The sequence below is a fragment of the Cupressus sempervirens genome, chromosome 10 (genome assembly GCF_028749045.1).
Source record: "Cupressus sempervirens isolate cs-2001-9-10 chromosome 10, ASM2874904v1, whole genome shotgun sequence".
In the NCBI taxonomy this organism is placed as follows: domain Eukaryota; kingdom Viridiplantae; phylum Streptophyta; class Pinopsida; order Cupressales; family Cupressaceae; genus Cupressus; species Cupressus sempervirens.
The window spans coordinates 112,927,722-112,999,810 of NC_143127.1; the positions used below are offsets into that span (position 1 = coordinate 112,927,722).

Below are 72,089 nucleotides of genomic sequence, written 5' to 3' on the forward strand. Positions count from 1 at the left end.
TGTCATATATGTCTCTATAGTTAACAAAGGGTGAATAATGTACCACTAATATTATTTATATTAACAACTTATATTTTTGGTTGTAGATTGATAGGCAAGTTTCTATTACCACCATCAAATATTCTACCTCGCTCATATCGAGAATTATCTGTTGTTATGAAAGATATTGGAATGGAGTATGAAGCAATACATGCTTGTCCCAATGATCATATTATATATTATAAAGAACATGAATTTGCAACGCAATGCCCTGTATGTCATACGAGTAGATATCGAACAGATCGACTAACAAAAAAGGTGCCTCAAAAGGTTCTTCGTTACATCCCTATTATTCCACGGATGTGACAATTATTTAGGTGTAGTAGCTTGGCTCAATTTATGGATTATCATACATGCAATAGAAGTCAAGATGACATTATTTGAATCCCTGCGGATGGTTTGGCATTTATGCAAATAGAGAAAAAGTGGCAACACTTCAAAGAAGAGCCTCATAATCTCAGATTTTTATTGGCAACGGACGGTGTCAATCCATTTGGAGAGATGAGATCGGTTTACTCGGTGTGGCATGTTTTTGTTATCAACAATAACATTCCTCTGTAGATGTCAATAAAGAGGGAGCACATTATGTTGGCAATGATTGTTTCAGGTATCTTATCATTTGATAGTTATTAATTTACATGTACTTACAAATCTTGCAGTAAAACAATCACAATAATTATGTAATGTTACTGTTCATTAAAGTAGGTAAATATTAAGTAAAAGATATGAATGTATATATTGAGCCTCTTATCGATGAGTTGGTGGAGTTATGGAATGGTGTCCCTATGTATGACATGTCTAGACCAATAGGACAAAGACAATTTCAATTCCATGCAATACTTGCATGGACAATACATGATGCCCCAGGGCTAACACATTGTGGTATATTATAGTGAATTCAAGTTGTGCATGATAATTCTAATTATAAAAATCAACATATTTAATAATCCAATTATATCATTATCTTGTAGGTCTTCAAACAAAGGGAAAATGTGCATTTCCAGTTTGTGGTTCAAAGATGAAATCTCGTCATTCAAAAATTTTAGGAAAGCAGGTGTTTGATGAGTGTAGACACTTCCTCCACAGGAATCATAAGTATCGAAGTACGAAAAAACATCTTTTCAATGAGAAAGAAGAGACTACATCAAAGCCACGAAGAATGACACCTCGCCTATGGAAGTTGGAATATAATAGAATTAATCGTCGAGGTAATGTCGTTCCACCTAATGATTTATGTTTGTAATTTATATATTTCTATTGTGATTTTTGTTAACTAATTGTATAATTGATGATCGTGAAGGTCGTCAAGGCAGTACTGACAACCTTCCAAAGGGATTTAAAAACTATCCCAGACAGTTTAGTAGGTTGCCCTACTACGAGCACTTACAAATTGTGCATTTGTTTGATACTATGCATATTGGAAAGAATATAACAGAGACATTGTGGAAAATATTGGATGGAAGGCGTGACAAAGAAAAAATTGTCAAAATTTGTAATGACATTCATGAATCCAATCATCCATTGAAGAATTTCATTCACTCAAATAGCAACAGAAATCATATTAATATAAGTGCCCTTCCTTGGTTATTAACGGAGCAGCAAAGTGATGCCATAAAAGAAGTCATACGAAAAATTCAATTTCCCACAGGATTTGCTATGAATATAAACAATCTCATATCAAAAAAAAAAGTGAATTTGGGTCAGGGCTCAAAACGCATGATTGGCATACTTTCGTCAAGGTAAGTTATGTTCTTCTATATTTACAATATATTCATAAACTACGTGTACTGTTTGTTATGTTATGTTAGAAAACAATGAAATGATTAGTTTATAATTACTGCAGTACGTGCTTCCTCTATCTCTCCCAGAGCACTTCAACAATAACATCAAACAAGTGATATAAGATCTTGGAAAATACATGAGGTAAGCAGTAATATCTGTTCAATTTGTTGTATATATTTATTATATTCACGATTTGTTTTTCTTACTATGTAATCTATTGTATATTATTTTGTAAAATCTCATATCTATATATTTTTTGTGACTTGAATCTCTTAATGTAGGTGGTTTTCATCTAAAGAAATCCATAAAGAAGATATAAACTATTGGAAGAGAAGAATTCCTCATTTACTGTGTGAAATGCAAAAGTGTTTACCTCCAACTTTTTTCAATGCACAAGAACACTACCTCATACACCTAGTTGAGGAGATTGAATTATGTGGACCTGTACACACTAGGTCAATGTGGATGGTTGCGAGGTACTTGAAATCTTTGAAGGCTTTGGTTCGACAAAGAGCACATCCTGAGGGTTCTATGGTAGAGGGATATATGGCATACCAAACTATGGTGTACATTACTGAATATCTTCTTAAGTTTGCATCAAATATCCATGTAGATCGCATTTGGGATCTCAAGCCTTTTAAAAAATTAGAAAGGGAGTACTTGATGGGGAAAGGTACATTGAGGAAAGTGAGAGGTAATAAATTATAAGATGTTATTGTAATAAATTATTTCTTAATCTTCAAAATAAATCGGTTGTAAGTTGTCTATTTTTTTGTTTTGTACAGGTGCTCAAGAGTGGGATGCACTATATTTGTATATTGCAAACAATCTTGATTGGATGACGGTATGGATTGAACGATGTCAACATTCTGGTCGCACATTAACATGGGAAGGTGTATCTTCATTCGTTAAAGAAGCTCATCATAATGGAGATTCCAATGTTATGAAAAGGGAAATAGATTTAGCACGTGATTTAAGTGATTTCTAGGTACGTACAAATTTATTAATCACCCGTATGTTTATCAACTCACGATACAATAATTTTGACATGTTTCACATTTTATTGCAGGTTAAACACCGCAAGGCTATGTTCTGTAATGGTCAGAAATTTTGCATCAAAATGTTGGATGACACGAAGAAAACTTGTGATTCAGGAATAACTGTAGTCTTTCAAGTGACTAATATTTCATCTAGAAATGACTTACATCCTCGAGAGTCTGAAAAATTGATACTATGGCATTTTGGATGATATACTTGAGTGTGACTTTAGTTCCTTCAAATTAGTACTCTTTGTTGTCAAATGGTACAGGCTACAACTTAATCCAAATGATCTTGATAGAACTGTTATTGAACATGATAATAGATTTACAATGGTTAATACAAGGTCGTTTGAGCCAATTGGGGATGAGCCCTATGTTCTTCCAAGCCAATGTGAGCAGGTATTTTACTCAGAGGTTCCAAATAAACTGGGTTGGTCATTTTTTGTTAGACATGAACCAAGAGGAAGGCCAATAAAGTATAATGTGATGGAAGAAGAAGACACTGAAGAAGTAGAAGATGATGTAGATGGTGATCACAATCGACAGTTATTGGATGATGTTCCTAACACAAATTTTCATGAAGAAGAAGAAGAAGATGATGATGATGATGTTGCTATTGATGATGATGATGAAGATGATGTTGATGTTGATGATGATGATGACCACGACGATGATGATGGCGAGGATGATGATGATGATGATGATGATGACGAGGATGATGATGATGATGATGATGATGATGATGATGATGATGATGATGATGATGATGACGACGACGACGACGACGATGATGATGATGAAATTTAGAGGTATGCCATAAATCCTTAATCTATTTAAGATTCATTTCTTGATAGAAATATATTTGTCTTATATGGTTACATAGTTTATTCATTATCTATTTAAAAGCTACAAGTTTCAACTACAAATAGAATACTGCTAATCTAAATTAACTATTAATCTAAATTAATTAAATAAAACTATTTAAAATGCATATTGATGCGTGAATGTATTGAACCTTATTTTCTTTCAGGTCAAAAGCATTTGTAAGTGTTTAGTTTAGAAAAGGGAATTCATTAAATATCTATAAAAGGGAGTTGTACCTAGAATAAAATTCATAGGGAAAACATAATATAAGTGCTTACCCAATTTGTTGGTTAATAATTCTGCCTCTATAGGTGATGCAAAGACCCTAGGTGGACTTGCAATGATTCATAGCAAGAGGGACTTCCATAGTGTTCTCACAACACCAACCAAGTATCTTCATAAGATCCCTCTCTTTGATCCAAGCCAACTCCATAACCTATCAGAGTGTACACCAAATCCTTATGCCACCTTAGGTTCTACATCTTTGGAATAATCCCATGAATGTCCCTCAATCCATCCAATGGATTCATCCAAGCAATCTAATCAACAAACTATCAAATGCTCACAATGCCTCAATAGGTGCCAAACTTGACTTCACCTTAACTAGGTGTTTCCTCCACCTCCACACACATCAAATAATTTCAAATAGCATGTCCCCAAGGTGACTAAGCCTTCAACTCATCAGCTGATACAAAAACCCAATTTTAGCCCTTCACTAGGCCTACTTCCCTAGTAGGCTTATAATGTGAGCCTAATTTAAGTGTTATATTGTGTACCTTTTAATGTTTTTAATTTTTATGTGATGCTTATGATGGATTTGATTATGATTATGATGTGATTATGCTCATGATAATTGAATTACATTTGCAGGAAACTGAACCCCTTTCAAGAGCATCCCGCACAGTCTCATGGATCAATAGGTATAAGTCAATACTCCTTATAGGAAGTCTATTTAATAGACTTATCAATAGTAAGATTGATGTCTTCTAAGATTTCTCCCATTTGCAGGTACTAGCGAATAGGTATTTGTCATAAGTGTCTTCCTCGAGTAAGGGAAATATAGGAATAGAAGAGGAAAGTGAGACATGCAGTTTATCTAAAACAGGGAGATTAACTAGAGGTCAAAGGACTAGAAGGAAATTCAATAAACGCATGAAATTTTTCCTTTCTCAAGGGGAGTCATGTTCTTATGATGATAAGACGGAAGGTGACATCGAGGTGCCCTTGAGGTACTAACATCTACAGAAACATTGGGTACCCAAGGAACTTCCTCCAATAAACACTGATTTTTGTGTTAACGAGAGGATATATCGCATAGCACCATCATCATTACATCGTTTGGGCCTATTTTCTATGGACGGCAGAAAGGTGTCTTACAACAAAGTTTCTGAATTGATGGAGTATGTTGGACCATGTTACGATTACAAAAGTTGGATGCATATTGTTCAATATAAAAAAAGTATGCGTAGGTATGCCCTCTCGGCAAATTATATACAACAGCAAGACAATAATCAAACTAAAAGTGTGGCTATATACATTGATGGAAGGCCAAAAGCAACAGGGAATATTGCGGGTTTTATAAATAGTACATGACCTGGGTCAACTATAAAGCAACCCAATTACATATTTGAGGCGTGCAAGGAAAATTTTGTATTCATCTGTGGAATAAAATTAATACGTGCAGGGGAAGAGCTTCTTATTGATTACAATTTGAACCGCATAGATACAAACGAGGCTACTATCATGGGGGTGGTACATACTATTAAACCAACTTCTAACCAATGGCTCCAACATACCATTTAGTCAATAAATTTTTGGCTAACATTTTTATACTTGATCTTTGACACAAGGGCACAATATGGAGCAACTACCCAGAGGGGATGCTAGCGATGTTCCCAGCTCATCTACACATGAGCAAGTAAAACTCATTGTAATTGTGCAAACTAGATAGAAGCAAAATGTTATTTTTTCAATGTTGTTTTCTTCATTGTTTTGGAGTAATTTTGATAATACTAATACTATTGTTGTCATAGAGGGCCAGTGGTCGGAGGGAGGGAAAGGAACTTGCAGTCCCTTAGCCCCCCCCCCCCCCCCCCCCCCCCTAAGGAGGACCCTTTCTATATTGATTAGCAGAGATCAATGACCCGATCGGTTCGATTAAAAAGGTGCTAAAGAAAATTGGCAGAGAAATTATATGTTTGGCAACCATAAAGCCTACTACTCAGGAAATAAAAGATAGGGGATCTGAATTGTTTCACACCTCTGAAACCTTAAAAGTAAGTATTAATGAAATTTTTAATTATAACAAGAGTTCAATAATGGTTTTTATGTTATGCTCTTTTATGGCATTAATTAAAATATGGATGCGTTGTCTTTACAGAGTTTTTTGTGTGATTTCGAGCCCCATTCCCATGATGACGGTGCTACAGGTGGTTCAGGTAGATTGCATGTTCCATTCCCCACTTGTGTTTTCCACTGAATATATATAGGAATGATCATAATCATTGACAATACATGCTAGAACAATCCTTTTTTTTATGCTCTAACAATCTTGTCCATGCTAGTCCACGCGTTCTATATTTACGCATGCTCTAACAATTTTATTCTTCAACTTCAAATCAATTGTATCCTATGACAACGCCACCTCCATCCAGGACAACCACAAATCTCTTTCCAACTGCTGAGTTGACAACACGCAGCTTACAGGCATCGACTGTTGCACCATCTACTGGTACACAAATCCCTCTTTTTCTCTCTTTTGTTATGTGTTTAAGTGTTATGTGTTTATGATGTAGATTGTAATGACCCCCCTTTGGTAGTCACTCAACATTTAAACTTTTTCACAATTTTATGATTCCAAACCATAAGAACTCGACTCCATTCATAGCTTGGATATACAAGGTTATGTTATAGGTCAAACTTCAATTAGTTGTCTTTAGTTATGAAAGATTGTAATATTGAAGATCATCTTCTCTTGTAGTATATTATCGCAAGTATATTTTGATGCAGAGTCTAGCAGCCACTTCTTCTACTAGCCTTCAAAAGGCTTTCACAATCCAATTTTTGGATCTAGGACTTGGCATAAGTCCCCTTACCCACACCGGGTATACACAACTGTTGAGCCCAAATGGGGCAATCCACTTCAAAAACTTCACTCATTGACACAAGCAATGGTGACAACAACCAGGACCTTCAGTCCAACCACAATCCTCAATTTGTTTGGAATCTACCAAATCCACAACAATCCTTTGCACTTCTAGGCCTACAATCCTTGTAGCCTTTCCAATCTGTTTTCTTGTATTTTCACCAACTATCCCTCTATGGCATAGGGACTTCTCCACTATTTTAGGTACCTCTTAAGACACTTGCTAGAATCCCAAAAGCTTCTAGGATGATCTTGCTCTAGCACCCTCTAAATTGTTGCTTGGTACCTAGGCCTAGTTGATCAAGTTGGGCTAGGGCTTCAAGGAAGGATGGACTAGGTGGGTTCCCAAGACCCCAATCACTTATGGAAATCCTAAACACATTCAATGCATCTAACTTCAGCACTCACACAGATCAGAAGTGCCTCCAAACATGACTATCACCACAATAACAGCAAAAACCAGTCAAGCACATGGTCTTGCTTGACCTAGGGCCGGCTTGGAAAAATACTTGCCCTGCTCACCACACCTCCAACTCCTAGAATCATGTAGACAAGTCCCTTAACTTGCATATCCCTCAGTTTCAGAGATTGCCACTAGTGGATTTGCAAGTTAGGGTTGCATTTGTACAAGGCCCTAGAAAACAGGGCTATTCAGACCTCTCGGGACAAAAATGCTAATAACTCACAAACCACAATTGCAAATTGAATCAAATCAAAGCCAAAACCTTCTAAACACACATCCACCACTAATCCACTTGCAGAGTAATCATGAAAGTACTGTATGGAACCATACAACCCACTATAACAGCAATTTTACTAGTAAATTAGAGGTTTTTATTTATTTTCTCCAAGCATCTGCTACAACCTGATCTCTCCCTCCAACTGAGACCTCAAATGACATATTTGTAGGCCTATATGACCGTTGGAACAACCAAATAGCTATTTCCAACCATGGAACAAATAAACAGCAACTTTTTGTAATTACCGATCAGCATTTTAAAAGTTGTCAGCAACTTTTAGGCAATTTTTGCATTTTTTGCAAATTGGTAAGTCTAATGAACTTAACAAGTGCATGGTCATTTCTCTAGGTCTATATTGACTCAAACACCCTATTCTAAGGCCTTTTGGTCCCATTTGAGTCACTTGGTTTATAACCACACCAAAGTGCTAATGGGCCTTACATGTGCCTTTATTACAAAATATTACCAAACATGGGCCAACTTACTAAAGTATGGACCAAACCTTGTTAAAACTTCCTAAATTGCTTGAATCCACCCTTCCATGGAGTGGGTAGGTGTCCTGCCTCCTAGGTACTTGTTCCCTACTTGTTCCCCTACCTCCTAGGTTAGGCGCCCTACACCATATTCATGTGCTTGATCATGCAATGAGATGTGAATAAATATTGCTTTTATTGATGAAATAATTGTCTAATATAATGTCCTTGATTTCATAGAATGGTTAATGGGATAATAAATCTATAGTGATGTAGTTGATATTTCAGATGAGCCTTATAAACTTACATCAAGTATGATTCTGTTTCTAATGTGTATGAGTTACTTCATGATAAATGGAGTTGTCTTGCTTTGATCTTCCTTAGTAGTAATCAATGCTTTCATCATCTTCAATATATATATCCATTGCCAAAACTATGTTGTAATTATTGGCTCTGATCTATATCTGATTTTCCATCTTCCCAATAGTCACCCTTCATAAGTTACTCGAGGATTCAACAATGTCTTGGAATCCACTCAAGGAACTAGAGTTCAACTCAAGGATCAATAAGAAGTCCCTAGCTTTAGGATATCAACCAAACACTCCTCTGTAACAAGTTCACTGTCTTGATTCATTTTGAACAACTTTCAATTCACTTTGTCCATGTTTCAACTTCCCTTTCATTGGGAACACTCCTAATTCACCCTTCATGCAATCAACACTTAATCTATGTCTTTAAGGATTCTCCTGATCCTTCCAATGCCTCAATAACCTTCAAACATCACAACTAAGGAGTTCCAACCCCTACCAAGCATCAACTCTATACCAATCTTCAAAACTACCTTTTGTAGGACTGTCCTATTAGCCCTGTCTTGCAAGCAAATTGCATTTTTCTTCCAAATTTCTTAAACACCATGGTAACTTCTCCATATCTTCAAATACCCTTTAATGAGTTCTTAAACCCCTGGAAATATCAACCTTTCAACTTGTGACTAATGAACCCTTATATGGTCGTCTCTATAATCAATTAGGCCTAATTAGCCCTTGCCTAACAAAGCAACTACCTTTTGTGCTTATTATCAACCTCCCAAACCTTTACACAACCTTAAGGTATCTAATAAATAGTAGCATTCCTCAACTTGTTTAACCCTCCATGCATTTCTAGATACTTTTCCATCAAACCCTCCCTTTAAGGGTTTCTAGCCTAGGGCTTCCTAGAAAAGACCCTAAATCAACTTATAAAATCTTTCTAATGGCTCAAACACTTTTAAACAAACCCTCTCAAATGTTTTCAAGCAGTATTTAGTCATTCCAACCCTCAGATCATCATATTCACCATGTGGTGCCTTGCAAATGCACCTTCACTGTTTGGTTCAACAGTTACCCTGTCGTTCCTTTCTTTGTTCACTGTCACCTGCATCTAAATCATGTTAAATTCATCATATTTACAAGCGTTAGTACCTCTCCCACAAGTTACATTTTAATCACAGAAAGTGGGAGAGGCACATTTTCCCAAATTACTTCAAAACAGTGACAGACTGTCACGTTTCCTATGACAGCAGAGATCTAAAAAGTAGTTTTGCTTGAGAATAACCTACCAAACCCTTGCACAAAGTTAATCAAACATGACAATCTCTTCAAGAAGCAAAATAGTAACTTTTGAATGGCAAGAACCTTATTGAGTTAGCAGTCTAAATCTTGCAAATTAGAGAACTGTCCCTATGACAGTGAAGTGCAGAATTCTTTTATTTATATCTTTTCTTCGTACACACACACCCCTTTTCTCAACTACAAAACTTGTGTCTTATAAAGACCTTTCCTTTCAAGCCTTTTTCCCATCTAACTAACTCATCAAACTGAACAAAGACTCCTTGGACGCCAACTGCCCTTCATAACTGTCTTATGACAGCAACAAACAGTTTTTTTTTAACAACTTTTTAACATCAATTATCATTTGTCCTTTTATACTTCGTGACAAAGACTTATGAAACTTATGAAACTTTTTGCAATAGGAGTTGCAGCATCATTTTCTGGATGTTCTTATGTTCCTAGTATGAGAATGGTGAAGGATGTCATATCGATAGTCAGGGACGATGAAGGCATTCCAATAAAAGTAGCCAAAGTTCCAGGTACTTTAAAGTTATTATTATTCTATAGTGATATAATAGTAATTTAGTTTTTTATCACTCTTCATCGACTAATGATCCCATGATTATTTTGTAGGGAATGATTTTTTTTGGAAAAAACTTGGTGATGAGTGTTTGTGAATATTCGGGCCCACCCTGCGTACTTGGTGGAACATCATATCCTAACTAAAACCCCAAACCACTATTTTGATTTCATATCATTGCTAGAATAGTTTTTCTTTTCATCCATTTCTTGAACTATATTAAAGGTAGCTTCACTTCATTTATGAGTCTAACATGTTTTTTTTTACTTAAAAGGTGGAATAACCAAGACAAAAAGTTGAAGGATGATCTTATAGAGAGCATGACCCAACTCTTTGGACCTCGTGCATTCGAGAGAAACAAGCTCCTTGAAAAAGTTGGTTTATGTTTGAAGTATATTAGGGACCAGTACAGAAAAAATTTATAGGATAACCCCAAGTACGAGCATCCACCCTATGTTCCTGAGGCTGAGTGGCAAGCTCTGATTTTGGATGGAAAGTATAAAGTTGACAAGAAAAATAATATTACACCAGTAGAGAGTACAGCAAGGTATGTGATACTGTTGAGAATGTAATTATGTACTAATTAACCTCTATATTTATACTATCTAGCATATTTCAAACTTTTCATAGATTGCCAAACACATCAAAGGCAACAAAGGCAAGACTAGAAAAGCACAGGACACACAAGCTCGGCTCTGGTGGTTTTTTGAAACTTCAAGCACGAGTTGTAAGTAAGTGTAAATGAAAAATTGTATCAATTTTTTTATATATTGTGATTGGAAATGCTAGGATAGACTAGCTTGTCTATGCTCCTAATCCTCAACTTGGATCTCAGTGTTTCTCCACACCAATATATGATGCAGAGTAACACACTTTGGAAGCACCAACAAACTCCTAGCACCTTGGAACAACTAAGCAATTCAAGTTATCACCCCAATCCTCTGTTCTCCACAAGAACATTCAAGGCTTGATTCACCTTCAAACAAGGAACTAATATGCTGTTACAACTGCTCCTTTAATTCATGGACCCAACTCATCACATAACGCTGCATACTGGTTACTTCTCCCTTGTACCATTCAAGGCCTCATATACCCAACCTTGACACCAAGTGTTTTGGCAACTTTTGTATTTCCTTTGATATTTTAACTACCCTCCATTGGTTGATGAAACAATGCAAGTAAAATTCACCATACCATGCAAAAATGTAGGGCTTAGAGTTCAAGAGATGCCTCACAGAAGAGGATAAGAGAATTGGCTTCCAACAAGGCTATAGAGCCATGGCTGAATGGCTACGAGCTGAAATCGGTGTGGAAGGTTCTAATAATGATGCATCTGAGCCATAGGTAAATAAGCTAAATGAAATTTATTTCAAATTGAATACTTTACCAATTAGTCTATTTGACGTTAAGTTCCAATATAAAGTGAGTATATATGTTTTAAGCAAGCAATGATAACAATGCATAGGATGTTGGAATGCAGCCTGACAATCCTTCTACACAATCTATGGATGCTGAAGGTTCGCATGATGTGCATCCCAGTGGTGGAGGTATACATTTGCTATTAAAAAATGTATATGTAATTGCAATTGGTGTTTGGATTAACGTAACATTTTGTATAGCAGTTGTAGAGGATCGAGGGGTTGATGTTCATGAGCGTGTTGACGTTGAGTCCAGACAAAATGATGTGGTCAGATCAAGTAAAGAGCGCCACAGTTATATTATTTAAAATAATTAAATATTTGTAACAATTATAATAAATTATTTGTAATTTAACTCTTTTATTTGTTATTGCAGAGGACCCCCCTTTGCAACAGCATAGGAATTTGAGATCGTTAAGAATAGAGAACAGAACAACTGATGAGGGGGGAATTGATGATGACATTGATGCTCCTCTTAGAGCTTACATAGAAAAAAGAAATAGAAAGAAGGAAAAGAAATGATTGTCATCTACATACCTTAATTGGTAATGACTAAATTTTATGTCTCAATGAATTTAATAATGTGCTAATGAATGTTCATGAATTATGTGTTAATGCAGAATATTGATGAATGTTGCATGTTAGTGAATCTAATGTGTTAATGAATGTTATCATGTGATATTGATTGAGTGTTATCATGTGATATTGATTGAATGTTACATTTTATTAATGGTTGAAAGAATGAATGAATGTTAGATGTTAACGGGGAATGTAGACTGATGTTAGGGGGAGGGGGTTGGGGCCAAATGAGCTTCCACCTTCACGTGGTTGGCCCTATTTAGTAGAGAATATTAAACTATTCTCGAAACAAAGTGAAGCTTAATAAGATACTAAATATTTCTCTATTTTGTCCTATGTTTAGACTATTGCCCTATGCATCTAAGGCTTCATGCTTTGAACTATCATGAAGTTCTAAACTTGTAGCTTTTTTATTGCATCCTTGGATCTCAGCACTGTCTTGGGACTGTGTTATCACCAATGATACGATTATCATAATTAACTAGGGAAACCCTTGATCAGCACTATCTTGGGACTGTGTTATCTGAATATGCCACTGCTTGGAAGAGGTTATTTTAAGCAAAGGGAATTAGGATTTGATCATATTAGATAGATTTCCTGACAAATATATCTAACTCTTGGGCTTCAAATCAATTGTATCCATGAGTTCATGGTCAGATACAAAGCTTACCTCCAAGTTCCAAATCTTCCCACCCATACTCTCTGAATTTTATATCGAATGGGCCCTCTGTCAGTTCACTAAGCATAGTTGCTGGTTGTGCCAAGAGAGTCTGAGATATTGCAATATGGATTCAATGTTTAATCTTTTCGATCCAACTATCTTCCCATTCAAGCCTATCCTAACTGGATTTGTATCCTCAGCATTCAACAAAGTTATGAATTGTATCATCCTTTTTTTTTCTAAATTTCACCACAGCTTCCTAGGAGGGTGTTTTATATACGTTGTTTCTTGCAACTTTTCCTTAAAAGAGCTATTACTGTTCATGGCTTTCCTAAACATTGTTTCTTGTTTATTTACTGAAGTTAGCTTGGGTTGTATCTCGATATGTTTTGTGTATTTATTTTAGTTAAAGTTGCAAAGGGCTAATATGAAATTACATTTTTTTTAAAGCACATGTAAGCCAACTTTCATGGAGCTCCCTAATCATTTGTTGTTATGAAATTTTTCTATTTCAAATTGTGATAATAAATTATAATATATGAATTTTGTGTTATTTTGTCATTCTATCTGTTTATGGTCTCAATGTTGCTTTTGAACACAAACTAGTTTCTTATTTTAGTTCTAAGGTGATAGGGAGCAAATTACTTCCCAAGCATGCCGCTCTGGATTCAGGGGTGTTCATGAAATTCACAAAACGGATTTTTGCTTTTTTGTTGTTGTGATTTAACTTCTGAAATGTGAAGTCAAAAGCTAAATAGTAAATTTTTTAAGTATGATCATGATAGTTTGATGGTTGGGATTTATTTTTGACAGGAAGAATGTAGAAAGTTCTCAACAGAAGGGCAGCAAAAACGATTGGAACTTTCAAATAAATTTCATGATGCAATTAAGGTTTGTTCTATATCTGAATTTGATTTTCTGATATACAGATAAGACATCTACGCATTCTGATTCTCAGCATGATATTTATGTTTTATTTGCCCCATGTTGATTGTGAAGTACAGGCCTACTATGCCAGTAATTTATGTTGTCATCCCAAGATTGACAACAAATCAACTGAGATGGGGCTTTACGAGTGCATTTCAGGTATGCTATACATATTAAAAAAGAAAGTTGTTCTGTTTTTCTTCTACCTGAGTGACATGGATTAAAAATCAAAGTAGCTTTATTATTCTGTGTAATTTTTTGTTCAAATCATTCAAGTAATGTTAATTAAATAAAGAATGATGAGATCAATATGCACATCTCAGAAAATTATGATGCTGCTTTACTGGCATTAATATCCAGAGATATTTTTGATCCAATTACATATATTGATGTATTCAATCTAATGCCACATCATTGCAATATTTCTTCATAATATTTGTTTTCATTGAACCTTCCCAATTTTACTGGCTTTTGCTTCCATGGTTTCACTACTTCTATATTTGTATAATTGGTTTCACTACATGATATTGTAGTGCACAAAATATATATTGCACATTCCTAGTCCACCATAGCTGGAAAAGTGTGTGCATGTTCAAGAGATTGTTTCTATCATAGTTTATCTTTATAAGAAAGCTTTTAAAAAGAGAAATGTAAGGAATCAATTTTAGCAAAATTTTCAATACTCAATGATTTAAGCAACATAAGTATGACATATTAAGGCCTGAGAAGGAGTGAGGCAAAGGGAGGAGACAAGGGAGGTGAAGCTTCCAGCTACGTCATTCTCAACTACCTCCAACATCAAACCAAATCAAGACTCTTAAACCCTGCATAACTTCATTTGGTCACATCTTATATTTGAGTAAGATGGTGTCTTATTGGTGCTCCTTCCATTATTTCATGATATATTATTATCAAGCCATCCAATCGCCAATACGACAAAGATGATTCTTGAACAATCGAATTAGCAATACGGTCGATCTCCATTGCATTTGGACACTTGGTTTGAGGTTCATCTCATCGATTCCCATTCATCACAGGATCTTTATCTGATTAGACCTCGATAGAAAACATTGAGATTTCCCAAGCCCCAAGCCCAAATCATGCAGGCTTCAATCTTCACATATCATAAAGCCTATATATAGTGCTGAGCATTCTCACACCATCCGAGAGCTGATGCAGGTGAAGCTTCTAGCTATGGGATGCTCAACTCTATATACAGGCTTTATGATATGTGGAGATTGAAGCCTGCACGATTTGGCCTTGGGGCTTGGGAAATCTCAATGTTTTCTATCGAGGTCTAATCAGATAAAGATCCTGTGATGAATGGGAATCAATGAGATGAACCTCAAACCAAGTGTCCAAATATGATGCAGATCGACCGTATTGCTAATTTGATTGTTCAGGAATCATCTTTGTCCTATAGCCGATTGGATGGCCTGATAATAATATATCATGAAATAATGGAAGGAGCACCAATAAGACACCATCCTGCTCAAATATAAGATGTGATCAAATGAAGTTACGCAGGGTTTAGGAGGTTTGATTTGGTTTGACGTAGCTGGAAGCCAGCAAATTTTATTTTTTGTTTTACTTTGTCTCTGTTGCTATTGCGACATCAGCCACACGAATTGCGACGGGGTTGCTGTAGTGGTGATGCCCACCTACCGTTGCAATTGCAAGGGTGTCCATCGTAATTGCGACGTCAACCACAAGCATTGCGACAGGGTTGTTGTAGCGGTGACGCCCAACTGTCGTCGCAATTGCCAAGGTGTCTGTTGCTATTGCGACGTCAATCCCAAGAATTGTGACGGGGTTGATGTCACAATAAAGTGGTTACATAGCGACGGATAGGCATCGCAATTGCTACGATATAGGATAGACGTTGTAATTTGTGACTAAAAAATAGCGACGTCCATGACTGTCGCAGTGGCGACACATTTCTGTCGTAATTGTGACACATAACCATCGCAAAACGATGCCAAATGTATTAGTGAATAGTCATCTTTACATGCTTCATCTACATTCTTTGGTTCAACTTGAGATATCAAACATAGTTCTTCATTGATTCTACTTCTTGTCATCACACCTTTATCTCTACTTTTGATGATCTGCTTGGGTGGACGATTCTTTGTTATATTCTTACACTAACTGAGATTTGTTGTCTCATCTCTTAGATCTATTGAAGGTTCTGAGCTTTGTTCCTGCCTCATCTCTCCTTCACTTTGCAAATCATTGTTAGTCTCAAAAAATGCTTCATCATTCCTTGGTTTAGTAATAACATTTTCATCGTCTGAATTGTAATCAACTATTCTTTCTTATATCCTAAATTTCTCATCAACTATAGTTACCAAAGTTGTCTCTTCAATTACTTCCTTTCCATTAAATAATCTAGGCTCATTATCACAATCATCCAAAAATCTTGCTTTAAATTCTTCAACTTTATCAAAAAGTAAATGCTTTCTAGTTTTTTATTCTCTTAGGACATTTAGTCAAAAATTGACCAAATTCTTTACATGTCCAACAAACAAAAATTTTCATATCTTCTGGTTCTCTTTTTTTAAGTAGATCAATACCTTCCTTTATCTTTATCTCTTCTTTAGATCAGGATTTAACTTTCCTTGTGCTTCTATTCTTTTATATCAACAGAAGGATTCTAGATTTGAAAAATCAATGCTCTGTTCTTTACACAAATCTGATAACTCACCAAGAATTTCCACCATTTGGGTGTCGAAATTTTGTCTATGTAACTTAGGACTATCCTTTCTGAATATGCCCACCATGGATCTTTGAAAGTTGTTTAACTTTATCTTCGAGGACCTGATGCTCTAATACCAATTGTTAGAAAAAATATTCCACAAAGATAACAGGGGGGGCATGAATCAGTTATCTAGTAATATAAACATTTGTCCACCTTAAATAATCTTAACCATTCAACTAAAGTAAACAACAACAATACAAAGATGCACATACACAGTTACATTGGGTATGTTAACTAGGAAAACCCTAGTGGGAATGATTCCTACAAGATGGTGTACTAATATTAAATATTCCTTGTTAGAGGATGGACCCTATTAGGAGTCTATTACAACATTTAGTACACATGAGTCCTTGTTAGGATACTTTGAATCCTTGTTAAAAGATTCCAACCCTATTAGGAGCTATTCCAACCCTGTTAGGAGTTGTTCCAACCATATTTGAGTTGTAGAAGATAGAAGGACTCACTATCAATATAGTTTCTAGGGCAAGACCACTGAACTCGTTGTCCAACTAATCTCTCAACTATTCCTTGTAGAATAATTTTATGTACTATATTTTAACTTCTTTCCTCTGTCTTGTCAATTGGACCAATCACTGTCAAACCTTGTAGACTAGGTCATGAACCTTAGATCCAAGTATCAAACTTTCGATCACACAATAAAACCTCTACAATGAAGTTTCCTTCACCTTCGCTCTACTCTGCTTATCTTTACATTTCACTCTCTGTGCTACTTATAATAATTCACTTACATCCATACATGATAAAGGAATACATCATTCATTTATACTAAATCCATACAATAATTCCCTGAGACAATTATTACACCTTCTCAATTAAATATTATAGGACCTCATTAAGAACACATTACACTTAGCAATAACATTAAGCTTCCACCTTGTAACTTGAATAACTTTTTATACATGCAATATTATGATGAGAGAGCTTAGCTACATCATCTCTAGAATGTCTTCTTCACATATTTAACTTTGACTTCTCAGTATAACAAATCTGCTAAGAGATATAACAAGTTTACTAGAACATTCCTCTATAAACTCTATATTAGAACAGTCTTCACCAAAAATTGCATAACTTCTTCCTGACTTAATATCTTTCTCTTCTAAGGTTAGCTACGTATACTAGACACTTCTTAGTATCTCACTTTAATCTCTCTTAGCAAAAATACTCAACTATTTATCCATACCAACTTGATCTTTTTGTTGTTCTTCTATCAGATACCATAGAAAACTACTATGTTGACATCAATGAAAAAGACAGTCATGAATGTAACATATCATCATGATAATGAGCTAATCATGTTTCCACAATATTTTGCCATAGGAGTATCATCAACATTCACAATTCCAATATCTTGGAAAATGTATCCTTGATCTCTTTTGTGAAGATAGATGTGTCACTCAGTTTGACAAACAATGAAACAACATTATTAAAAGACATTTCTAGTGTAGCAAGAATGTTAGACAGTTCTAGTTGATCAATTGCAATCTTTATTGCAACTTGCTCCAACACTTCATTTTCAAAATTTCTTTCAGCTCTTTGTAGTAGTTTTTCTTGTCCATTCAAATCTTCATTATACTTGTGGACAATTTTAGCTAACTGATCTAGAATAGGTTGTTTTCTATAAACCTCAATACTTAGAGCTTCAACAAATGTGCTCTTTATGTCCTCAAGGACTTGATTCTTCTTCTTCTTTTTATTCTTCTATTCTCTAAGCTTTTGTTTCTTAGCCATTTTATTTAAGAGTTGATGTAAGAGAATCCAGATTGGATTTTGTGGTGTGATGCTTTTCATGGTTAGGTATGTGTTGGAGACACATTGGAGAACCTTTTCTCATGATTTCATAGAGATTGGATGGATTGAGTTGAAGTTTGAATTGTTTTTACCTTGATGCTAGACCTATGTTTTTCTAGGTTTTGGGTGCCTATTGCAGGCCGTATGATTAATTATCCTTAATTAATGAGAGGCTGTGAACTTTTGGGATTGAAGAAGGCCTAAAGTATTATCTATGATCCAAGGCACAAACTCTAATTCAATATGAGTTTGGAGATATGGAAATTCTCCTATAGTATCAATTTCTGGTAGACTGCATGACATTTTTGTGTGTTTGACTTTTAGGATAGATGTGCACGCTTCCTTGGGCAATAAGCCTTTGTGAATTTAATGGGTTGTAGAGGACATAAATTAAAACCTATGGTTTGAAGTGCAAGTTCTAATTCAATTGGAGCTAGGAGATATCACAATTTTACTTGTATCAATTTTTGGGCATTTAATTGCTATTGTAGGCTAACTTGTGGCATTTAATTTATATATGGGTATTTAATTTGTGTTCTAGGTGGACTTGTGCCTTAGATTGGTATAAGTAGGGGTTTTGGTGAAGTCAATATTGAGATTCATGATGGAATTATTCATTCGGAGGAGGAGGAGTGAATGTGGGAGCAGCTGAAGAGCAAGTTTCCCTAAGTCTGTGGACAAAATATTGAACGTGAAGTAGTTTACAATAATATTATGATGAAGTTATGAATGTGTGTATAAAGCATCGAATGTGAGGCAGTTTAGACTTAGATCTTGGATTGAGTTTGAGAAGAGCTAGTAGCTATGGCTTGGAAAACAAGGAGATTTCTTAAAGGGCTTGTGAGCACAAGTTTAGATTTCCTTAGTGGTTTCTTCTAGATTGTTCTTGCATTATAGATCTAGGCTAGCTAAGATAGTTTTCAAATCTTGAGAGATCTTACAAAACTATTATTGTAATTTCTTTGCATTTGGCTATAACCAAGAAGACCTTAAAACCTAGCATATTGCATGTAATCAGTTATATATCTATGAATATATTATTATAATTTGGTATCAGATCTTGCACTGTTGCTTCTAGTTATTGTGTTTCCTCTGCATGGTTATATAGCCGGGGGCCATAACATCTCCTTTGGGGATACTCCTACATTGCACTACGTCAGATGGTATCAAAGCACAATTGTTCTTGAGCATGTAGACAAATCACCCAAGTTGTAGTAGTTTGTGTCAAGACTTGGGTTGGAGAAGTAGATATGAGTTGATCTTGATCTGGTGGTGGATTTTCTTTTTGGAGTCCTAGATCTCTTGGTTGTGAGGTGACAGATCATGGTTCTGACTTGCAATTGCAGAGGGCTTGTAGATGGATTGATGGACGCAAAGTTGGAAGATTGATCTTGTTAAAGCATGATCATAGAGAGTTGGTTGATTGTAGATCTGTGGTTTAGACTTGTGATGCAGTTCTTGATTGTTATGTGAGGTGGCAGGTTGTGATCTGACTTGAAAATAATTTGAGGTTGTCACAAGAAGTGTAAGAAGGATTTGTTGCAGAGGGTTTATGAAGATTTTAGGAGATAGCTCCAAGAGGATTGGACCCTAAGATGATTGTGAATCTTTGTAATGTGGTGGATGTAGTGCCTGCCCCTAGTCTATATTTTCTAGTTACATTCCTAATATCATTGCCAAACTCTTTTAGGCCAATTTATGTTTGATGATTAGTATTATTATTTTAGAGATTATCAGATATTGTTTTACACTCAGTTTATTATATGATGAGATTACTTGGTACTCTATATTTCATGCATGTATGATGATTATTCAATGGTTTCAGTTATCGATGATGATTAGTTAGATGGTTTATTATTCCATGTGCTTCTTATGGATACTTACCCCATACTACATGTGTATGGTGTGCGTGTTTGTTTTATTTATGTATGATGTTTCTGATGTGGTTAAGGAAGGGAGTCGTAGTCACCTACTAGACGGGATCTACACGATGCACCACTTCTTGCCATTGTCTGTTTAGCTTAGAATATTGTGTTTGTACATGCGTGGATTTTATGCAGGTTGCAGGTACCGAGTATCGACTTCCTTGAATTGTCAGGATGAGCATACCCTATCGCATTGTCTCAATGGTAAGAGAGGGGAGATAAACTCTTAAGTCCAATTCCTAAACCCTTTAGCCAATTGTCCTAATTGATAATTAGGACAAGTATCTGAGTTAAGTACCCTCCGAATGCATCAAATGATGTAATTTCGTGATTATAACCCTTTTTGTTTTGATTTAGTATGTGTTTTTCTATGAATGGGTTTTCGTGTGTTGTTTTATGAGTCCTTGATGTGTTTTCTATTAATTAAGTCTAATTAAAAAGATTAATTAATGATTTAATTCAATAGAGAATTATTATGATATCTTTAATATTTAATTAATTGAGAAATTAATTAAATAAAAGAACTAAATTTGGAGATTAAAGTTCAAAGATAAATTTAGAACAGGATAATAATTATTTAATTTAATAATAATATAATTGGAGTTCAGTTTTAAATAAATGATAAATATTAGTGTTAATTAAATTAATTAAATATGTTATCAATTAAGTTTCTAAAATTAATTTTAAAAAAAGTTGAAAGACATCAAATTATTAAAGGATTTTCGATCACATGATCTAAGCATGAGTTTAAATTTGAGTAATAAATTAAAAGATTAAATTATAGAAATTAATAATGTTATTTTAATTTCTTAAAAGTGCACATGAGATTAAAGTAATAAATTAATTTAAAATAGAAGTCAAGTAGAATATTAAATAAAGTTATTTAATAAATCAACTTAATGTGCATAAAAGTTGAATGCAAAATAAAATAAAAGATAATAAAGGTTAATTTGGAGTTCACTGAGTTGGGCAAAGAGTCTTCTTGGGTAAACGCACAATTAGTGTCCCGATTTGAGGAGAAATTGCTTATCACAACTTTGGGGGTTCATTTTTGGGATATACGAAGTTGAACGGAAATTTTTGGGGAGACAACTTTTGGAAGCGAATTTCAAAAGGCTAATACCAAAGAAAGATTTTCAGAAGAAGGTTATTGAGAGGAGCGAATTCTCTTACAGTTCCTGGAGATTGCTTAATAGCATCAGGATCAGGTAGGGTCTTGTGTTTTTTATTATCGATTAAATACGCAATTATCCTTTCCTGTCTTCTTCGTGTCTGGGGTTTGTAAATCTGAATTCTCTATGATGAATGTTTAAACATTACAATATTGGAATTTATCAGATGCTTGTCAATAAACTTCTGTATACATGAGATTTAAATGGGAAAGGGTTGAATCTAATACCGAAATTCTAAATTAGAAGTTCGGATTGAATATATTTCTATACCAATTTAATGAAAGAGGCAATTCTTTAATATATTTATATGTATAGGAATTAAATTAGCATATTTATAAATTTATATACATTTATATATATATATTCAAACAAAATTAAATTTCAATAAAAATAAAAAAAAGAAATTGATTAAAAACAAATTCGTTGTTTTTAAAAAAATATATATATATAAAATTAAAAATGTAATTTTTGTGGGAGGGAGGGATTTACCCCGTGCCCACCCCCACTATCAGTAGAGCCGACAGTACTTGCATCGTAGGTACTGCGACAGCAGGTACAGTGTACCTGCTGCCGCAGGCCCTGCGTCCACAGGATTGCGGCAGGCCGTCGGCTTGGATTAGCCGACGGTTTAAACTATGCATGTTTTTTTTTAATAAATATTTTTAATTCATTTTTTTTAAATTGTATTATTTACAAAACAATTTTTATTATTAATTAAAAATTTTAATTAATAACATTGTAATATATTTTAATTAATAATAGTTTTATCTTTATTAATATTTAATAAATAAATATTAATGCATTTAACATAGTTTGTAAATATTAATTTATTAATAATTTTGGATAAATATTAATAAATTAACAATTAATAAATAGATTAAAATAAGTAATTAGAACAAGTAATTATTGATTAATTTAATTAAAATTAGTTTAATTAAAGTTAATTAATAATGAATATTATTTGATTAAATGGTAGAATTGGATTATTGACTTAATGGAAGTTATTATAGAAATGGGTTAATCGTAAGGGGTAGTTGTGAAAGCTTAGTTACTTGAAATTGACGTTAAACTGAAACATAAACCTTACCTTAACTCAATAATATACTTTCAAATCCAATCTCTGAGACTTTGATGTTTTCTTTGTGTTCTCTGTGTTTTGGGGTTGTTTTAGTATTGACCAATATAGGTTGTTACCAGAGGCCCGGGTTTGTGAATGTGAGGTTATGACGATTGGTTCTCGATCTTTCTTAACCCGACCATGGTAATGTGATGAAGTACTCTATGACATGATTGTGTTTACTGTTTGTTATTGGTTTCCAGTTTCCTTGGAAGCTGAGATGTATGTATTTGAGATACCTGACTTAACCATTTTCGAGTCTCGATCAGTTATATTTGATAACCATTTTTGAGTCTCGATCAGTTATACTTGGATTGCTTTTCGGTCACTTGAGAGGACTGAAGTGTTTGTTATATTCTTGATGATGTCATGTGTTGACTTGACCATTTGGAGTCTTCGATCAGTATTATAATTTACTATTGGAATACTTTCTGGTTGCTCATTGGAGAACCATTGGATTTTGTGACTTATCATTGATGCCTTCAGTTGCTGATAGAGAACTGTCGTGATCATATGATTACTATTTGATATTATCTGTTGCTCATGAAGAACTGATATAATTTTGTGGCTTATCTTTTATGATGTCTTTTCAGTTGCTTGTATAGGACTGAGGTGGTTTTATTATGATTCTTTGATTTATGTTTTCATGAGCCTAGGGTAGGTTATCTATGTGTAGAGTCGGGAAGTGGCTTGCAATGGGGGTCGGAGCCCTAAGAGGCTGCCTTGAGAAACCCATTGTAAGTCATTTTTTAATAAGTGAAAACATTTACACTAAATGAGAGAAAATGAACCTAACAAGATAATTGTATGTTCTCTCCCATGCCTTGAGTGCTAGTACAGACTAGGATGGGGTAGAGAGAACGCTTGGTTACGACCTTGCATTCCATAGTAGGCCTCGTCAGTACGAGAGGATACTAGTGGCCGCAGGATTAGTAGGGACCCGGGATTCCTAAGGGATTGCTCGGGTAACTTCTACATGACTTTTGCGATGACACTTTCCCGCTTGCATATTAGGTTTCCTACGTGTCTTGTGGTACCTCTGAGATTTAGATGTCGGTCTTTTTAGGAACCTTTGAGTTAGCATACTTATAGGATTTCCTGTACTTAGAGAGTATTTATGATTATAGGTTTTGTTATCCTATTTGGGACTTGAGACTATCTCCTCAGCGCGGTGAGAGTGGACCATTTAGGTTCTACGCGGTCGAGTGGTAGTGCTTTTACTCTTACCATTGAGATCCGTTCCGTGGTCACCGTGGCTGGAGTTTTCGTGATTGTGATTTACTTTCACTATGCTCTTGGATTATTATGATGGATGGTTAGTTTTTACGATAGATGTTTTATCATTATGGATGTATGGATGTATCATGTACGGTGAATAGTTTCATATATTTTTACTGTACTTTGTATCATGAATTTGAGGATGTTGTATCTTTATTTTTACATATGTATATTCTTTTAAGCCTTTCATACCCTGTGACTTGTACAGTGGATGATTGAGCATTCCGAATTAATTTGCCGAGAGGCATTCGGAACAAATGTATATTATGGACATGGGACTTCTGCTTATTCTTTCATATGTATGTGATAGTTGTTAGACTTAAAATTTAATTAAATTTAAACGTGACTCAACGTCTTGGGATCTTTAAGAAATGTAACTTGCAATGTATGTTTGTCAATGATTACATGTTATTGCTTCCGCTACTATGTGTTTGATGTGTATGTTATATTTTCTTACTGTAAAAATAAAAAAATAAAAAAATGTTTAGCAAACTTAGTGAAACTTTAGGTTAATTCTTTTGGATCCCTTGGCGGGGCATTACAGTGGAGAGGATTTTTTCTAAGATGTCTACTTGGGTAGAAGCTAGTTTGGCTGGTTGAGCTAAGGAGGTGGTTGCTTAGTTTGAAACTAGTTCAGATGATCAAAATAAGGACAAGAAGAGGAAGGCATTCTGTAGATATTTGTGGAGCTGGAGTCTACCAATCTTGAAGAGATTTATCTGGCTAATTAGAAGACTTGTTTGTGAGAGAAGATGGCATAGCAAGGTCGAGGTGGAAGACGTTGGTTTTGTTGACTAGATTGTGGAGTCTAATACAAAACTTGCAAAGAAGCTAGAGGTTATTGCTGAGGATATTCCTAACCTTGTTGATGTTGGAATGGACATTGGTTTTCATGGTTAATTGGTTGGATCTGACATGAAAATTGCAAAGCACTTGGTCATGGATGATCTAGTTGTTGTTGGTGATGAGTTGTGTGTTGCAAAGCATCTTGTTGTGAGCAATGAGATTATTGGTGTTGTGAGTTTGGCATGTGTTGATGGAGATATACATATTTCTATTGATATGGTGTTTGTTGCTACTGATGTGGAGTTTGTTGTTGCTGGCATGGATTCACTAGTTGTTGATTTTGATGAGAGATTGATGTTGAAGCATCCTGTTTAGTTTGTTCCTGGGTGTGAGAATGTTGATTGGGTTGTTGATATGTATTTGATTCTGATGTTTCAATGGATGGATCATAGATGGCTTATTTTTAGATTTTTTCTATTGGCTTTGATAAGGTGAAAGCCTTTGGTGAAGATGAAGAAGGTTGCAGATCTTTCTTTGGGCACCAAAGTGTGGGACACACTTTTCTATTCACTTAGGGAGTCTGATGTAGGAGAATCAAGATTGGATTTTGGTGGTGTGATGCTTATCATAGTTAAGGATGTGTTGGAGACACATTGGGGAACCTTCCCTCATGATTGCATAGAGATTCAATGGATTGAGTTGAAGTTTGAACTATTTTTACCTTGTTGTTGGAATTGTATTTTCTAGTTTCTGGGTGCCTATTGCAAGCCATATAACTAATTATCATTAAAGAATGAGAGGCTTATGAATTTAGAAATTGAAGAGGGCCTAGAGTACTATCTATGATCCAAGGAACAAGTTCTAATTCATTAAGAGTTGGGAGATATAGAAGTTCTCCTATAGTATCAATTTATGGCAAACTACATGACAATTTTCTATATGTGACTTTTAGGATGGATGCACACTTTTCTTTGGGGAATCAACCTATTCACATTTAAGGGGTTTTAGAGGACCTAAAGTACCACCTACAATTCAAAGTGTGAATTCTAATTCAATTGGAGCTAGTATATATCATGATTTTAATCGGGTATCAATTTTTGGGCATTTAATTGTTATTGTAGGCTAACTTGTGGCATTTCATTTATGTATGGGTATTTAATTTGTGTTATAGGCCAACTTTTGGCTTATATTAGTAAAATTAGGGGTTTTTGTGAAGTCATTATTGAGATTCATGGTGGAATGATTAATTCATTCGAAGGAGGAGTGAATGTGGGAGCAACTGAAGAGCAAGTTTTCCTGAGTCTATGGATAGAACATCGAATGTGAGGTAATTTACAATAGGATTACGATAAAATTGTAAATGTATGGATAGAGTGTCAAATGTCAGGTAGTTTACACTTGGATCTTGGATCAAGTTTGAGAAGAGCTAGTAGCTATGGCTTGGAAAAGAAGGAAATTGCTTGGAGGTCTTGCAAGCACAATTTTAGATTACCTTGGTGGTTTCTTCCAGATTGTTGTTATGTTATAGATCTGGGCTAGCTAGGATAGTTTTTGGATCTTGAGAGATCTTGTAGAATTGTTATTATAATTTCTTTGTATTTGGGCATAATAGGGAAGCCTTACAACCTGACATATTGCACGTACTCAATTATATATCTATGAATATATTATTGTAATTTGGTATTAGATCTACATTGTTGCTTCTTACTTTTGTATTTTCATTGCATGGTTGTATAGCTGGGGGCCATGACATCTCCTCTGGGGGATACTCATGCCTTGCACTACATCAAGAGTTCTCCCAGGGATCCATTTGATCAGGAGTGAGGAAAGAGATATCCCAATTTGGAATAACAATGTCCTTATCCAAAACAATTTCTTCCTCTTCTTCTTTACCCTTAACCTTTGAAATGGAAGAAGGAATTTCTTTACCCTTATTGAGAACTTCAGTGCTCAATTGAGACTAATTCTCAACTATCATTTCTCTAGTTATGGATACACTCATTATTGAAACAATTATAGAAATAGATGGAATGGCAATAAATGTAGAAATAGCACTAACAACAAGAATACCTTGTTTTTTCTTGATCAAGCCTAATGTTGGAAGAACTTGCTCCTTGATAGATGAAGTGTTGGGCATTTCAGTCAATGTAACACTTGATAGTACATATCTAGAGATTGGTTGTGTGCTTGGTGTAGTAGTGTTGGTCTCAACCAACTCGGTAGAATCCTTCTCTAAGCCTAATTGCACTAAGGCTTTGTTCAGAGAGTGAGAAAATGAAGTCATAACTAATGATGTAATCTTCTCTACATTAGTTTCATCAATGCTCTATATTTCTAGAAGACTTTCTTCAGTGGCTTCTTGATCGTCCTCCTCATCATCAAGACCAACATTATCTATCTCATCATCCTTAATTTCTACTTCTTCTCCTACATAATCATATTCACCATCCTTGTCATCAACATGCACTACAAAGTCACTGGGTTTGTGCAAAGCATAGATGTTTTTCCATGTGGTAGAAGTAGATTATAGGTCACAGATTAAATGTTCTTAAGCAATATTATAAATGTATAGAATTTGAGAGTGAGCTTCTTCTCATTATGCTTCAAGGATTCCTTCACCTCTTCGTACTGAGACTCGACATAAGCTATCTCAAGGTTTGTTCACAGATGTCCTTGGCAATCTTTGTTGCACTTTCCCATCTAGGTTTAACTACCTCCAAAAGTTCATCAGAAATTTTCTATGAAAGCTCATAAGGTGACTATTTCCACTTGCTCAATTTTTTCACAAGGGTATCCTTAATCTACTTTTTCTCTTCTTCATTCCTAGTCTCATATTTAAGAGACTTAAAAATACCGTGCTAGATCCTTCTTCCATCTTTAATACCTACAAACCTTTCAACTTCATCTTTTTCTTTGATTTAGCTACTCTTCTTGTAAATTTCTCAAGGGAGGACTTAGTAGGTTTGGTTATAATAACCTTCCCGTTCTTCTTGGGAGGATCTTCTTTCTCAAATTCAATTTCCTTTGCTTCATCCTTTTCATATTCATCTTCTACATCATCACCTTTTCACTTGGTAAGCATGAGAGGAGAACTGGATGACTTGGCATTCTTGATTATTTTCTCTACCCTCTTCCTCATTTGCTTATTGCTTCTGACAGCTTTATCTCAAGCTCAATTATGGCCTTAGCCTCATCATATCTTCCAAAATACGTAGATTAGGATCCATAGGCTCATTTACTAGACCGTTAATGATATCCTTAATGTCATCAATGTTAATCTCATAATCTAGATGCTTAACCCACTCCACTTTAGGTTTGACTGCTTGAATATAAACTTTGTCACAATCAACCATTAAACATATATTTTTCTCATAGTCTTCTACAATCTTCTTGGGTATCCTAAATCTACTTTGCCTCTTTTCTTTGAATGAGTCAAAGTATTTATCCATAATGCTACTAAAATTTTCAGCCATTTCTACTATGCATTCATTGATTTGGTATAATATTGGAACATCCTTTCTCCATACTATAGATCCTTTGGAAGGAAAAAAACTTTTGAATAAAAAAAATAGACATGTCAAAAGAGAACTAAACTGATATGGGTTGTTCTTTGACACTATGATTCTTTGCATATTCTTGATGAATTATATCACCAACAACTTGACAAGGTCAAAATATAAATTAATTTTCACCTTGTATGCTAGATCAACAACTTCCCATGACACATTGTTTAACCAACTTAAATTGTATATCTTGTCCTAAACTTCAACTCCATGTATGTCACACCACTTAGCTTCATGCCTCTTCCATCCCACTCGACAAGAGTCCAGTTTGTTATTTCTACCCGAGATAAGGTTTTCATGATCTTAGCATTATTCAACACGGGCAATCTAGTGATTCTATGTATCATCTTCTTTGTTATCAAGATAGGGTGATCTAACCACAACTGTCCATTATGAACTCAACTCAAAATGAATATGATCCACTTGACTTGAAAGTCCCTTAGCATATGTAGAATGTGTGTTAAGATCTTTGTTTCCAAATGATTGTATTCGGGTTTGAGAGCGCCATCCACACACAAATTATTGAATACTTCATTCATTTCCAAGGTTCCAAGTTCTTGAATAGAAAAATGATAGAATGAATGAATAGCATAGACAAGAAGTACTTTGGGCAGAATTTGGATTTGCACTCCAATGGTATCTAATGTCTCCACTATTGTTGGACTTAGTTTGAATGTGGGAGCCTTGGACACCACTTCATGAACTAAAACTTATGATCCTTTCTTAACTTTTCTACTCAAAGATGCCATCGCTCAGTATGGTTTTAAATGCGAAAGAATCCTCAACAATAATTGCTCAAATCTTTTGGAAACTCTAAATTCTCTCTTCACTCTCTGCTTTGAAATTCACGATGAAATAATGCATTTGATTCCTTCCCTTTTAATAAAATTCCTCTTTTCAATCACCATTAATGCTTTGTATGCATACTCACTCGGTAGCATGTTGTCCTCCACTTGGTTTGTTCTTTAATGCTCAGAAGACACCTTCAACTTGGTAAGGTCTCCTAACTCGGTAGGAACTACCAGCTTAGAGAACTTCAAAACTTGGTAACATTACCACCATTTAGTTTAACCTTAGTATTCGATAGAGTCACCTACTTGGCATCTGCATTATAAAAAAATAAGTGACGCAACCATACTCAGTAAGGTCTTGAATTTCCATCATCACTCAATGATCCTCGTGCATCTTGAATGATGATATGGATCTTTCTACTTGCTAGCTGGAACTGATGTTAGACGATTTCTTCTAAATCATAGTTTTAGTGATCTCCATAGGGAACTAAGTTGAAATGGTTGGTCCACCCAACTCACTGACCTGGGCACCATCCACTTTATGAATTTGGCTTGCATTTTGAGGAGATTTTGGTACCCATTTCTACCTCATTTGTTTTACGATATTGTTAGTTTTGGCTTTCTTTGCATCTTCAATTCTTCCTATGTTCATGCAGTTCTTGGCAAGATGTCCAAGTTCTATACAAATAAAACATCTCTTTGTAGTATCTCTTTTCCTCATGTGATGTTTCACACAATTTTCTCCAATGTGCCCAAACCCACCACAATAGTGACATCTACCCCATGTGTTGTAATACCATCCAAATATTGCTTTCACAATTTGTTTTTCTTAGTTCCACTTCTGGGTTTTGCACTATGAATATTTGTGTCCTTATTTCTGGCAATTGTAACACTTTTCTTCAAACTTAAGTTTCTCTGTGGATTCACTTTCTCTATGTCCATGTTTGTGCAACTATAACACTTTCGATTGAATTTTTCTTTACCATTGCTCCAACATTTGTTTTATGTATGACCTATTTTACCACAATGATTGCAAGTAGGTCTTTTTCTCTTTTGAGCTCCTTGTTGTGATGATTCACCTTCTTCTATATATCCTAATCCAAATTTTCCTTTGTGTCATTACTAATTTTGCTCATTCAATTGATCCATGCTTTCCTAAGATTTCACCATTATCTCATTGGTTTTCTTTTCAATGCTGAGATGATTTTGCAGTCTTTCATTCATTGTCCTTAGATTGATAAGCTCTTGAGTTACATCATTGAGTTGATCAATAAAGTCTACTTGGTGAAGGGATAGTTGTTGAATTTCATTGTCCATTCTTCTATCACTTTTATGGCTTTGTATTTCTGTTCCATGAGCTCACACATTCTGACTAATTGTATTTATTTTTCTTATTTTAGCTTTCTGACTTTTTGAATATTGGAATTCTTGTCTAGGTCTTTGATTGCTACATCAACTTCATCTAAATTTCTTTTTGGACATAAGTCTTCAATTCTTCTTTAAATGTAGATATTTTCACCCATTTGTACTGCAAAATCTTTCCTTCTTTTTAATGATTGAGAGAGGTGCTCCTTTGCTCTCTTGAGTTTTCCAACAACCAATTCCATATCCGAATTTTCATTCTCAATAGCCTTATCTAGCCTATATACCTCCATTACCTCTAATCATATCTTAAGTTGTTAACCTTGATCTATGAGAATCAAAAGCTATGATACCAATTGCTAGAAATATAAGGTAGGCTAGGTTACTGAGAGGGGAGGAATCAATTACTACTAAATTTGAACTCAATTTTTGACCAATTTTGGTTGAAATTTCCACCTAGATTAGTCAAAATTTTGACCAAGATGTTCGTCAAAGTTTTCCTGGTTGAAATTTTGACCAACCTACAAGTTGGTCAAAATTTTGACCAAAATATTCATCGAATTTTTTTAATTTTTGGTGTTCCTAATTTGTCAATGTTGGTTGAAATTTCGACCAATCCATTCGTCAAAAATTTTTTGATTGGTCAAAATTTCAACCAATCCATCCGTCAAAATTTTTTTGATTGGTCAAAATTTCAACTAATGCTTGGTAGAAAACTAACATGCATTGGTCAAAATTTCCAACAATGTTTGGTCAAAATTTTTTAGCATTGGTGCAAATCTCCACCAATGGCTGGTCAAAAAAATCTTTAGTTGGTGGAAATTTTGACCAATGCTTGATAGAAAACTAACAAGCATTGGTCGAAATTTCCACCAATGTTTAGTCGAATTTTTTTTTTTATGCTATATCAAGCAATTGCTTCTTATCCAAGCCATTTAATTTGCAACCTCTTAAATCTCTGCAAAGATAAAGTTGGAGCAGAAATTTTTTTCTTTTCAAAGGTGTCCTCTGATTGTAAAGCATCCATTCCATTATTTGTTCAACAAACAAGACATATCTAGTTCAATAGATAATGGAATTGGTGCTTTATAATCAGAGGACACCTTTGAGAAGAAAAATTCTCCTACTCCAACTTTACCTTTGCAGAGATTTAAAAGGTTGCAAATTAAATGGCTTGGATAAGAAACAATTGCTTGATACAACATTGAACAAATGGACATTTATGCATAGGGCACAATCTACTATGTGAGTGATGCAAATGCAACTAAAATTTTTGGGGTCAAAGCCACCAATTAATATAAAGTTTATAATCTCCACGAGGTCGACATTGTGGTTGTAAGGGTTGTGGAGAGGGCACTTCTTCATTGTCATCTTCATCACTGATTAACTTGCACCACAGACTAACAGTCTTCATCTTTGTTGTGGGCTCCTATCCCCTATGTGAGTGCTAATGTAAAAGCCGAAGCGAAAAAAAAAAGTGAAAGCGTGTTGAATAAGGTTTCTAATCTCAACTTGGTCAACATTATTTATTTAAGGGCTATGGACTAGGCAATTCTTCAATGTCCAATTAGGGGTAGCATTGCATCCTCTTTAACTATTACATGTACAGCCCTAGGAGGAAATAGGTTGTTGGTTGCTTCATCTGGCCTTGCACTTTCTTCTTTTTTGAGGGCCACACTTATAGAGGCCAAAAACTGGTTTATTGGAGTCCCTCATCTAGCATGGCTTTCGCTGAGGTTGAGTTGGAGTATCTAGAGGGACACATATCAAGAAGTGTTTATGTTATTTTCAAAGTGGTTAATGTAGCAAACACAGCTCTTGATTTTCTCAAAGGACTTCTACCCAGTTTGGTTTGGCTATCTGGACTACAACCCTATGGACAATTCCTACAAATTACAATGTCCCCTTTTTATGTTTCCTAGACACTACATGAGTTGTTGCAATATTATAGCTAATTATATTGATTTATGAATGTTGAACAATGAAGGTATATATGACTGGTAATTCCAAATGCTAATATGGATAAAATGAACTAATGAAATAATGTGCAAGTGTGGGTGTAATATGCAATTAACGCAATAAGTGTATAATGAGCAATGCAATGACAGTGAATTATGTAATGGAGATGGGAATAGCATATATATATTTACAACTGTAATTTCAATCCCTTAGATCGATTACTTGCTTACAATTGATAAGGAAATTGAACATCAGAGAGTTGAGACCCATTTCTTGATCTCTTCTACATATAGAGGTAAAAGGAGACCCACACTTGCAATTTATGGAATCCTTAGCCTCAAATCAGATTGGGTACAAAAGTATCACAAGTTTTGTAGAAACAAAATGACTCGATACACCATTGCACAATACATACCATGTTACACTAGCCAATAACATCTTAATAACGATTTAGTTTCAACAAACATGCAGCCATGTTGAGATGGCATGGATTCTTAATAGCATTTTCCATGTCCTTATATTTTCCAAATACCTAGAATATAAAATCATCTCCCATGTACCCCAGGGTCTACACAAAACCACATCTTGGAAAAGTCTGCTAGGTAGGCAAACTACCTGAACCTAGGTAATTTGGAATATAGTAAATAGAAGAATCAGCAAAGGAGCAGATATGTCACCATTTCATATTGTTGCATCGCCTTTGCTAGTTTTTCCTCTTTAAAAAATGCATTACCCTCTATAGGTCTCATATCAACTACTTCAATCTGTTCCTCTACTGTCATGTCACTCCGCGCTTTACCCTAACAAATTTATAATAAATGAAAAGAAAATTATAATTTATGAATTGCAATGTAACTACATGACAAGACAATTGGTTCTGCAACTATAGGCTACCAAGATTGCTGGATTAAGTATCCAGTCTGATTTGCATTTGTTGAAGGGGAAGACTAGCAGGAATTCGACCTAGGTCTATTGTGCAGCAAGCACTCAAAATTAACACTAGACAGAGCTTGTTACTGAAAGACATTAAGATTTAAGAATGATACAAAATATAATTAGCATTGACATATAACCGCATCCTTCACCCTTTCTGTCCTAATACTAGCCATTCCAAAGGAAATTGGATCACACAATGTGTAGCATTTAATATTTGAGCCTCTGTTACTCTTACACATTTAGTGCCTACATATATAGCTTGACCAATTAGTGTGAGAAGAGAAGAACTAGACTTACTTCCTTTGCTTCCTAAAAACCAATAAGCTCAACCTCATAAATGAGATCAGCTTTAGGAGGAACATTTGGAAAAGAAAAGTTGCCTTCTTCCACATATCCTAATTGCCATCCCACATGAAGCAATGCATGTTCACCAAGTTGCATGCTTGCTACACCAATTGCCAAGCCACTTAAGACCTTTTTCCCTGCGGGAATAGTAAAAGTTATGTTAAACTTAAACCATGTTCATATATAGATACATTATGAATGAGTGACTGATTACATTCTACACCATATAAGAGTTCATCAATCTCGTAACAGAATACATTTGTTTTAATATAGCATATCAATAATTCAAAATATTATACGGCATCATTTTCTAATGTCATCTTCCAAAAGGAAATATATTTTAACTATTGGTTTGAATTATTTCTGATGGCATGTTTCAGAACTATATTTCTAAGTTGAGAGCATACATTTGCACACTAGATGTTGGAGAGCACACATGTTATGGAAACATCATTGGCCTTGACATAAGGTTGTTAGCACTATGACATGGAAGAACGTTGGAGTTTGAATGTTTTAAAACATCAAGGAACATTTAGCCTAAGCTTCCAAGTATTAGAAACATTCTAATATTTGAAAAAGATTACAATAGATTACCATTAGATACTAAACAAAGATAATAGAAACGATCTATTATCGTAATAATACATAGTATAAGAGTTTAAAAGAAACACATGCATTGAAAAGAAATAAGTATATTTTCATAAATATAAGAAAATTTTGATTACATAAAAATATAAAGAAATTTAAGCATACTAGCATACCATATATTTATGCACATGTTTGTAAAACATACAACAAGGCATCAAATGAAATTTTAAGGGCTAGTTCCAAAAAATCAAGATACAAACAACAAATCTCCACCGTCACTACAAATACATTAAATCTCAAATACTTATGTACATCTCAATAAAATGTATAATCAGAATTGCATCGTAAGAACATAGACGTTATTATAAAGCTTGCATGACTACCAAATTACCTGAAAGATGGTTAACCCTGTAATTGGGTTTGTTGCTGAGATGAGAGCACCGAACATCAAGCTTTCTTGAATGGTAACCTATACATTAGAAAAAATAGTCCTCCTAGATAACTAGGAAGACCAACCAGACATTGAGAAAAAGCATTTAATGAAATATAAATGATCAGGAATAAGAAAGGATGAAAAAACATCAACATGTTGACAAAGTATTCTTCAAAAATGCAGCTTAACAATGACCTAAAGAGCAAACAGAGAGCAAATTTACACTAAAGTTCCAGTCACAATTGCAACTATGAATGTTCCCAATCTAGCAATTGTGATTATTGCACCGAAGTTTGAAAAGAATGGTTTCTGTCACAACAGGGTTGGCTGTAAAGTTAATTTTCTACAAATATAGAAAAATAGGCAGCATATTTTAACAGATGAAAATAGTGCTTTCAATATTTATTGATAAGAAAAGGCAGAACTTACAGGTTGCAAGCTAAAGCCCGATTGAGTGAAACATGAGTTAAGCAAAGCAAATCTGTTCTTTTGAAGAGAAAAATCTAATATGCAATAGAGATAATGTAAATCTCCATCTGGAACTTGATAATATAATCTCATTCTTCTCTTTGTAAGGATATGAAATTATGGGAGGTAGCAGAAGCAGAAAGAAAAACTCTTCATGGAAGTTGAACCAATTCTTGCATGTTTACTAGAGACCACGTATATCAATAAAACATTCCAGTAGAAATAAGAGACCCAGTACTTCAGAAATTACATTATCTAACAGACATGATCTTCTGTTGATGTACTATCAATCTGCAAATCGCCACTAGCATTTACATGAACCTCACCTGATACTCTCTTCTGTGTTTGAAATGTTTGCCAGACCCCCAACAATTAGACCTGCCAAGAAACTCCCCAGATTACTTATACTTGAACAAATAATCATCAAACTTAATTAGTTTTATGGTGTATTTAAAAACTATCGAATTCAACATTGAACACTCTATGGCCCATGCCACTGGCATTCAGCTACAAACAGTTCAACAATGACCTATTTTATGACACATTTAACCAAAATTCGGCTAAAAAGTACTTCTATACAATTATAATCAGAAATAATAAATGTTTTAAGCAGTATGCCATCACTAGCTAGATTTATAGACAGTATAATAGTACCCATTGAATGTCTTTGTGTGTGATTGATCATAACTTATGAATAGCCAGTTACGCAACCTCTTCCAGGATATATTAGACCTTCTCAAAAAAGGAGAGTGCAGGGTACTGCATTGCTGCACTTATATTACTCCACCAGCTTATAGGTTCAAGGCCACATTGCTTTAAAGCCCAATAGAACAACTGCACAAGATTCTGCAAACCCACTGCAGATTCATGTAGAATGCATGAGCAGATGGGTAAACTGGTGCAGGAGCACCTCAGAAAATGCCAAGGAGCATAATGATGGTTTACAAGATTGTCATGTTGAGCTTAGAAGCATCTAAGTGTTTTCAGACATCAAATTTTAAGGGTTCATGGGGTATATGGTCTTGTATTGAACATTTGCATGTTAAGAGGGAATCGAAGTTAGGAATTTAGAAGTTTTTGATTTGAATAATAAATCATTGCAATGGGGTGATGAGCCGATTCACACATGTAAGTGGAAGTCAGTTTCAGTTGGTTTTGAGTAGTTTTATAACCACCTCAGAAGGCAGTAGAGACTCCGGTGTTTTATATACAGTTTGACGTAGTATTTAGAACAGGACTGAAAATAGAGCATAGCAGAAAAGGAAATTGATCTCTCAAGTATAAAGATTGATAAGTAAAGGGAGATCGAAAATAATAAGTTTGTTTCATTTCCTTATGTTTCTTGGTTTTTGTATTGGAACTGTTATTTGGGAATGGAAATTTCTGAGTTCGAGTAATATCAGTTTTAAATTGTTCTTTGTTTTTATAAAAATCAGAAATCCAACCATTTGGTTTACTTGTGTTATCATCAGCTGTGTTCTAAGTCTAACAAGTTCCAGATTTGTGTAATAGATTCCAACCAAGAATTGGTTATGTGATTTCCAAATTCCACCTGTGGGTTTTGGTTTGATGGAATTTGTATTCATGATATTGGCTTGAGGTAAATGATGTATGGGCATCAATTTTCTTCTGTAAAAGTGACTCAAAGAGACTGATTCAATGATTGGGATGTGTAAATTCATGACAATAGACATTGTTTGTTTGGAAAATATTTTAGATTGGAATTTATAGTATGGGCTGCTATGTATCAGGTTTCTTTTGCCATTAAAATCTGATTTTATTGAGGTTCATTGCTGCACAAAAATTATCAGATTTACATGGCATTTATTGGGCACCCAAGCCAAAGTTTAGATGCACAAAATCTGTTTTTATAAGCTGGAATTTTTCTTGAAATCGGGCTGCATCTGATCACTTTTCTTGAAACATTCTTGGTCAAACAAAGACTATGGTTTTGGGGGTGAAAATCTATTTTGGACAAATCAGAAATAAACCTTGGCATACGAATGTTTTGGCTGCAAATAATGAATTCCAAGTATGGTTATCGGGCTGCATGTGATGGGATGGTTTTAGCTTTTTCTTGGGCACCAAAATACTATTGTTTGGGCTGCAAGAATTAAATTAAACATAGTAGTATACGTTGCATGATATTGAGCACTTACTTGACTATGAAAATCTAACTTTTAAAGTGGGGATGTATTGCACAGTGATTCGGCCAAGATCTTTCATTAAAATTGTTCTCTTATAAATGTTTGAGGCCCTTGTGAATCGGGTAGATTGATGACGTAAAACAGAAATAAAGTTTTATAAATACAGTGCCCTGTTATCAGTTTGGGGAATAGGAATGTTATAGGGTATTGGAACTTATATCAATGAGTCAAAATTTCTCATTGTTTGGTAGTTGGAATTGTTTTGGCCTCATATTCTTGGGTTCCACTTTGAAATGTTCAATTGAATTTTTATTGGAGTAGAGAATTGGCATTTGGAACTATAGTGTGCTGCAGGGAATTGGCCTTCTTGTGTTCCAACTATTTAACAAATATCAACTTGGAGAAATATGCAGAACAATAACAGGGGAAACATAGTGAGCCAAGTGTTTGACAAAATGAAGAATCAAGATATATGCACAGAGATGGGAATCTCTGGGGCAAGTCAAGAAAGTTGATATTGATTTTTTATTCAAATGAATGCAAGATTGATTTTGGTCTGAACTTTAAATTGGTTCATTAAAGAATGCATGGGTGTGGAAGTCCTGTAATACTGATATTGAGTCCAAGATGGTATAAGGATTCGGAAGTTATTTTAAATTCACAGTGAAAGTTTGTATCAGATTAGATGACATATAGATTTATGAAAGTTTTAGGTTATGAACTAAAGATCTCAGGTTGGGTTGAATACAGATTTTAATCTCCCTAAAATGTTTAGAGATATTCAAGGATGTGTTTGAATGTACTTACCCACCATGTAATTACAGTGGATATGTAGATTTGGAAAATTTGTAAGTTGTTTGAAATCGCTCCTCAGCATACAAAGAATTTTATGTAGTTTCTCCGCATCATAAACCAACAGGAAGCTTCAAACTATAAAGAGGATGTGGTTTAGCAGTAAATATGTGTAGTGCAGGGTTTGTGGGTGCGGTGCACTACAACAAAAATGCAATTGCTTGCCATAAAAACAAGGGTATGAGGGTTCCCTGGGATATAAATGCACAGTTAGGGCGTGCATATTGTGGATTCAGGTGGTGTGTGAGTTTTGCATATATAGACTGCAAATGTATCACAAGCAGCAGAGTGTTGAACAGTACACAAATTCCAAGGAAATGAACACAATTATATATAGATGTGCAGATTCTTTGTAATGTCCCCTTTAGGGATGTACTTGATCTCGATTAGTGTTCTAGTACATAATTGCAATTCAATTTAGAGAGAATTGTAATCAATTAATATCGAACATTAAAATCAAGGATGTAGATCATATACAGATAATTTCTATTGAAAAATATAATATCCTAAATGCACTGAATCCAATTCTTCGCATATTTCCAACAGCCAACCATATTAAGAATTTAATGGGAACGACCTGTACGATGCCCAGAGACTGTTCCTCACAATTAAGCCCAAAAGCACAGAACAACCAACCAAGTCAATTGACCCCTTGGCCCATAAGCTAACCAACTAGATGCTGGCTGTTTAATTGAAGGAAGCCTAGATACTGGTTCTTCACAACTAAACCCAAGTTGTGAGCACCGACTGACCAACCAAGTCATTTTGCCTCATGGGACACGAACCGAGTAGGTTGGGCCAGGCTACTCAATTGGAGAAAACTGGCACTGCTGCACCTCCCTACCACATTTCCTCGCTAATCCAGATATTATTGCTTGTAGGAGACTGATATTTCTTGAAAGATTAGCAATTTAATTTAATAGATAAATTGAGGATTCATAAGAGATTTCCTCAGGAGAGGAAAAAGAGCCACATCTCTTAGGTGTCTCGTCTTAAGCAACCCCTGCCCCTTCATCAGATTGTGGTTCCTTAGAATTGCTACTGTTTATGATTCATTTACAGACAATGATCACTTTGATCCTGTGAAAAGGTGTGTGTGCGTATGCACTATTACAGTTATTATTATACTCTGAGATGATATTTCATAACCCTATGTAGATGAGACTACAGATTTAGGATTGTAGCCACAACAATCACAAAACTTGTTTATCTTATCAACCTGGCCATTAGAACCATGCTAGAATCTCAACTTGTTTGTGATCTCCTTGATGATTGTGTCCAGTAACTATTTATTGTGGTTGTATCTAATGACGATCATACGTAATGAGAGTACAGATATAAAATTGCAGTCATATTTCTTGCACTGACTAATGTTACTAACCGTTGTTAGTATAAATACTGGACCCTCACCCGCAATTTCTGTGATGACTGTGTCCACCTATGACGCTTACCTATAGTAAGTTGAACTTTAGATTTAAAAACTTCTGGCACACGTTTCGTACACACTGAGGATGTTGCTTTTATAAAGACAGTAGGCTCTCCTACCGTTTGCAATCTCTATGATGACAATATCTACCTGTGACGGAATGCTATAATTGTATGTAAACGAAATTTTAGATTTAAAACAGCAGAAAAATGTATATTAAAGTCATACAGATTGCTACCTCACAGCTCCTCGAGACACTCACTGTTACTACCCTGAAGCTGCTACAGACAATTGTCACCTCTCACTTTTGTCTAGGTGCTACTATGGCTGACTCTGCAATTCGAAACATTGTCAGATCCATAGTATGTTAAAGTTCGGCTGTGTTAATTGCCAATACCATAAAATCGAAATAACTGCATTTGATTCAAACGTTTTACAACAAGGGACCATGTAGCCGCTTAGTTAATTAGCGGGCACAGCTCAATCTTTTCAGAAATTGTTTCGGGGATCAGTGATCCCATCCTCTTTGTTTTCTTGCATTATTTTTTATTTCATGCTTCTTTAAACAATTATCAAATTTTATTATAATCACTTTATAATCTAACAATAAATTTAAAATTATAATAATACGTTTTCATGATTTCATGTTATAACTTGAAGGGGGGACATTTTGGGAAATGATAAGTAACTCCTTATGAGGTTCAATTTGTCTAGGAGGAAATAAATTTATTAAACTTAATCAAGTTTGCAAAAGTTAAAATTGACGAAAACCCTGAAATAAGTTCAATTGGGGGTTGATAATTCATTCATGCCAGGTATTTTCTAGTAATGAATTTTGGCGATGGAGCTCTAGCTGTGAGTATCTTCAGCAATCTGCTCTTCAAGAATGTAGCCTCTTGGAGAAATTAGGCGGTGGATGAAACATGCTCCTTGTGGATTGAATTACAGCACATACTAGTTCAAGGAAAGAGAAGGCATCAATTTCGGTGGAGAAATCATCATATTGGACTTGTTGGGGCAGAATCCATATATAGTACAGAAGATCTGGGCTTGAAAGTGCAGTTCTCGTTTATTTACACATGACAGCTTGGTTGTATAGCACTAAATTTACTCTTCTAGCACAGAGTTTGCATGTAAGTACAAGCAGTAGACTTATCAATTGAAATCATCAGATCAGAGATGAAGTTAGTGATATCATTACATTCAGGACCAGAGCTGAACCTTTGCTGAAGAAAACTACACAACCCCAGCCGTGACACCTCTTATCAAGTTAATGGTAGTGAATAATAATTAAAAATAGTAGGTAATTACAATGTACCTAGAGTGTTGATGAAACACTTAATGTCCCGTGTTTGTAATGATGCAAATGAAACATAGGTCTTGTACTAAGTTCTAGTGTTTACATATGTGCTCAAACACACTAAGGTTTATCATTTTGCATACCACCCTAATATGTAATTTAAAACATTTGGCACTACTAAATACATACAATAATGAATTTAGAATCAAAAAAAAAAAAAGATAAACAAGATATACATTTTTACCATTACAAAATAAAATATCATCATTCTAATTATTTTATTTTATTTGTTATTTTCCTATAAACATACATCTGAAATAACCATAAAGAACCAGGGTGAGAGGACTATTGCAAAGATTGGACATACCCGTTTCAATTTTCATTTACTTCCCAAGCTAGAGAAGATTATTCTTCTTTGCTGCCAATGTCTAATAGCTGAACGCAGAGAATAGTTAGGGAAGAGAATATTGTGACCGAGTTTCAGATTTGTCATTGGAGACGTATCATGTCCACTATCAATCCATCCTCTTATTAATTCAAACTCATAGCTGAATCCATCTGCAGCAACATGGGGATCCTGCATGACATCCTTCATAAACAACAGGAAAACAAAATAAGAAAAAACAAATTGCTCAGAAATTGACATTATAATGAGAAATACTTGTTGGAATCTGATATGGGTTTGAATTTTCTTGCCTGCAAGATTGGACACATGAAGAAGCCTGGAACCTCACTTGTATGATGAGAATCCTCATCTCCCTCATCTTCTATTTGAAGAGTATGAATAATGGCATCTCTATCATCATAAAAGTATTCTTTATTATGATGGTTTCACAGTTCTCTTAGAGTTGAATCCCTTTCTTCTTGGTTTTAAAATATTTGCACCTTCAGCTTGGTTATATTGTCTACAACATTTTGTAGTTCTTGCGATGCCTGATCCCTTTTGGCAGAAACCTCGTTTGCTAGGTTTCCAAGTATTCTGAGGCTTTGTCTTGTTATTTCTAGCTCTTCAATTGCATCATCTCTTTGTCTTGAAATTTCTAGCACTTGTTTTCTAGATGCCCTCAGGAGCTCCCTTGTTTCTTCCATTTGTCTGATTTCTTTGTGATAAAGATCTTCATATCCGTTTGCCTGCCTTGCAACAGGGCATTGTTATCAATGTTAAGAGCTAATCTATCACTATCAAAAATTTATTGCAGAACATGAGCGAATACTGTAAAAGTCTTATTATTATTTTGTTTTGTTAATTTTTAATGAGGAGAATCAGCAGCCCAGTTATCTGGACCAGTGAGGCATTAACACCAACACCTAGACACATTGATCTTATATGGTTCAAACCTGTGATCATTTTCTATATTTTTCAATGGCTCAATCATCTGGTCCAATTTTTTTTGGGATTATAAATTTCTGATTTCGTATTTAATAGTTTTTCATAATATTGCTATTAGGAGTCAATTGTGTAGTTTTTTGAGTCGAATTCATTGACTCATATTTCATAAGCACATGTTTATTGGAACTTATCTCTCATGTAAAGTATAATACACTTAGTTCTCATCATATTTTCAAGAGAGATGAGTTCTTGAACCACTACTCACGAAACTTCAATTGTTACACTTGATTAAATAACTTTTTATGATATTGTTATTAAGATTCAATGTGAATAAAACTCATTGATCCATTAATCAATAGCAATAGTACACTAGAACTCATTTCTCACAAGAATAAATGATACACTTACTACTAATTGCATTTTCAGAAAAAGATTATAAACCACAAAAAACTACACAAACCCTAACAACAATACCATAACTTCAATTGCTTAAAAAAAATCTACTAATTATCAAATAATATTTTTAAATATAAGATATGCATGCTTGTAATATAAATATGACATAATCTGCGAGCAAGATAATGAAATGTACCATTGTAAAATCTATAACTCTATGCAGTATTTTAACGAAGCCCTTATCAGTTTCAAGATTCCTACTTTTTCGAGTGATTTTTGAGTAGCCCATTCAGCTTTTTGGCATTTCTGAACTTCTGAAAGTACCATATTTTTGGCATCAATGGTCTCTCGCAAAGCTTGATTTATCCTCTTTTTCAAAGTTTCAGAGTCCATAAAACGTCCCTGCAAAACAATGATTGTAAAAAGACAAATACTCAGAAGAACAAGAAGAAGAAAATCCAAATTTTACCCTGAACAGCAAGAAAATCTTAAAAGTAAGAATTCTGACCATGCTCTGATCGGAGCCAGTAGTTGCTTTAGAATATTCTACAGGTTTGGGACGACAGTCTACAGCAGGAGTTTTCAGCATTATAATTGAAGTTTGATCAGTACCAGCGAAAGAGCATCTTTTACTTTTTTAAGGTTTGATACAGATTGCCTCTGCCAGTATCATGCATAGCCCTAATTGGATTTCCTTTGACAGAATCATATAGCCGCCCTAATCTTGTCTCTAAGCTGATGGGATTGATTGCATTCAAATGAACCAGACTTTGACTGCTTGTTAAAGTTGGATCACTCATTTCTCATGCAGAATTCGGTCCAAAACATTCGATATAAAGAATCTACACAACAAAATTAAAATACTATAAATTGCAAATTTTACAAGGGCATCCAAGAAAATAACATTGGAAGAGAAGTTGAAGAACTTAAAACAATAGAATTTCGCCACAGCTCCACGCCCAGGACTCAACGTATGCCGGCTAATCTGCACAAATCCACAATGGGAAAAGTCAGGTGAATTTGTCCTCACGGGAATGAAGTCCCAATTTTTCTCCCGCTCCTGCTCATACCTTTAGGATTGCTTGCGAATTAATGAAAGTTTTTCTTTTTTACCCGTGCGTGAATGAATGAAACTTTTTTTTTTTTTTTAACATGTAAGCCCTGAGTTGGTTGAAATCTTGACCAACACGGGGTTTACATGTTTAAAAAAAAAAAAATTGCCTTAACATTCCGACCAATCTAAATTTATTTATTTGATGGTTGAAAATTTTGGTAGGAAAATGAGGTTAAATGTAGTAGTGAATCATGAACAAATAAAACTTTAACTTACTTCACTAATTAATTCTTCATATATTATTTTTCTCTAATTGCATGAATGAAAGAATGAAACAAATAAAATATAACACTTTGACACAAGAAACAATGACTTATAAACCTTCCAATTAGTTAAGGCTTACAATTGACCACTTTTAGTGATCTTCCCTGTTGGGAGCAATAAGGATTGTGAGGTCCACCTTGTTAAAGGATTTACAAACATATAATGAAGTATGCACTCAATTAAGAGATTTAGAAAAAGACTGTTAAGTCCACCTAGTTAAAAGATTTGATTAATGCACCTATTAGGATGAATCAATGGCTAATCTCTAATCTACAACTTTGATTTGTTGAATGAGATTCCTTGTATTATAATTATCACCTAGCTGTGATAGACAAATATTTGTTGTCCCTTATATTTCTTGTAGGCTTCTGTAATTTGCACTCATGCATTCCTTATTCTTTTTCACATACGTATTTTTCACATTAGGATATGATACAATGAGTTGTGTGTGTGTGTGTGTGTGTGTGTGTGTAGCAATCCAATTCATTATCTTATGGAGTTAGCTACAATACCAAATTCATCACAATTCACAAATTTGACTCAACTGTTATAACTTGGGTTCTAAAGACAAACTCAGTGATGTTTTGATACATGAAAAACACTGTCAATGCTTGACAAACTTTGGCACTTGGTTGAAGATGAAGCTTAGTCCATACTAATCACTTTCAAGTAGCTCAAACTTGGTTATCACTATGTGAGTTGGTGAACACTGATAAACTTGGTAGCTGTTGAATCACTCGGTTGATATTGCATGACTTGGTCAACACTAGATTCACTGAGTTAACACTATGAGCTCAGTAGACACTACAGATTTTGGTTAACACTATAGAGCTCAGTTAACATTGGAGTCTTAATCACATCCACTGGATAGTTCGATAGACACCGCTATGGTTGGGCTATACTTTCAACTATCTTTAATGCTTAGTAGATATTGTGTAGCTTGACATGAACTACAAACTATATATTTAGCTCAATAGCAACTAAGACACTTGGTTAACTCTATTGGTTGAATAATAAGCTCAATAAAAACTATAACCATTTGACTAAGTGTTGGGTCACTAATAAATAAATTGACCTGAATGTCAACACCCTCAAAGGGTACATCACTATAAGTGATCAAATATTGTAGCCTTAATAGGCATAGTTTATTGTTTTAGCAGTGAAGATTTATTTGTGTCATTCCCACCCTAGTTTTACCTTCACCTTGGAGGATTTCTAGGTAATCATTTTTTTTGTGTTATGTGTTGATATTTTCTTTCATGATTATTGATGTAATGAATAGTTAGATCTATTTCAGTTTATGGTTATATGATTTATGATGCTGATATGAGATGGGTTAATGGTCAATACATTTCATTTATTTCAAAAAGATCATACAGAAATACCATGAAGCAACAAGAGAGAAGTTGAAGAAATTCTTAAAGAGAAGGAAGGAATTGGCTATCCAATAGAATGACACTCAATATCTAGAAGACAATACTCAAGGATTATTTGATCAGGGCAATTTTAGTGAAAGTGATCAAGCAATAGTAGACCTATTGGAGAGAAACAACATACTAAAAGGTCAAAGGATTAAAAAGAGAGCATGAAACTCAATTAGTAAGACTATGTGAAGTGACTGAGATGAAAAGAAAAGATAAGGAAGACAAAAAACTGGAAGAAGAAGACAAGAAAAAAATGGCTACTAGACTTAATGAAAGGACATATGACATGCATAAGCTCACAAACAATCAACTGGATATGATGAATCAATTGTTACATTCAAACTAATAATTGAATAGAAAGAACATGGAAAATGTAAATATGAGGAATGTGTTAAGATCTGAGAAGGAACTCATTAAGAAGATGAACAATCCTAATGAAGCTATGAGATACTTTGAGGAGAAGATGATAAAACCAATAATAGCTAGTGACACCTTTGGACTAGGATATACCAAGGTCCTATCATCTACTAAAGAAGCAGAATCATCAAAGAGTAGGGAACCAAGGAATGCAAAGCCAAAGTACAAGAAACCTACATGTCATCACTATGGGAAACTAAGATATACAACAAATATCTGCAGAAGCAAGACTGGTAACAAAAATCCTAAACCAAAATTAAATGGATACTATTTTAATTGTAAGAAGCAAGGATACCAAGCACACATGTAGATCCAAAGCCAACAATACACCTATAAAACCTAGATTTCAAAGATAATGCTATAATTATTAGTAGTATGGACATAGAGATCAAGAATTAATATCAAAGGAAAAACCTAATTGGAAAACCAAGAATTAAGGAAAAGCATCAAAACAAGGTAACTTCTACAATGGGGATTATAACACATTGTATAATTGTCATTATTGTGATGAATGTGGTCATATTGCAAAAAATTACATCAAGACACAGTTTAGAGGCAAATCCAAGAGCTAGATGAATGTAAGTTTGGTTTTGTACAGTTGTCACAATATTGGACATGTAGGTAGAAACTGCACAACCATAGCAACAACACTTAGCAATGAACAAAGAAAAGGTGAAAATACCATTGAGATGACAAATAACTAGATGAATCAAACCTACAAAAGGAAGGAACAAGAAAGTAGTGGATCTAGTGAAGTTGAGGTCACCCAATCCAATGGATTGGGTGATTACACTACTTCTAGATAGGGAAAGAAGGTATGTAAGGTACTAAACATTTGAATGCTACATTATACACGAGTTCCTAACATGAGATGTGTTAAAAGTTCATACCTACATAAATCAAGATACATTATGATGGATTTGGTGCAAGAACTAAGAAAAGAGTTCATATACATAATTGGTGTCTAGCATAAGTATTAATGTTTATAATGACCAAGAGAACTAGGCTCCCATATAGATTGAGATGATACATTGACCAATGTAAGTGTGGAAATTATAATGGTGACTAAGTTGTGATTTTTATTGAGTGATGGAATGAATATATCGTGTCAACTGATTTCTTATGTTCATACCAAGCCAATTGTATTGCACCTACCAATGTATGGAGAATTTATTGATGACCTAATTCAACCATTTGAAACTATATAGAATTTTTTATAGATCAATTTCACTCATTTATCAATTAGAAAACTTGCAGTGCAATTCAAAGGTGACTGATAAAGCGATTTGTACAAAAATATGTTAGATTCAATAATAAGCCATTGACAAAAGAAAAAATAAAGTTGAAATTTTTCTTGGAACCAATTTTGTTACTTTTTTATTTAATTACAAATTTGAAAACCCTAGTTCATAATGGAATCATTTGCATCTAGAAGTAGAAAGAAGGAAATATTCAAAGAAACCAAAGCTCAGATTAGGCAAAATGTTGTATGCCCTCTGCCAAAATTTAGGGCATATCCAAAAGTTGCAATGACTGGAGATGTATCTAGAGCATTGCCATCCATTCATCCCTAAGTCATCATGGTGCATGGCATGTGATAGTTCAATTTGTGAAACATTGGAGAAATTGGGGATTTTGAATTTAGGAATGCTTATGATAAGCTATGTGAGAACCAAAGTCTTGAAAGTGGAGAATAGAGTGGTTCCCAAGAAAGGGCTTATTCATGCTATATCTTTTCCCAAATTATTTAAGGTTGAATGGCTCAAAATAATTTTGAGTAAGATACATGACACAAAGTTGTGGCTGGAGTAGAGGCTACTCAAGATAACCAAGGAAATTGTTCATCAAGTGATCAAATGCCTAACATAGGGAGAGATAAATAAAACTAGGGCCAAAGGCTCACCCAGCTATCTAAGTCACCTACCAGAGTAACCACAACGGAAACAACACACAATGCAACAAAGAAAAGAGATAAAGGAGAAAATGTTTTCACACATTCATCAAAATATCAAATACATTCCCAGCTATAAGGCCTTCTAGGTTATGGTTACATTATGATCAGATTCGATCTACAATGACCAAAATTTTCAATTTAGCTTGGTTCTCCTCTTCCTATCTTCTTACTCATAACTTTAGTACCCTAAGACTCCACTAAAGACCCCTTTAAATACATGCATGACCACAAGTTAGCCTATTGCAAATACCAACAATTAGGTCCTCATATTGAATGATAAAGAAAGTCACAAGTCAACTCTCAGGAAATACCTATCACTAAATTAAATGCAAAGGTTAGCTCCAACAAGAAACCCCATGGGTAAAAGTACAAAGTTGTGTCACCTTTTAGGCTGATTTATCAGAATGACTAAATTTGAGTATTTCTATCCAAAAATATTTTTTTCTGAAGCATATGATCTAGATAAACTCATTCTAGCTAAGTTATATATGGTCTCACACTTTTCCAATTTGAAATGTCTATTAAATGCATGTTTTAAACTAGTTTGCATCTAATTACTAAAAAAATAAAATTATCTTAGAAAATTGACATTTCAATAACTCTTACTATTTTTTATGATTTTTTTTAGTAATATATAATCACCACTTAATAGAGCTAAAAGTCAAGAATATTCTCATATAGAATTTATAGTGTTTTAATTAGATATAATATATTGTAGTTTAAAAAATCTATAAGAACGTACTTTAACACTAAAAAATATGTCAATTTTGAGAAAGAAAAATATATTAAATCATATCAAAAATAAAATAAAATTATATGACATTCTAGAGAGAGTCCTCTTTAGAATGTATAATTTTTCTTCTGGTTAGGATAAAATTTCTTTTTGAAAAATGTGGTATTATTATTTTTCTTTTGGTTAGAATAGATTTGTTTTGAAAAATGTGGTATTCATTTTTCTTCAACAAACAAAGGGCCAAAAAAAGAATCCTGCAACTCAACGAACTCAGCAACACTCGATGACTAAATGAAACTTGACATCCAAAGAAGCTCAGTAGCCAAAGGAACTCGGTACCTAAATAAACTTAGTAGCAAAAGGAGAGCCCGATAAACAAATAATGCTCAACAACCATAGGAGAGCTTGGTAACCAATGACCACTCGGGAACCATAGGATAACTCAACAGCAATTGCAAACTCAACAAACACTAAGAAACTTGACAATGCAAGACATTGCAACCACGCAACAACTAAGAACTTAGTAAACATGCAGGATAGCCAAGCAACCCAAGATGCTACTGCATTAGTACCTTACCCTAGATTGAGTAAAGATAGTATGATTTCAAGCCAGAAACATCATCAAATAACTTACCAAGGTAAAATAGAATGACCAAGGGATGTCAATTGATGCAATTGAGGATACTATTATTAAGTTTGTAGTTCAAGTGACTGTAGACAAATTCTATTAGTCAAGCCAGCTAAATAGTATATCGTGCACAATAGTAGATTTGGGCTATAAAATTTTGAAGAAGGATCATAGCTATGACTTGGTTGAGATACAATTGATCTAATTAGTAGAAAATCTTGGAGCTATCAAGAAGGAAAAGAACACCTTCTATATGCTTGGCTCATTTTTGTTGTGCATATTTGTTTATGTACGAAATTCGTTTCCTACCATTAGAGAAATAATGTGGGACAAATCCATACCTATAACCAAGTAGGTCAATGGTTAAATTGAAAAAATAGGAGAAAAATTGAAACTATTTTGATGAATTCAAAGGGAAAATGAAGAATAGATTGACAATTGTTTAAATCAGTTGTTGATCATTACAATGATCACATTTGTTTCATGGTAGATAGCAACTTCACTTATGCATAGGTAGTTAGACTGAGGGTTGCATGGATAAGACCTATGTAATATGAAGTAAATATAGATGAGATATCTTCTATAGTTATGACATTACTAGATGAATATATTGATAAGAATGTTGAGACATTTGGCACATATAAAACTGCCAAGATAAAGATGATCATGGAAACAAAAGTGCCCAAGATGAACAAAAAAAGAAAGAGCATGATAGGATATCTAGAAGGAAAAATTGGAGAAGCACCCTTCTAGATCGCAGAAGGTAAAGGGGAAGATGAAAAGACTGAGGAAATGTAGAAGATGAATCAAAAGGAAAGGAATTAGTGGTTACCAAGCTTTAGGCACACAAAAAAAAAGATTGTTTTAATTATAGATCCAAGGTTCAAGATAAATATAAAGAAAGGACTTAAACCTCCCTTCTCTAAACCTCAAAGGATAATAACTAGGATAGGATCTAGGGTAGGATCTCCTTAAGCTTTCAATACTAAGAAAGGGACTATAAAAATTACAAAGCTAGTTAAAGGCATGTGTCCAACAAAGAGAAAACTAGTGGCTAAATGGACCAAGCAAAGTCAAAAAAAGAGAACGAGGAGGAAATTTATAGTAAATACTCATGATGAAGAGGAAGAAGAAGGACAGCAAATGGAATCTAATGAAATGAGAAGATTTCAAAATGCTCCTAGACAACCTCCTCAAGACATTGAAAATGTGTGTGGTAACATCAAAATTTCAGCAATTATTTTAGATTTTGAGCATGTAAAATATAATTATTTAGAGAAAATTGATAAAGAGAAGGTTGAACAAGAAGTTTTTGAGATGATGATAAAGTTTAGGTATAAAACTATAGGATTGGGTAAGGCAATACCAAAAGAGTTATACAATAAAATAGATTTCAATTATAAATGGGCATTGAGTATTGAGAGACAACTAAGGGAAACAACATTAACCCAGATAATGTTGAATTTAGGCAAGTCACATATGTTTATAGCCTTAAGATATTTTACCAAGAAATGTGTGCCAAAGCTAAGGGCATAACTTTTTTTGCAAAATAAAATTTAGGAAGTAGTACAATTTGGTTTGGAAGAAAGCATCTGGGTTGCTATCTACAAAATTAAAGAAGAAAAGGAGGAAGAAGAAGTTCCATTAGATAATAAAGAATATGTAAATGAATTAGAAAATCTAAAAGAAAAAATAAGGAAAAAGGTAGAGGAGAGTGAACAACAAGATGTTGTCACTATTAAACATATATTAAAGGATGTATAGTTGAATATCAATACCTTGACTGATGAAGATTTAAAGAGAGAAACATTCATTAAGGAAACCTCAGATACACCTCTACCATGCATAAATCTAGTTTTGAAACAAGTATATGATTACCCTAGGATAAAAAGTGATCCAACTATTGAATTAATGCCTTATACTCTACAATGACTATAGTGACAGTTGAAGAAACAAGCATACAAGGTGTAAGTGCAAAAGGAACATGGAAGTGCTCTAATTGCACTTCTACATCCATTGCCTTAGGCCAACCTTGTCATTAATTTAGAAGAACGAGAGGAGAGAGAGAAAGATGATATGTTTGCAACTAATACCTTAGGACATTTCATTGAGGGAAAAAAGGAGGTTGTACATGTTGGAAATATAAGAGAAGTAACTAAGAGGGGAGGGGTGAATCAATTACTACTAAAATAAATCCTAGATCCCTTAGCTATCAGTAAAAATTACAATTTGAAAGCTAAATATTGTTGATGCTCAGTAATCTCTAATAAAATGTTCTAACTTGGTTAATATCAAATGTACTTAGTAACTAATTAACTTTGTAGATCTTAAGATATTGTCAGTGATTATCATTACTTAATCTTAATTGTAAGCATTAAAGAAATAGAATGAACACACATGACACCAAGATTTACCATGGAAACCCAATTTGGGAAAAACCACCAATTGTAACTAGTTATTGTTTTTCACTCTTTTGAACTGAGTCCTATTAGGAGCCAACCGTGTTAAAGGTTACAAAACACACTATTAGGTGTGACTGTGTTAAAAGGATTTAATCACCCTGTTAGGAGTGGCCTTGTTAGAGCTCTTTAGATAATTCAATAAAACTACCACCTTTTTAGAGGATTTATAAATGGCTATTAAACCAACTCTATTAAGAGATTTAGATCACTACTACAATGGTTAGAGAGTAATAATGAATTGACCTGATTTAGATGTAACTAAATTGCTCATTACAAATCTTTGTTCTAGCTTTTACTTAGTCCTGTTGACATATCAGTTAGGTTTGTTATTAGTGACACACACTTATTGAGATTTTGTATGGCTACCAAGCTCATTCAATAGTCTACAGTGTTTGCCATGTAATTCAGTAGCCACCAAGCATTATAGTTCCTATTGAGTCTTATAGACTAATTTCAGTGGTTACCAAGTGAATTTAGTTAACATGAAGTCTAGCAGTTTAACCTGAGTATTTCAATGGTTACTGAGCATTGTAGTTTCTACCGAGTTCATAGTTCATGTAATGCAAAGCTAGTGTAAACTAAGCTTATGCGTTTATCGAGTGATTCTATTTACACCAAGTTGCACAATATCTATTGAGTCTCCAGTGTAGACTAAGTTCAAGACTACTTTGAGGTGATTAGAATGGACTGAGCTTCTACTTCTACTGAGTGCATGATGATGCCAAGTAATGATAGTGGGTGCTAAGTATTAGACCTTCACCAAGTTAGTCTTGAAAACTCGAGTGTCTTCATATGGGTTGATTTTGTAATATTGGTGTTAACTTGTATGATGGCTAACTTTGTAATTTTGAAAATTGGATTGGTATATAAGTAATGTATTGTATCATATCCAAATGTGAAGTGCATGAAGAAAAGTGTGTAACAATGTGAATGTAAACAAGCAATAGATAAAGAGTATATTATGAAGGCCATATCAGAAAAGGAGCAACAGAGACATATCCATCATAGAAAGGTGATTAGTACATCGAGGAATCTCTATCAGCATTCAGTTATAAGTCAGAGATCTACTATTTCATCCTAACAGGTGAACCAGTCAAAATCCTTTAACGAGGTAGACTTAACAATCTTTCTTAAATCTCTTTACCAAGTGCATACTTCATTGTGTGTTTGTAAATCCTCTAACAAGGTGGACCTAGCAGTCCTAATTACTCCTAATAGGGCATATCATCAGAAGTGATTAATGTAAGCTTAACCAGCCAACTTTATGCTATAGTATTGAAGTTTTGTGCGTATCATCCACACTTTAGTTTTACTTTCTATTTGGAAGGTCTCTGGGTCACCAAATCATTGTGTTCAAATGTTATGAATGTTTATGTTTTCATTTTTTCATGAATGCAATTAGATAAGATATGATCAACTAAGAGGAATTTGAATATTGCAATTAAGATTTGAAATTGGTAAAGTTTTTAGAGGTTACTAATTCACCCCTCCCCTCTCAGTAACCTAGCATAGTCTTGAATATTTCAAACAATTGGTATTAGAGGTTTGTGGTTCTTAGGAGAAAGTTTGACAACTTGGGCAAAGATCAAGGATGATGGAGATATTCAGACTTGGCAAAGCCATTGATAATGAAAAGTTGGATCTAGAAATGGCCATTACCCAACTCAAAAAAGTGAAGGAGCATCTTTTTCAATCTCTAAAAAGAAGGAAGGAACCTACAAATTAGATGAATGATCATCAGTACATTGAAGAAAGAATTGAAAACTTTTTCACTTCAAGCAACCCAAATGAAGCAAATGATGCAAACAAAGAACTCATAGAAAAGAATGGTTCCCTACAAGAAGAAGTAAGGAAATTGAAAAAAGAACAAGAAATTCAGTCAATAAGATTATGTGAAATCTTAGAAAAGAGAAACAAGATAAAACAAGAAATGGATGGAAGGAATAATGAAATTCAAAATCAATCCATTCAGCAAGCAGGCCTTATTGATCAACTCTCTAATGAAAATGAAGAAATCATGAGCTTAAGATCTAAAAATGAAAAGATAAGGAATGATCTAAATTCTAAAAGATAAATCAATGAAAGATTGAGGAGTGATCTAAACTTTGAAAAGAAACTCAATGAAAGGATAATGAGATCCCAAGCAAACATGAGTCAATTGAATTAGCTAAATGAGTAAAATCTCTATAGACAAAAGGGTAAAGTAGGAATTGGATACAAAGAAGAAGGTGAATCCTCCAAACAAGGTGCTCAAAAGAATAAAAAAGATAGGTCATATATCAAACAAATGTTGGAGTAAGGGAAAAGCTATATTCAATGGAAAATGCTACAATTGCAGTTAGCATGGTCACAAGGCCAATGAATGCAAAGAGAAACAAAAATTTGAGGGCAAATGTCACAAATGCAAGAAACAAGGTCACAAAGCATCAAAATGCAAAACTAATTCATTCAATCTAGCAGAGCAAATTGTGAAAGCAATATTCAATTGGGACTACAACACTTGGTGTAGATGTCATTACTATGGAGAATTTGGACACATTGGCATGAATTGTGTTAAACATCACACGAGAAGAAAAAATACCACCATAAGATGTTTTACTTGTACCAACTTTGGTCATCTAGCCAAGAATTGCATGAATACAGGTAGATTTAAAGATGAAAAGAAAGCAAAAGATGACAACATTTGAAAGAAGATGAGACATCAATGGATTCTAAAATCTACTAGGGATGCTAGTCAAAGCAATAATGGTCATGTCACTCAAGAAGTGGGTGACTCCACTATTTCCAACTATGTTTCCAAGGAATAACTAGGACCGGGTTATCAAGATCACATCCAAACAGTTCCAATTGGAAGGAAGCAAAGATCCAAATTCATATTCAAGATACAAAGGGATCACTAAGAGAGATCAATATCAGTAATCACCGAGTTATCATCTCTACTAAGAAAGGTCTGGTCATGGACTCTACTGAGCAAAGTCAAGAGTAACAAAGATACCTTTCGTTACCAAGTTTAGTAGCCTTCACCAAGTAACCAAAACAATATAGTGGATGATAGTCTGTCAAGCATGATGTCAACTCAACTACCATAATACCAAGCATTAATGGTGAAGTTTTAACAAAAAGAAAGAAACCAAATTCATTTTTAACTATAAAATCTAAGTGCTATTGTGAAGAAGCAAATTACAGTGTGATCAAGTGACCTTAAGCGAATTTGCAGAATAGTTTTCAACATTTTCAGAGCTTACTAAGTAAAATGGCATCAAGCAGTAGCAACAAAGTAAAGAAAGGGTCTAAGATGTTGGTTCTAGGAGTCAAGTGGAAAGAGCCAGACTTCAAACTTGTGCTCATGATTGTAGAAACCCTTGACCCAAGCAGAGCTCAATCACAAATTCCTACTAAGGTACTCCTTATTAATGATATTCAAACTCATTTCAAGTGTTCTATTCAAGAAATTGTTATAGTAGGAATGGATGATGCCCTAGGTGAACTATGTGTTAATGGAATTCTCAGACTCAAGTATAAACATTCGGAAGATAAAGGCTTAATACATATTCCCCACATGAACCAAGGTTTTCAAATTAAGTAGATTAGATACATTGTAAGCTAGGTGCATAATGGTCAGTTATGGCTTGAGAAACTAGTTGTGATCACAAAGAAAATGATTCATCATATTATTGGTCTTCTCATGCTTACCAAGGTTAAAACTGCAAAAACCCTAGGTCAAGTGGAATTAGAAAAGAAAACCCTAACTAAGTGGGATGGCAGAGGCATGAAAATTAGCAGTGTAATAGATGCAGAGTTCAAATTGGGGATTCTTGTGATAACACACAAGATATATAGTTCGAGCCATCTCAATAGCGTGTCATGTGAAGCTGTTGATTTGGTATACAAAGTGGTGAATAATAATTTGTCATATGATCTTGTAGATTTGTTGTTGAAGCAATTCAATAAGAACATGGAAAGTATCAGGACTTCCAAGAACAACCCCTATAAATTTGGTTCACTGTTGAACTACTTGTTCTTCTATGTTCTAAAGTTCTTCCCTTCCAAAGGCACAATAGTATAGAGAAAAGATGTGCCAATATTGTATCAAATTAGTGAATACATTTCTGAAATGGGTGAGAATTATGTTAGCATTATGGATAACTACTTCAATATTTTCAAGGAGAAAATGAACAATAGGTTCAAGATACCTAAGAAGCTAGTTGAAGATTACAAAGATGATGTGTGTTTTATGGTAGATAGTGACATAGTCTACATTTAGATAGTAAAACCCAAAGTTGTTTGGGTGAAGCCTCTTCCTTATGAGGTAAATATTGATGAAACTAAAGATATTATTGAATCCCTAATCAATGAACCTATTTATCCAAAAGCCCCATACTTTGGAACATATGATGAAGCTAAGGCAAGGATAGAGCAAGAAATAAAGCTCCCTCAGGTGGTTAACAAAGGAAAGAGGAGGATAGCCAAATTGAAATCTAGCACACTTCTTATGTTAATCGAGGGCAAAGGTGAAGATGTAGAAGAAGAAGAGGATGAGGATGAGTCTGAAGAGGAAGAAGAGCCTATGAAGAAGAAAGGCAAGGTGATCATCACCAAGCTACCTAAGCCATCCACTACAATTTTCACAAGGAGGACAAGGGAAAAGGCAAACAAGGAAGGTGGTGATATTATATTTAGCCGACCTCCACCTACATTTAAGGACAAACTCAAGGTATTGAGAGAAGGATCTTGTGTAACCAACTTCAAGGCTCTCAAATATGAGACTAGAACAAAGGCTAAGCAAAAACAGATTGAATAACTGGGTAGGGATAAAATGGGCCAATGAAAATACTCACTTGATCAGCTAGCATCATAGATTCCTAGTGTCTAATTAGACAAAATCAAGGTAAGATGGGAGAATACCAAATAGACTATCAAAGATATTTATGCACAAACCTTAAGATAGTTGGTACCGACCATGGTAGATGCTGAGGCGAAGAAGTCATTGAAGGACAATGAGAACAAGATGACACTGAAATTCAATACTTTTTTAGTTTTGATGGACATTGAATATGTTGTGAAGAATGCTATAAACACTTGGAGAAATGTTTACCATCTTCACAAGCCAAGTGAACAACTAGTGGAAATAAAAGATGATGATGATGATAGTGACAAGGATCAAGAAGATGATGAAGAATCAACTCAATTTGTCAGAGTTGATTATCAAGAACTGATTAAGGAAGATAAAGAAGATAAAGAGGAAGAAGCTACTACAAAAGCAAAGCAAGATGATGAGGAGACTGACCTAGTTAAGATAGTTGCGGTAGTCATTACCTGACTTCCTTACTCTCCAGCCAAACTGGTAGCCACACCAAGCTCAGAGATAGCTTCAAAAAATTTGATTGTGACAACTACAAACACTTCAAATGTACAATCACTCTTCACCCCCACTCAGCTCAGTACATCATTAATCAAAGTGACTATCACTTCATCTACTGAGCTATAACATCCCTCTTGTTCAACTACCAAGTTAGTGTCATGAGTAATGGATGAAATATCTTCTACAATTTTGAGTTCTTCAGTAGTAAGTAGTACAATTTTGGATTCTACAATTTTGTCTACTTTAGTTATGGATACTTTAGTTATGAATTCTTCAGTTTTGGATTCAACAAGCATGCCTGTTAGTAGTCCATCAGTTAGTGCTATATCAATTTTCACTACAATTCCTAGTATATCAACTATTGTTTCCATCCTAGATACCAAGGCATTAAGTACAAGGACAGTTGACCCTAAGGCTCAACTGAGTAGCAAATTTTTGGGAAAAGGAAAATAGACAGAGGAGAATATAGATTTAGATGAGGAAATAGTAATTCCCAAATGAGACATTTATAACTTATCTACAAACCAAATGCAAATAATTGGTGAACTCCTCCAAAAAAATGCAAAACAACAAAAACTAAGAGAGGAAAGAAATAGAGAGTATAAAATTATAGAGAATGCTAAGAATATTTTTTCTAAGGCAATAGGTATTGAGATAGATTCTTCTCAACCTATTTTGGTTCAATTAGCAGAAGTAGTCCAAAAGTTCAATGAGGACACTAGCAGACAAGATAAGCTAATTAAGAAAGTTGAAAATAAATTTGAAAATAAAGTGTTGGAGCACATTACTTAGCAAATTGATAGTCATCAAGTTGAGCTTTTGTCAATTTTGACCAATCTTGAATCATTTTGCACCAATGTGACATCACTCTTTGGAATGTTATGTGATGTTACTGAGTTTACTAAAGAAATAAAGGGCAAACTAACAAAAAATGATGAGGATCTAAAAGCTAGTACACAACAGTTGCAACTTGACTCTAGCACAAACTCTACACATCACATGAAGATCATATTTTTGTCAGACATGTAGGTAGAGTTGTTAAGAGAAGAAGCAAGGATCCGGTCTACATTGATAGATATTTAGAATATGATCCTTCCTATCATGGATACAATGCAAAAGCATATTGTTTATTCAAAAACATTGATCCATTACACTAACTTCTCTATTGTAGATCACATGATAGAACTCTCTACAAAGGTACAAATTGCTCTACATACATGCAAGGTTCTAGAAGAAAATTGGGATAAAACCTTGCACTTATTCTTAAGGTACATTATGATCTTCTATCTCATTTTGGTGTCTCCATGTAAATAAGTTTTGAATAAATCTTTGGCATTATTGTCAAAAAGGGGGATAGACACTTAGTATATTGTATGAGGGAGAATCATGTCATGCAAAGGAAGAAAATGTATATAGCAAAGGAGAAGTTGCAGATATGTTGTATAGTATACTATATATACTTGCAAAGATAAGTTTTGAAAAATCTCAAAAATAGTATATTCTACTGAGCTAGTATCACATGGTGATGTATATAAGTTTTTGGCTAATAAATTTTTTTGTCACTAATGCCAAAGGGGGAGATTTTTGACATATCAGTCATGTTTTTTATTAATGACACATACTTATTCAAATTTTTTATGGCTACCAAGCTCATTGAACAGTCTACAGTGTTTGCAATGTAATTCAATAGTCATCGAGCATTGTAGTTGCTATCGAGTCTTCTAGACTAATTTCAATGGTTACCAAGTGAATTCAATCAGTGTGTAGTCTAGCAGTTAAACCTGAGCATTTCAATGGTTACCAAGCATTACAGTTTCTACCAAGTTCATAGTTCATGTAATGCAAAGCTAATGTAAACCAAACTTATGTATTTATCAAGTGATTCTATTTATACCAAGTTGCACAATATCTACCAAGTCTCCAACGTAGACCAAGTTCAATACTACTTTGAGGTGATTAGTATGAATTGAGCTTCTACTACTACCAAGTGTGTGAAGATGTCAAGTAAATATAGTGGGCATTGAGTATCAGAACTTCACCAAGTCAGTCTTCAAAACCTGAGTGTCTTCATATGGGATGACTTTGTAATATTGGTGTTAACTTGTATGATGGCTGACTTTGTAATTTTGTAAATTGGATTGGTATATATGTAATATATTGTATCATATCCAAATGTGAAATACATGAAGAAAAGTGTGTAAAAATGTGAATGTAAACAACTAGAAGATAAAGAGTATATTGTGAAGGCCATATTAGAAAAGGAGTAGCAGAGACATATCCATCATAGAAAGGTGACCAGTACATCAAGAAATCTCTATCAACAATACAATTGTAAGTCAGAGATCTACTATTTCATCGTAATAGGTGAACCAATCAAAATACTTTAGCATGGAAGACTTAATAGTCTTTCTTAAATCTCTTTACTGAGTGCATACTTCATTGTGTGTTCGTAAATCCTCTAACAAGGTGGACCTAGTAGTCCTAATTGCTCCTAACAGGGCAGATCATTAGAAGTGATCAATGTAAGCATTAACTGACCAACTTTATGTTGCAGTATTGAAGTTTTGTGAGTGTCATCCCCACCCCAGTTTTACTTTCTATTTGGAAGGTTTTTGGGTCACCAAATCATTGTGTTCAAGTGTTATGAATGTTTATGTTTTTAGTTTTTCATGAATGCAATTAGATAAGATATGATCAACTAAGAAGAATTTGGATATTGCAATTAAGTTATGAAATTGGTAAAGTTTTTAGAGGTTACTGATTCACCCCTCCCCTCTCAGTAACCTAGCATAGTCTTGAATATTTCCAAAAAATCCTTCTTGATTGAATATAGCTTTTCTACTCCACAATGATATTCTAGTTATCCTTCAAATTCATTTTCTCCATCCCTTAGAAATTCATTCATAACATCTTGCATACTTTGAAACCACAACTTGACCTTAAATCTTTCATATTGTCAAGTCGGCTCAAATACAACTTAGAATAATTAATATTCATCACCATAGTTGGCTAGAGCCAGTAGATAAATCAATTGATCTTAATATGCCAAAATAAGAAAATCCTTCATTAGCAAACCGAGCTTGGTAGATACTAACTCAGAAGTGTTTTCTTGTGTTAACCAACAAAAGCTCAGTTAACATTGTAAACTTGCAAAAATCCTTTGGTAATTGAGTGAGCTTTGTTAGCATTGGTTCCATCCAACTTTCCTTCATTAAGTGAGTGATCTTTGTTAACACTTATCTTCTGCATAATTTTCTTCAATGCCCAAGTGGACTCAATAGACAGTACTTTCTAAACTATGCAACCATAGTACCGCTCGATCAATACAAAAAACTATCTTCACTACCCAAGTGAGCTTGGCATATAGTCTCTGATAATTGATATGATATTTGTGTAACATCAAAGACAACACACAATTGATCAGTTGTATCCAACAATCTCCCTCTTTGGCATTTATGGCAACACAACATGTCATAGCACAATAAAATTTTGAGAACAAGATTCCCTCTGTCAATAAACTTCTACTACAACAATCTTCTACCATGATCATTCTCCCTCTTTGAAATCTCTTCATAGAACTTTTCCTCTTTATAATAAAAAACTTCTAAGAGATATGATAGAAAACTTCTTCCTCTTTGACAACACATGCCAAAGACAACAATACTAATGATATCAATGTACCTTAAATACTAATCCATTTGCAATATACCCTTATCAATACTACATCAACTGATTGATCTTCAACATAGCTCTTGTTGATGCATTACTATACTTTATTTACTGAGCTTCAAATAGGTGAATGACCCCTAGCTTACCTCTTAGATAGAAGAATGCGTCCTTAGGTAATGGCCTTCTAAATATGTCTGCAACCTATTCTTTTTTATTTACATAATCCAATATGACTTCTTTGTCTTGCACTAATTCTCTTAAGAAGTGTTATGTCATAGCAATATGCTTTGTTTTGGAATGCATCACTAGATTCTTTAATATTTGATTTCACTGGTGTTATCATAATATATGACTACTAGATCTTTGATTTCTACCTTCATTCCTTCCAATAGTTATTTGAACCAAACAATGTTAGAACAATTGACTGCTGCTGCCACATATTCTGCCTCTACTATAGATTGAGATGTACAATTTTGTTTCTTACTTGTCCAAGATACAAATCTTTTACCAAGGAAGAATGCTCCACCACTAGTCTTTTTTTTGTCATCAAGACTTCCTACCCAATCAAAATTAATAAACACCTTTAAGTTTAGATTGTCTTTAAGTTTGTAACATAAACCATAGTCTTTAGTACCTTTTAGATATCTCATGCTTCTTTTGATTGCCATAATATGGTTTTCTCTAGGATTTTCTATGAATCTTGCCACTATCCCAACTGCTAAGGCAATGTTAGGCCATGTATGTACTATATACTATAATTTTCCAATCATTGATCTATATAAGCTCTGATCTACTTCTTTGGAATCATCATTTTTGGAGAGCTTATGTCCAACAGACACGGGAGTTCCAACTAGTCTTGAATCTTCCATTCCAAACTTCTTTTGTATCTCCTTGATATACTTAGATTGAGTGATGTAGATACCATATTTGTTTTGGTGTATCTGCAATCCAACAAAGAATTTTATCTCACCAAACTTGGACACCTCAAATTCTTTACTCATTTCTTCTAAAAATGCTTTTCATAGGTCATCATTTTTATAAATAGGGTATCATCAACAAATATTTTTGCCAACACAATCTTTTTGTCTAGTCCTTCCTTGATATATAGACTATTGTTTATCATTTATTCTTTGAAAACCAATCTTTATCAACTAGTTATGTAGTCTTTAATACTAGACTCTGGGAGCTTGTTTGAGACCATATAGTGCTTTGTGTAATTTACAGACCATGTCTCTTTTGTTAGGATCTACAAAACCTTCTGGCTATTCAATGTAGACTTACTCATCAATAATTCAATTCAAGAATGTAGATTTAATATCCATCTGATATACTTTGAATCCTCTATGAGCTACATATGCAAGTAGAGTTCTAACACCTAATCTTGCAATAGGGGCAAAAGTTTCACCATAATCAATACCTTCTTCTTGAGAATAACATTTACATACCAATCTTGCTTTGTTTCTAGATACTTTTCCATCTTAATTAAACTTATTTTTGAATACCCATTTTGTACCAATTACATTTTTATCTTTAAGCCTAGCAACAAGAGTCCAAGTTTTGTTCTTCTCTATCTATTTTATCTCTTCATTTATGGCTTCAATCCAACTTTCATTTTCTAGATCATCTTTAACATTTCTAGGTTCAAATTTAGGAAGTAAACATGTACCTTTTAATTTGATTATTGTCATCATTCCACCTAATTTGTCTCTAATAATCTGATTAGGTGCATGATGCCTTCTAAAATATCTTACCAACATAGGCTCTTTGGTCTTCAAATGAATTCCACTATCTTCATTATGAACTTCAACTTCAAGCTTGGGTTATTCTATTTGTGGCTCGAGTCTATTAGATTCAATTTGAACTAGCTTGTTAGCCTTTGAATGTGACTCAGGTCCTTTAGACTGTGACTTAGTTTGCATTTCTTACAACTCGGTAATCATTGAAGATCTAAGGAGCTAGGGAGATGAAGTCTCCTTCCTTTCAAATAGATTTGGCAGGATATCAGGTTCATAGTAGATGAATCTTTTGTAATCCTCTAGCTCTTTTTGGCTTTCTTCTTCACTCTTTTTTGCAAATTCATCAATTCTCACATGTGCACTTTCTATGATCTTATGAGTGGACAAATTCAAACATTTGTATGCTTTACTTCTACAAGAGTATTCTAGAAATATGCCTTTATCACCTTTTACATCAAATTTTCCTTTCCTAGATTCTTTGAAGATGTAACATTTATTGCCAAATACTTTCAAGTAACTTACATTGAGCTTGTAGCCATACCATGTTCATAGGGAATTTGGTTTGAGTCTTTCTTCAACTAGACTTAGTTCAAAGTATGAACTGTAGTGTTGATAGCTTCATTCCAGTATTTGATAGCAACATTCTTTTCTATCATTAGTGTCCTTGCACAACCCATGATGGATCTATTCCTTCTTTCAGCTATTCCATTCTACTGAGGTCTACTAGGGGCTAATACTTGTCTTTTGATTCCTTTTTCAATGAAAAATTTATTGAATTGATTTGAGATGAATTCACCACCTCTATCTGATCTTAAACACTTCAATCTTTTTCTATTTTCTTTTTCTACTCTTGCCAGGTCCCATTTGAATTTCCCAAAAGCTTCTAATTTTTCTTTTAGATACATCACACCCATTATTCTAGAATAATCATCAACAAAAAGAATGAAAAAAAAATCTCCACTATAACTTTCTATTTGAATGGGTCCACATAAGTCAGTATGTACAATTTTCAAGACTTTTTTTGACTGATAGTTTTTTCTCTTAAAACTAGTCTTTCCCATCTTATCAATTTGGAAAATTTTGCACAAACCAACATCTAGTTTCTTCAAACTAGTAATACCTCTTACTCTTCTAAGTTTTCTTATCTTGACCATATTATCAAAGTTTACATGATATAGTCTTCTGTTCCATAACCAAATTTCTTCTATTTGAGCAATAAAACATGAGCATTCACAAATATCAAGATAATATAGATTACCTTTTGTTTGCTTGCCTAATCCAAACATATTTCCTTTGTCATCAAGCAGTCTTGCCTTGCCATTCATGAATTCTACCTTGAATCCAATGTTGTTCAATTGTGCTTCACTCAATAGATTATGCTTTAGTCCTTCAATCTAATAGGCATTATCACATACAAGTTCATTGGTTAATGAGATATGAATTTTTGTTTTTATGCAACAAGGTTCATTATTTCCAAACCTTACACTACCTCCATCACATTATTCAAAATGTTCAATTTTTGTTTTTATCTCCAGTCATATGGTGTGAATATCCATTGTCAATAATCAATGTATTATTTTGCTAACATGAGAAATAAATGTCATCTTATCTTCTTCATCATCAGATTCATTTTTTATAACAATATACACCATTTCATCTTCACTATTGTCAGAATCTTTAGCCATAAAACAAGTTTTCTTACCTTTGTCCTTTTAGGTTTTGTGACTTTTGAATTCCTTCTTGCCTTTGTAGTTGTGGGATTTCTTCTCATCCCTACTTTCTTTGTTTGGAAACCTAGCAGCAATATGACCAATTTCTTCACTAGAAAAACTGATTAGAGGAATTTTACCTTTGTACTTTCCTCTTCCTTTGGAATATTTCTTTGCAAGTAGGGCTTCAAAAATGTCAAGATCATTATCATAAATTTCTTTAGTTTCTTCCTCACTTCCTGATTGATTGTTATTTTACTTCTTGCACTTTTCCTTATGTGAGAGTTTGGCTTCAAATGCAAAGTCAATATTTTTGGAAATGGGAACATAGTTATCATATTTATCTAGTTGAAAATTTGTTAATCTTCCAACTAGAGCATCCAAGGTTAGTTTTTTATTTGGATCACATCTCATTTCTCGAATACTAGACACTCTGATTGCATAGATATGAAGAATAATTCTGAGTACCTTACTTACAATAGTTTCATCCTTAATGTCTCCTCTAGATGCTTTGATTGCACTTACACTAGCTTTGATTCTTTCCACATATTTTGCTATGTTTTCATCTTCTCTCATTTTCATTTGGTTAAATTGTCCTTTGAGACTTTTTCTTTGTCTCTTCTTACATTGTCATCTCCTCTATAGATATATTTCACTTTGGTCCACATATCATAAGGAGTTTTATAGTATTTTACCTAATCAAATTCACCATAACTAAGAGAAGATGCAATATCAATCACCATGATGTTATGGTTCTTCTTCTCAACAATATCTTCAATTGATAATGTTCAAGTGGGAGTTTTGTATTTAGTATCAAGATACTTGCAACTTAAATAACTAATAGTAGCTAGATGTAACCTCATAAGTCCTTTCCATGCTATACAATTGTTCTCTATTGAGCTTTGGAATCTCTCTTTTATAAGACATCCCAATCTTTAGCTTAGGCCCTTGAAACCTTCACTGCAAGCACCAAAAGCTCTAATACCAATTGTTGGAAATATAAGAGGAGTAACTAAGAGTGGATGGGTGAATCAGTTACTACTAAAATAAATCCCAAATCCCATAGATGTTAGAACAAATTACAGTTTGAAAGTTGAATATTGTTGATGCTCGGTAATCTCTTATAAAATGTTGTAACTTGGTAAATACTAAATGTACTTAGTAACTAATTAACCTTGCAGATCTTAAGATATTGTTTGTGATTATCATTACTTAATCTTAATTGCAAGCAATATAGAAATAGCATGAATACACATGACACCAAGATTTAATGTGGAAACCCAATTTGGGAAAAACCACCAATTGTAACTAGTTACTATTTTTCACTCTTTTGAAGTGAGCCTTGTTAGGAGCTAACCCTATTAAAGGTTACAAAATACACTGTTAGGTGTGACCCTATTAAATGATTTAATCACCCTATTAGTAGTGGCCTTGTTAGAGGTCTTTAGACAATTCAATAGAACTACCACCTTGTTAGAGGATTTACAAATGGCTATTAAACCAACTCTATTAAGAGATTTAGATCACTGCTACAATGGTTAGAGAGTAACAATGAATTGACCTAATTCAAATGCAATTGAATTTATGATTATAGATCTATGTTCTAGTTTGTACTTAATCCTTCCTAATCAAATATAGTTTTTCTACTCCACAAGGATATTCTGCTTATCCTTCAAATTTGTTTCCTCTCTTCATCCCTTATAATTCATTCATAACATCTTGCACAATTTAAAACCACAACTTGACCTTACACTTATATCTTTCACATTGTCAAGTTGGCTCAAATACAACTTAGAATAATTAACATTCATCACCATAGTTGGCTACAACTAATAGATAAATTAATTGAGCTTAATATTCCAAAATAGGAAAATCCTTTGTTAGCTGACCTAGCTTGATAGATACTAACTCAAAGGCTATTTCTTATGCTAACCAATAGAAGCTCAATTAAGACTGCAAACTTGCAAAAATCCTTTGGTAACCAAGTAAGATCGATTAGCACTAGTTCCATCCAACTTTACTTCATTAACCAAGTGAGCTTGATTAACACTTATCTTCTGCATGATTTTCTTTGACACTCGAGTGGACTTGATAGACACTACTTTCTGAACTAGGCAACCATATGAGTGCTCAGTAGATAGAGAAAACTGTCTTGACTACCTGAGTGAGCTCAACATGCACTATCTAATAATTCATATGACATTTGTCTAACATCAAAAACAACACACAATTGATCAATTGTATCCAATAGTATAGTCAAAGAACATAAATCACCAAGAGCCTGAAGAACAAGATGTTATATAAGTACTAGTTTAATTACTAAGTGTAGAAATACTTGAACACATTGAAACAAAGATACTCACTACTCCTAAACAACAAGTGATTACTACTCATCAAGAGTCTATTTTAATTTTTTTTTTGACATTAGTCAAGGATATAGGTAGCCAAGACCTAGCATGGCCATTTCATTCATACTACTCACTTTGCTAAGAAGTAGTACACCAAGGAAGAAATTGTTGAAAATGAAAGCCAAATCCCCTATTAAGAATGTAACATTAGATGAGTTCATTATGATACCTAGGTATGACCCAAAGAAAAATAATATTTAATCATATGAATTTTTTTCCAAGGTAATTGAATAGGAAGACAATATAAGAGGAATTGAATAGGAAGATAATACAATAGAAATTGAAGAGAGAATAATAGAAAAAATAGGTACTTCATGAAATTAAGGATATTTTGTTGATGCATTTGAAATTTAGGATATTAATGAGAAGATCCTTATTTTAGATCAACTAGTTCACATTGTTGAGAAGATCAACAATGATGATATTGGGGATAATAAAAACTTAATAAGGTGATAAAAAAATAAATTAAAACTAAAGTTTTGGAGAAAGTTTTAACAGACATTTCCATTAAGAAGGTTGAACTTTTTACCCTTGTACATAATTTAAGGTATGTTATACAAAATGTTAATTCTTTGTATAGGAAGCTTTCTGATGTAGAGTTATTTACTAGGACAAGAAACATTATATTGACAAGCTTTGTGCATATTTGAAGTCAATAGGGCATTCTTTAAGCATGGACACAAATTCAAGATCCATTCATTTTAATAGGTTAACTTATGCCCAGGGAAGATTATCCAAGTTGATGGCCAATGATGGATAAATAAGGGAAAAAATTATTACAATTTAGACAATATTAATACCTCACCTAAAGGTCATGCAAAGAGAGCTAACAGTTGCAAAGGACTTAATATAGAGAGATCAACATATCTCAACTGTAGATAGTTTGATTGATCTAGTTTCTTAGCTAGAAATCAAAATAAAAGTTTTGGAATCTATTAGATATAGTTGGGATAATGAATTGACCATGATTCTACAGATTTATAAAACATTTTTGGACAAATATAATTTGACCCGAGCACCCCAATAGCCATGAGTGATAAAACAAGCGGGAATAGATGTATGTACAAAGAAGAAATCAGAATAGATGAATGTCTCAAGGGAAAATCAGCCGAAGCTTAGTAATGTAATGATATAATTAGGAAGGTATGATATAATTTAATGTATTACTCACTTTTCAAGACATTTATATTATCGAACTCTTTATGGATACCAAGTCACAGTCTAAGGGGCAGTACTATTTAGTAATTATGGATGTAATGATCAATCATGACAACATAATTTTCACACTAATGTCAAAGCGGGAAATTTTGGATCTCCAAAGCATGTTGCCTATTAGTTTGAATCACTTAATCATTTTCTAGGTAGAGTTGGATGATCATCACTTTGACTGAGCCACCCAATGAAGGCCAAATGTTTCATTTGGACTTGTTCATATTTCAGTTTGAGTCACGAAATTCTTAGGTTGCCAAGCACCCAATATGTACTGAGTCACAATTTATGCCAAGTAAGTTAGAAGGTAGACACTGAGTTAAAAATAGTTAGTTAATTTCAAGTTATACAGTAAGTGTCAAGCAGTTATAGACCAAGTAGAAACATGTGTATTTGTCATGACCAACTATTAGAGTATTCATGTGTCAAGTAAAATAGTTTTGGTATATGTGTTTGGATTGACACAAACACTCATGAAAACCATTTTGGCCAACTTCTATATGATTTAATGATTTTTGAGATAGTTAAGGAGTTGTTTACTTAGTTTGTCAAAGATCATTAATCCCTATGAAGGAAGTGTAACCAAATAGAAAATGGAAGGATTAAGAAACAAAAGGAAGAAACATGGATCATTAGTCATGATCTAGAACATTATCCAATTGGTTGTTTAAGGAGGATTTAAACCCTAAAAATAAGTGAGATAGAGCATAGAGATAAGTGTATATGAAAAAGAGGTGATGTTTGGGAGTTAGAAGAAAGGACTAGGTAGAGAAACCAAGTAGTGAAGTACATATCAACATTTATTTGATTAGAGAGAGGATTGGAGATTAGAAAGAGGAGATCCATAATCAAGCATCAGATTAGGTACTAATACATTCTAGCAAGTGAATCATGCAAAATATCTTAATAGAGTATTCCTAATAGGCCTACACAAATCTCTTAAAAGGATTCTTATTTAACTAAGGTAGACTAATAAGTATTGTACAATCTTCATAGGGTAGACCCTCACAGGGTGGATCACTAGAATGAATCAAACATTGTAGCCTTAACATACACAATTTATTACTACAGTAGTGAAGATTTGTGGGTATCACTCCCACCCTAGGTTTACCTTCACCTTGGAGGGTTTTTGGGTAACTAAATATTTTGTGTTATGTGTTTACATTTACTTTTAGGTTTATCAATGTGATGAATAATTAGATCTATTTTAGTTTATGGTTATATGATTCATAATGTTGATATGAGAGGGGTTAGTGGTGAATTTTTAAAAATTTTTTGAAGAAGATAAAAGTTTAATAAATCTTGATTCCCCTCCCCTCTTAGTATCTTACTTTCCTAATAGACTTCCAATAGTTTCTACTAGTTTTAAAATGGAAACAGTGGACTTTACCACCAAGATGGGTATTTCGAGTTTGATGAAATCCTTCCCGATGAAACACACCTCCACATGTAAAATATGGCCTATAATACATCTGCCTCCCTAACCTGTAATCCTCCTACCCTAATAAGAAAATAGACCACCTATCCGCCCTCCTCTGAAGGAAGATCCTAGTGTGTATAAAAATGTCAAGGATCTAGCTTGTGATCCTCCTCCAAAGGATATGATAAATCTCAAAATGGAGGCTAATAATTTTAAAGGGATGATCTCAGACATAGAAATGAACATCACCACTCTAGAAGACTTCTTTGTCAAGGTTATGCATCAACAATGATTTATACTAGGTGAAGGATAATTATACAATTGATGGAGATAAAAGAATCACCTTGTATCTCTATAGGTTCCTTGTTAAGGATTGGATGCTAGTTTTCATGTCTAGACCTCTCTCCCCATGCAACAAGGGAGCATGAGGGTTTTCCTTAGGGTACTATTTCTATGCATTTTTCTATGGTCATGTTGTTAGAAGTAGAAAATTCTCAGAGGTGGGGGGGAGGGGGTGAATCATTATTTCACAAACTTTAGTCCAAAATGGATATTATTAACAATCTTATAACTTTTATATGAAATAAAACTAAGTATGTTGAAGAGTAAACATAACCATGCAATAAGAGAACTCATAACACCATATTATGTTAATTAGGGAAACCTTGGCCAAGGGAAAACCCCACTAAGGATGGTACCCAAAAAATGATCCATTAATCAAAAGTATCCTATGAAAGATATTGATCCTATTAAGCATCCATAACATCTATATAGTGTCTTGATCCTTGTTAGATGACTAGGCCTTTTCAGGAGCCTTAATCCTATTAGGAGTTGATATATACAGATAAAAAATGTATGCAATATGAGCCCACTACCCAAACATGCAATATAGAATATAGTTCTTTAATACAAAGATATAGATAAATAAAATATCTTTATTTTGTTGTTGATATCTTCAATATCTAATACTACCATTGCTACTCATCACATAATTTACATTCCTCTAATCATAGAAAAAAATTACCATCATGTGACATTAAATAAATATTGTATTATATCACTTAATCACTCAAATAACTTTTCTTTTGCAATATTTCATTATACCTTTTTGATTTAAATTATCTCCCTAGTCAACCTTCATGCCCTTATACACTTTAAAAACTACAACATTCACTATTTCTCACTTAGGATTAATATCTAGGCATCGCTAATACATTGTTGTAACTGGTAATCTAACCATAACTTTATCTATACTATTCATACTGTCTTGCACAGACACATAATTCATCATCATAAATTAAGGTAGTCATACCTAACTTTCACATGTCCATGGTAATCCTATGAAGCTAATCAACCAAAACTCTATCTATTCTGCTACATAAACCAAGTAACACAGAGACAATTTTCTAAGTATATATGCCATAGCTTCATCTCAATGATCTACCCACTTTATATGACTAATATATTTCCATAAATGATAACATAAAAATGTCTAACCTAATCAAATTGTCAATGATCTCCCCATTTGAAATTTCATGTAAACATAGGGAAAGTTGGCTAAGTCCTAAAAACAAAACTTCTCAAAATTGGCCTTGACAAAATTTCAAAACTTTGGATCATTTCATAATTACCATCTTTCCTTATATATCCTAATTACATTATTACTCCCTCTTTGATTATAATTATGGATTTTATTAGAACTTCCACATTACTCCCCCTTTACTTATACCTTATCTCTCCCTTATATGCAATTTTCTTTATCTCTTGCCCTTATATACAATTTTCCTTATCTCTCCCCCTTTTGTGAGGCCTCACCTTGACCTGTCATAGCATGGACATTTTATTTACATTTTGATATTTGAGACTTAGATATTTTGACAGCTATTTGAAACTTAGATGGATAGTGGGACTTTTTTATCTATCAATTTTGATACTTCAGAAGTGCTTTACATTATGATATGCACTAAAAACCTGATATTAAGTTTGAAATGATCAAACATATATGGATGTAGTTTTATGACATTATATTATTAGATTATAATGCAATGCAAAATGTTAAATTGGATTATGATGGCTTATGAGATGCATAAAAATGTTAAGTTGAATATGATGATTTATGATGTGTAGATTTATTATGATGGTTTATGATATGTAGAATTGAGATTCTAACACCTTGAATGATTTAATTGAAATGATTAGGAAAGGGAATTTAAAATGAATTATGTCAATATGGATTTTATAAAAATTTTAATTATGCATTTATGATATACATTTTATATGACCCCCTTGGACTACTAATGCTCAAGTTTAATGTGCAAGAAGTGGAACCATGGAAATTCTTGGTGGGGAAACAAGTCAAGACCTATGTGAACATAGTTTAACCAAGGAAAATCTTTGGAAAATTCAAAAGCCTCATTATGAAAGTATTTTGTTTTGTAATGTAAGTTTTCTTATATGAGGAAATGTTTAATCATAAAGATGCATTAGGGAAATGTCATGGTGAAGTGTAATGTATTTTAATGTGTCACTTGACACTTGTAATTATCCATGTGTTGATGAAATATCACCTAGGGTGTTGGTCATAAGATCACTTAATCTTAGTCCTTTTATTTTCTTTTAATAAATGTTTAAGTAAACCACTTGGGAGAAAGTGCTAGGATGGGTCACCATCTTATTGATTTTCGAATTCAAACTTGTCAAGAATTTTAGGGGGCCTAAATTTGACCCTAAAGTGTCATTTCATTGAAAATAAGCCACCTATATGGTATTATAACATGTTAGGGGCTTAAAATTCAACCATTTTAGTGCTTAGCTAACTTAGGGGACCCCTTAAACAATGCACTCTAGAACCAATTCGAATTTTGGGGTTTCCCCATGAGTGTACCCTCACAATCCCACTTGGTCAACTTTCTTATTTTGAAGGGGCAACAATTTAAGAAAGAGGGGGCTTGATGTTCCTACTAAAAAGAGGTTCATAGAGAGTCTTTTTAGAGGAGTGGTGA

At 34.0% G+C, this 72,089-nt stretch overlaps 1 protein-coding gene across 15 annotated transcripts; it reads right to left on the bottom strand.

Moving 5' to 3' along the window:
* Positions 1-32,510: 32,510 nt before the first annotated feature.
* On the bottom strand, positions 32,511-43,756 carry LOC149532856 (uncharacterized). 15 transcript variants are annotated; one of them, XM_089803658.1, is made up of 10 exons: positions 43,087-43,698; positions 42,840-42,980; positions 41,549-41,983; positions 41,220-41,441; positions 35,454-35,505; positions 35,089-35,311; positions 34,883-34,968; positions 34,618-34,728; positions 33,591-33,775; positions 32,511-33,157 (listed from the first exon to the last, which is right to left on the bottom strand). In XM_089803658.1, exons 1-3 carry the CDS (start codon positions 43,165-43,167, stop codon positions 41,723-41,725), a joined length of 483 nt encoding a protein of 160 aa, XP_089659784.1. In that variant the 5' UTR covers positions 43,168-43,698; the 3' UTR covers positions 32,511-33,157; positions 33,591-33,775; positions 34,618-34,728; positions 34,883-34,968; positions 35,089-35,311; positions 35,454-35,505; positions 41,220-41,441; positions 41,549-41,722. The 15 variants fall into 15 exon arrangements, with proteins under 15 accessions (XP_089659784.1, XP_089659777.1, XP_089659787.1 ...); XM_089803661.1 differs by lacking the exon at positions 32,511-33,157 and having other exon boundaries at positions 33,368-33,775; positions 34,618-34,695; XM_089803655.1 differs by lacking the exon at positions 32,511-33,157 and having other exon boundaries at positions 33,368-33,775.
* Between the last annotated feature and the right edge of the window lie 28,333 nt (positions 43,757-72,089).

Coding starts and splice junctions, on each gene's coding strand:
- LOC149532856 (XM_089803651.1), bottom strand. CDS start 43,167: ATGCTGAAAACTCCTGCTGTAGACTGTCGTCCCAAACCTGTAGAATAT. Junction 42,981..43,086: donor CTGGCTCCGATCAGAGCATG/GTCAGAATTCTT, acceptor ATTGTTTTGCAG/GGACGTTTTATGGACTCTGA. Junction 41,984..42,839: donor CTCAAAAATCACTCGAAAAA/GTAGGAATCTTG, acceptor GTTGCAAGGCAG/GCAAACGGATATGAAGATCT.